This window comes from Pan paniscus, chromosome X, assembly GCF_029289425.2.
Source record: "Pan paniscus chromosome X, NHGRI_mPanPan1-v2.0_pri, whole genome shotgun sequence".
In the NCBI taxonomy this organism is placed as follows: Eukaryota; Metazoa; Chordata; class Mammalia; order Primates; family Hominidae; genus Pan; species Pan paniscus.
The window spans coordinates 102,894,744-102,966,832 of NC_073272.2; the positions used below are offsets into that span (position 1 = coordinate 102,894,744).

General features: G+C 38.2%; 2 protein-coding genes across 5 annotated transcripts; one reads left to right on the forward strand and one right to left on the reverse strand.

Annotated features, from left to right (window-relative positions):
* Positions 1–26,795: 26,795 nt before the first annotated feature.
* On the reverse strand, positions 26,796–28,451 carry BEX2 (brain expressed X-linked 2). Of its 2 annotated transcripts, none has more exons than XM_008973035.6 (3): positions 28,345–28,451; positions 27,807–27,882; positions 26,796–27,431 (listed from the first exon to the last, which is right to left on the reverse strand). In XM_008973035.6, exon 3 carries the CDS (start codon positions 27,424–27,426, stop codon positions 27,040–27,042), a length of 387 nt encoding a protein of 128 aa, XP_008971283.1. In that variant the 5' UTR covers positions 27,427–27,431; positions 27,807–27,882; positions 28,345–28,451; the 3' UTR covers positions 26,796–27,039. The 2 variants fall into 2 exon arrangements, with proteins under 2 accessions (XP_008971283.1, XP_003819670.1); XM_003819622.4 differs by having other exon boundaries at positions 28,309–28,447.
* On the forward strand, positions 28,294–49,779 carry TCEAL7 (transcription elongation factor A like 7). 3 transcript variants are annotated; one of them, XM_034949615.3, is made up of 3 exons: positions 28,294–28,430; positions 48,430–48,493; positions 48,830–49,779. In XM_034949615.3, the coding sequence occupies exon 3, from the start codon at positions 48,857–48,859 to the stop codon at positions 49,157–49,159; it is 303 nt and encodes a 100-aa protein (XP_034805506.1). In that variant the 5' UTR covers positions 28,294–28,430; positions 48,430–48,493; positions 48,830–48,856; the 3' UTR covers positions 49,160–49,779. The 3 variants fall into 3 exon arrangements, with proteins under 3 accessions (XP_034805506.1, XP_008971279.1, XP_008971281.1); XM_008973031.3 differs by lacking the exon at positions 28,294–28,430 and adding an exon at positions 47,606–47,758 and having other exon boundaries at positions 48,376–48,493; XM_008973033.5 differs by lacking the exon at positions 28,294–28,430 and adding an exon at positions 47,626–47,758.
* The last annotated feature ends 22,310 nt before the right edge of the window (positions 49,780–72,089 follow it).

Here is a 72,089-nt window from a genome sequence, read left to right on the forward strand (position 1 = left end):
TCCAGTCTACAGCTCCCAGCATGAGCGACGCAGAAGACAAATGATTTCTGCATTTCCAACTGAGGTACTGGGTGCATCTCACTGGGGATTGTCAGATAGTGGGTGCAGGATAGTGGGTGCAGTGCACCGAGCCTGAGCCAAAGCAGGGCGAGGCATCGCCTCACCAGGGAAGCACAAGGGGTCAGGGAATTCCCTTTCCTAGCCAAGGAAAGGGGTGACAGACAGCACCTGGAAAATCGGGTCACTCCAACCCTAATACTGCGCTTTTCCGATGGCCTTAGCAAATGGCACACCAGGAGATTATATCCCGTGCCTGGCTTGGAGTATCCTATGCCCACGGAGCCTCACTCATTGCTAGCACAGCAGTCTGAGATCGAACTGCAAGGTGGCAGCGAGGCTGGGGGAGGGGCACCCGCCATTGCCAAGGCTTGAGTAGGTAAACAAAGCAGCCAGGAAGCTCGAACTGGGTGGAGCCCACCGCAGCACAAGGAGGCCTGCCTGCCTCTGTAGACTCCACCTCTGGGGGCAGGGCATAGAAAAACAAAAGGCAGCAGAAACCTCTGAAGACTTAAATGTCCGTGTCTGACAGCTTTGAAGAGAGTAGGGGGTTCTCCCAGCACGCAGCTTGAGACCTGAGAACGGACAGACTGCCTCCTCAAGTGGGTCCCTGACCTTTGAGTAGCCTAACTGGGAGGCACCCCCCAGCAGGCGCGGACTGACATCTCACACTGCCGGGTACTCCTCTGAGACAAAACTTCCAGAGGAATGTTCGGGCAGCAACATTTGCTGTTCACCAATATCCACTGTTCTGCAGCCTCCGCGGCTGATACCCAGGCAAACAGGGTCTGGAGTGGACCTCTGGCAAACTCCAACAGACCTGCAGCTGAGGGTCCTGACTTTTAGAAGGAAAACTAACAAACAGAAAGGACATCCACACCAAAACCCCATCTGTACGTCACCATCATCAAAGACCAAAGGTAGATAAAACCACAAAGATGGGGAAAAAACAGAGCAGAAAAACTGAAAAATTTAAAAATCAGAGCGCCTCTCCTCCTCCAAAGGAACGCAGCTCCTCACCAACAACGGAACAAAGCTGGATGGAGCATGACTTTGACGAGTTCAGAGAAGGCTTCAGATGATCAAACTACTCCGAGCTAAAGGAGGAAGTTTGAACCCATGGCAAAGAAGTTAAAAACCTTGAAAAAAGATTAGACGAATGGCTAACTAGAATAACCAATGCAGAGGAGTCCTTAAAGGACCTGATGGAGCTGAAAACCACGGCACAAGAAATACGTGATGAATGCACAAGCCTCAGTAGCCAATTCGATCAACTGGAAGAAAGGGTATCAGTGATGGAAGATCAAATGAATGAAATGAAGCAAGAAGAGAAGTTTAGAGAAAAAAGAATAAAAAGAAATGAACATAGCCTCCAAGAAATATGGGACTATGTGAAAAGACCAAATCTATGTCTGATTGGTGTACCTGAAAGTGACGGGGAGAATGGAACCAAGTTGGAAAACACTCTGCAGGATATTATCCAGGAGAACTTCCCCAATCTAGCAAGGCAGGCCAACATTCAAATTCAGGAAATACAGAGGATGCCACAAAGATACTCCTGGAGAAGAGCAACTCCAAGACACATAATTATCAGATTCACCAAAGTTGAAATGAAGGAAAAAATGTTAAGGGCAACCAGAGAGAAAGGTCGGGTTACCCACAAAGGGAAGCCCATCAGACTAACAGCTGATCTCTCGGCAGAAACTCTACAAGCCAGAAGAGAGTCAGGGCCAACATTCAACATTCTTAAAGAAAAGAATTTTCAAGCCAGAATTTCATATCCAGCCAAACTAAGCTTCATAAGTGAAGGAGAAATAAAATACTTTACAGACAAGCAAATGCTGAGAGATTTTGTCACCACCAGGTCTGCCCTACAAGAGCTCCTGAAGGAAGCACTAAACATGGAAAGGAACAACCGGTACCAGCCACTACAAAAACATGCCAAATTGTAAAGGCCATTGAGGCTAGGAAGAAACTGCATCAACTAACAAGCAAAATAACCACCTAACATCATAATGACAGGATCAAATTCACACATAACAATACTAACCTTAAATGTAAATGGGCTAAATGCTCCCAGTAAAAGACACAGACTGGCAAATTGGATAAAGAGTCAAGACCCATTGGTGTGGTGTGTTCAGGAAACCCATCTCACGTGCAGAGACACACAGAGGCTCAAAATAAAGGGATGGGGGAATATCTAACAAGCAAATGGAAAACAAAAAAAGGCAGGGGTTGCAATCCTAGTCTCTGATAAAACAGACTTTAAACCAACAAAGATCAAAAGAGACAAAGAAGGCCATTACATAATGGTAAAGGGATCAATTCAACAAGAAGAGCTAACTATCCTAAATATACATGCACCCAATACAGGAGCACCCAGATTCATAAAGCAAGTCCTTAGTGACCTACAAAGAGACTTAGACTCTCACACAATAATAATGGGAGACTTTAACACCCCCTGTCAACATTAGACAGATCAACGAGACAGAAAGTTAACAAGGATATCCAGGAATTGAACTCAGCTCTGCACCAAGCGGACCTAATAGACATCTACAGAACTCTCCACCCCAAATCAACAGAATATACATTTTTTCAGCACCACACCACACCTATTCCAAAATTGACCACATAGTTGGAGGTAAAGCACTCCTCAGCAAATGGAAAAGAACAGAAATTACAGCAAACTGTCTCTCAGACCACAGTGCAATCAAACTAGAACTCAGGATTAAGAAACTCACTCAAAACTGGTTAGCTACATGGAAACTGAACAACCTGCTCCTGAATGACTACTGGGTACATAAGGAAATGAAGGCAGAAATAAAGATGTTCTTTGAAACCAACGAGAACAAAGACACAACGTACCAGAATCTCTGGGACACATTCAAAGCAGCGTGTAGAGGGAAATTTATAGCACTGAATGCCCACAAGAGAAAGCAGGAAAGATCTAAAATTGACACCCTAACATCACAATTAAAAGAACTAGAGAAGCAAGAGCAAACACATTCAAAAGCTAGCAGAAGGCAAGAAATAACTGAGATCAGAGCAGAACAGAAGGAAATAGAGACACAAAAAACCCTTCAAAAAATCAATGAATCCAGGAGCTGGTTTTTTGACAAGATCAACAAAATTGATAGACCGCTAGCAAGATTAATGAAGAAAAGAGAGAAGAATCAAATAGATGCAATAAAAAATGATAAAGGGGATATCACCACCGATCCCACAGAAATACAAACTACCATCAGAGAATACTATAAACACCTCTATGCAAATAAACTAGAAAATCTGGAAGAAATGGATAAATTCCTCGACACATACACTCTCCCAAGACTAAACCAGGAAGAAGTTGAATCTCTGACTAGACCAATAACAGGCTCTGAAATTGAGGCAATAATTAATACCTTACCAACCAAAAAAAGTCCAGGACCACATGGATTCACAGCCGAATTCTACCAGAGGTACAAGGAGGAGCTGGTACCATTCCTTCTGAAACTATTCCAATCAATAGAAAAAGAGGGAATCCTCCCTAACTCATTTTATGAGGCCAGCATCATCCTGATACCAAAGCCTGGCAGAGACACAACAAAAAAAGAGAATTTTAGACCAATATCCCTGATGATCATCGACGCAAAAATCCTCAATAAAATACTGGCAAACTGCATCCAGTGGCACATCAAAAAGCTTGTCCACCATGAACAAGTGGGCTTCATCCCTGGGATGCAAGGCTGGTTCAACATACACAAATCAATAAATGTAATCCAGCATATAAACAGAACCAATGACAAAAACCACATGATTATCTCAATAGAGGCAGAAAAAGCCTTTGACAAAATTCAACAGCCCTTCATGCTAAAAACTCTCAATAAATTAGGTATTGATGGGACGTATCTCAAGATAATAAGAGCTATTTATGACAAACCCACAGCCAATATCATACTGAATGGGCAAAAACTGGAAGCATTCCCTTTGAAAACTGGCACAAGACAGGGATGCCCTCTCTCACCACTCATATTCAAAATAGTGTTGGAAGTTCTGGCCAGGGCAATCAGGCAGGAGAAAGAAATAAAAGGTATTCGATTAGGAAAGAGGAAGTCAAATTGTCCCTGTTTGCAGACGACATGATTGTATATCTAGAAAACCCCATTGTCTCAGCCCAAAATCTCCTTAAGCTGATAAGCAACTTCAGCAAAGTCTCAGGATACAAAATCAATGTACAAAAATCACAAGCATTCTTATACACCAATAACAGACAAACAGAGAGCCAAATCATGAGTGAACTCCCATTCACAATTGCTTCAAAGAGAATAAAATACCTAGGAATTCAACTTACAAGGGACCTGAAGGACCTCTTCAAGGAGAACTACAAACCACTGCTCAATGAAATAAAAGAGGATACAAACAAATGGAAGAACATTCCATGCTCATGGGTAGGAAGAATCAATATCATGAAAATGGCCATACTGCCCAAGGTAATTTACAGATTCAATGCCATCCCCATCAAGCTACCAATGACTTTCTTCACAGAATTGGAAAAAACTACTTTAAAGTTCATATGGAACCAAAAAAGAGCCTGCATCGCCAAGTCAATCCTAAGCCAAAAGAACAAAGCTGGAGGCATCACGCTACCTGACTTCAAACTATACCACAAGGCTACAGTAACCAAAACAGCATGGTACTGGTACCAAAACAGAGATATAGACCAATGGAACAGAGCAGAGCCCTCAGAAATAATGTCACATATCTACAACTATCCAATCTTTGACAAACCTGACAAAAACAAGAAATGGGGAAACAATTCCCTATTTAATAAATGGTGCTGGGAAAACTGGCTAGCCATATGTAGAAAGCTGAAACTAGATCCCTTCCTTACACCTTATACTAAAATTAATTCACAATGGATTAAAGACTTACATGTTAGACCTAAAACCATAAAAACCCTAGAAGAAAACCTAAGCAATACCGTTCAGGACATAGGCATGGGCAAGGACTTCATGTCTAAAACACCAAAAGCAATGGCAACAAAAGCCAAAATTGACAAATGGGATCTAATTAAACTAAAGAGCTTCTGCACAGCAAAAGAAACTACCATCAGAGTGAACAGGCAACCTACAGAATGGGAGAAAATTTTTGCAACCCACTCATCTGACAAAGGGCTACTATCCAGAATCTACAATGAACTCAAACAAATTTACAAGAAAAAAACAGACAACCCCATCAAAAAGTGGGAGAAGGACATGAACAGACACTTCTCAAAAGAAGACATTTATGCAGCGAAAAGACACATGAAAAAATGCTCATCATCACTGGCCATCAGAGAAATGCAAATCAAAACCACAATGAGATACCATCTCACACCAGTTAGAATGGCAATCATTAAAAAGTCAGGAAACAACAGCTGCTGGAGAGGATGTGGAGAAATAGGAACACTTTTACACTGTTGGTGGGACTGTAAACTAGTTCAACCATTGTGAAGGTCAGTGTGGTGATTCCTCAGGGATCTAGAACTAGAAATACCATTCGACCCAGCAATCCCATTGCTGGGTATATACCCAAAGGATTATAAATCATGCTGCTATAAAGACACATGCACACTTTTGTTTATTGCGGCACTATTCACAATAGCAAAGACTTGGAACCATCCCAAATGTCCAACAATGATAGACTAGATTAAGAAAACGTGGCACATATACACCATGGAATACTATGCAGCCATAAAAAATGATGAGTTCAAGTCCTTTGTAGGGACATGGATGAAGCTGGAAACCCTCATTCTGAGGAAACTATCGCAAGGACAAAAAACCAAACACTGCATGTTCTCACTCATAGGTGGGAATTGAACAATGATAACACATGGACACAGGAAGGGGAACATCACACACTGGGGCCTGTTGTGGGGTGGGGGGAGGGGAGAGGGATAGCATTAGGAGATACACCTAATGTTAAATGACGAGTTAATGGGTGCAGCACACCAACATGGCACATGTATATATATATGTAACAAACCTGCACGTTGTGCACATGTACCCTAAAACTTAAAGTGTAATTAAAAAAAAAATAAAAATAAATAAAATTTTTGTTTGGATCAAAAAAAAAAAAGTTGGATGGGGGAGGCCCGGTGCTCCTGCCATATTCCCAGCACTTTGGGAGGCCAAGGCAGGAGGATCACTTGAGGCCAGGAGTTCAAGACCAGCCTGAGCAACATAGCAAGACACCATCTCTACAAAAATTTTAAAACTTCACTGAATTCATTTGTCAGTTCCAGGAGCCTTTTGGCAGAGTCTTTTGGGTTTTCTATGTATAGCATCGTATAGATGGCAAAAGAGATAGTTTGACTTCTTCTTTTCCTATTCGGATACCTTTTATTTCTTTCTCCTGCCTGATTGCTCTGGCTAGGACTTCCAGTATTATGTTGAATAGGAGTGGTGAAAGTAGGCATACTTATCTTAGTCCAGTACTCAAAGAGAATAGTTCCAGCTTTTGCTCATTCAGTATGATTTTCTTTGCTCATTTTTAAATTAGATTACCTGCTTTTTGTTGTTATTTAGTTGGAGGAGTTCTTAATATATTCTGGATATTAACCCTTTATCAGATATAAGATTTGTAAATATTTTCTTTTATTTTGTGCATTGCCTTTATGCCATGTTGATAGCGTCTTTTAATGCACAAATGTTTTTAATTTTAGAGAAGTCTGATTTATCTATTTTTTGTTGCTGCCTGCGTTTTGGGTGGCATATCCAAGAAATCATTGCCAAATTTAATGCCATGAAGTTTTCTTCCTGTATTTCCTTTAAAGATTTCTACACTTTTAGCTCTTACATTTAGGTCTTTGATCCATTTTGAGTTATTTTTTGTATATGGTGAAAGGCAATGGTCCAACTTCATGTTTTTGCATGTGGATATTTAGAGGTTTTTTTTTTTTAAACCACCGTTTGTTGAAGAGACTGCCCTTTCCTCATTGAATGGTCTTAGCACCTTTGTCAAAAATCATTTGACCATATATGTGAGGGTTAATTTCTGTCCTCTCAGTTCTACTCCATTGGTCTTTATGTTTGTCTTTCTGCCAGTACCACCCACACTGTTTTGATTACTGCAAGTCTTATGGACTGAATGTTTATGTTCACCCAGAATTCATATATTGAAGCTCTAATCCCCATTGTGGCTGTATTTGGAGTAAGAAGGCAATTAATTGGAAATTAGGTCATAAGGGTGGGGCCTTGATCCTATAGAATTAGTGCCCTTATAAGAAGAAGCATGAAAGCATTCTCACATATCCTCTCTCCTCCCCCCAGCCCCATCCAGCATGCACACAAAGAGGAGGTCCTGTGAGCACACAGCAAGAAGGCAGCCATCTACAGGACAAAGCGAGAACCCTCACCAAACACCAAGTTTGCTTGCACCTTGATGTTGGACTTCCAGTCTTCAGAACTGTAATAAAATAAATTTCTGTTGTTTAGGCCACCCAGTCCATGGTATTTTGCTATGGTAGCCCAAGCAGACAAATACAGTAGCTTTGTAGTAATTTTTGAATTCAGGAAGTGTAAGACTTCCAACTTTGTTCTTTTTCAAGATTATTTTGATTATTCACGCTCTTTTAGATTGATTCTATATTAATTTTAGGAAATATTATTCTATTTCTTAAAAAAGTATTTGATTTCTGGTAAGGATTGCACTGAATCTGTATATCATTTTGAGTAGTATTTACATCCTAACAGTATTAAAATATTCCTATTAGATCCCACCTCCAACAACACTTGAAATCAAATTTCAACATGAGATTCATTGGGGTCAAACAAACCAACTACATCACCTACTATGTTGATTTTTTTAAATCAAGAACGTGTGTTGAATTTTGCCAAATGCTTATCCTGCATGAATTTAGATGATTATGTGTTTTTTCTTCATTCTGTTAATGTGATATATTACATCAATTGGTTTTCATATGTTGAACAATCCTTGAACCACAGAATAAAGCCCACGTTGTCATAGTGTGTAATCCTTTTAATATGCTACTTAATTTGATTTACTAGTATTTTGTTGAGTATTGTTGCATCAATATTCACATGGGATATTGGTATGTATTTTTCTTTTCTCGTTTTGCCTTCACCAGGCTTTGATATCAGGGTAATGCTAGCCTGATAGGGTGAATTAGGAAGTATTCCTTCTTCTTCAATTTTTTGGAAGCATTTGAGAGGGATTGGTGTTAATTATTCTTCAAATGTTTGGTAGAATTTACCAGTGAAGCCTTTGGTCCAAATCTTCCTTGTTGGAAGGTTTTTGATTACTGATTCAGTATCTGTACTAGTTATAGATCTATTCACATTTTCTATTTCTTTATGATTTATTCTTGGTAGGCTTTGCATTTCTAGGAATTTTTTCATTTCATCCAGGTTATCCAATTTTTTGGTGTACAATTATTCATAGTACTCTTATTATTCTTATCATTTCTATAAATTCAACAGTAATGCTCCACCTTCAATTCTGATTTTAGTAATTTGAATCTTCTTTTTCTTAGTCAACCTATCTACACATTGTCAATTTTCTTGATCTTTTCTAAGAAGTAACTCTTGGTTTGGTTTATTTTCTCTATTGTTTTTCTAATCTATTTTATTTATATCTGCTCTAATCTTATTTCCTTCTTTATGCTAACTTTGACTTTAGATTGTTCTTTTTTTTTTCTAGTTCCTTAAGTTGTAAGGTTAGTTTGCTAACTTGAGATCTTGCAGGTATTTTGTAAGTCAGGGGGCTTTGTGGATGCACAAGTAGCAAAAGTGATTCAGTATCCAAAATACTGTTGTAATTGGAGTAAAGTCCTAGAATTTGACTGACACAAATAAAGCCCTAATTGAGGATGGCTAAATCTCAAAGCTCCCAACAGTCCAAGGTTTTGCCCAGATGGTTGATGAGAGAGTTTCTGCTGTAAAAAGACTTTAAATCATATGGCTTGATTTGGGAGCATGTTGTTAATATGGTGTCAGGTTGTTTGCCAATTAAAATATCTTCGGCCAGGGTTGGAATTTCAGCACTAGTCTGTAGTCAGTCCCTACCATTTAACCAATGACTGTGGAATCTTTGCCTCAGTTGTCAGTTCAGTTGGTGAAGGAAAAGTCAGTGAGGTGTTTGGGCTGTAGGGCTTCTATTAGCCAATCTTGATGGCATGTGGGCCTCAGTATTTGCCAGGTTTAGTTGAAACGATGAATTATTTTCAGGTTTTGGCCTCTGGACTGCAAACCATCAAAAGCATCCAGACCAATAGTAATAAGATCAATATCCAATAAAATGGTGTGTAGCTGTATATGACAGACTTTTGTTTCTTGATGTTGATTCTCTCCTCCCCTCACGTGCATTATTATCAAGGAGGGGTTGTCTGGTTTTGCCATTATGAGATTTGGTGTTGATTCCATTACCCTCTCCAAATGTGATTTTCATTTGGTAAGAGGAGTTTTCTACCTCCTTTCTTGGTAGTCCACACTGTCTGTGGGACTCTTGAGCAATGTTTGTTGTTAGCTCTTGAGCACTAATTTTAATTTTCTGGTTGGGAGCAGAGGTAGATCTCAGATTAATTATCCATGCCTTATAACCCAAATGTTAATAATGGTTTTTGGGTGGTAGTAGTTTAGTCACAAATGGTTCTCATATAAGATGGGCAAGGGCCTGACCTACGGGACAATCTATGGTTAACAGATCTTAGGAGAGTATGCACCCTTGACCTGGCCTCCAGCACTTATGGGATGGTGCAGGATTAAAAATCCATAAAGATAGGAGGAGACAATATTAAAGGGCCGCACATATATAATGAGTTTTCATAAGCATGGAGGTGACACATATCCCTCTTTGAATACACGAAAGGGTGATGAAAAGGTTTTCTTTTTTTAATGTTGTGAGGTGTGAGATGGCCAAAGACCTTAAATTAGGAGAGATTAAGGCCTGGAGTAACAGCAAAACCCACTTAGTGGTCCATATACCAGACTGGAGTTTTAAAGTGAGTTGTTTGTGGAAACCATTAGATCTCTTCTGATAAAACTGGCTAGCTGGGACCCATCAGGGAGTCAAAAGTTCTATTGAATGCCTTTTCCAAGAGCCCAGCATTATGTATTTTGAGATACGAAATGTGTACTTTGGTTACTATCAGAAATGTCTGAAACTCCAAAGAAGATAAGGAGTGCCCTGGTGAGACCTTGTATTGTGGCCTTAGTATATGTAGAGACATGTGGGATTTTGATGTGTCTATGAGGCTAGAGATTCCCAAAGTTCTTTACCTTTAAGGGAAAACCTCTTGGGCAATGGCCCAAGAGTTTGTAGAAATGTCCTGATCATTTGCTAACCAGGGCATCCAGTGCTAATATGACTGCCTGTAGTTTCACCAATTGTGCTGATCCTTGGTTCACATTCTTTGTCAGGAAATTCCTGGCTAAGGGATGAAAAGCAGACCCATTCCACTGATCTCCATAACTTATGATAGTGGCAACGCCTCCCCTGTAGTCTATTAACTCCCATTGTTTTTCATTCAGTTAATCCTAAGGGGGTTGCCAGGTAGCTAAGGGGTTTGGAGAGGGGTGACCTCCATGAACATGGCATCTGGCAAGGGACTGAGGACAGGGAATACCATCCCCTCCTGCAGGTGGAATATATCAGAGGACCCAGGTTTGGCTCTGTCCTGTATCAAGGAGGCCTCCATCACTGTGCCAAGCTTGTGATGTGCTGTGTCCATTATCCAGGGCATATTGAGCAACTGGGTACAAAAGATCACAGGCTCAGGGTCTATGAGAGCCTCTGTTTTCAGAGAAGCCTGGTATATGCCCAGCAATTTTTACTCTCATAGTGTCTAGCACAGAGCTGAGAAAGGCAGTTTTTCATATCAGAAGGCTATGGGCAATTTATGGCCATTACAGGTAGTTCAGAGATACCAGGAGGCATGAGAAGAATTTGAAGTTGGTGAAATCTTTCCAGTGAAGGAGTCTCTGAGGGCATTAATGGAAGTGTCTGTTGATTTCAATCTGGACAAATTTTAGAGCCTTCTGTTAGAGAATATCTCATTTAGATTGGGCTGATTTGTAAGTGGCAGCATCAGTGAGATTAAGTAAAATTTGCAAATGAGGAATATGTTGCTTCCAAAACCCCAAAATAACTTAAGGATGTTGGACTTGTATGTCCTTAATGAGTATGTCAAATGAATCTCCTAGGAAGATGTTATCAATGTAATGCCATGGCTGTATTCCTGGAGAAAGCTGGGTGCAGATAAGATCTTGTCCATAAAAATTGTGCACAATGACAAAGCTATTGAGTTACCTCATGAGAAGCTTAATAAAGGTGTATCATATCTCTTTGAAAGGGAAGGCAAACTGCAGCTGAGAGGCTACTGAAACAGTCACTGAATAGAACATACTAGTCAAAGCTATAATGGCAAAATATTTACTGCCTGCTGATTAGATGGAGTTAGTAGTTTTAATAATATCGACTATTGGATTTGGGGGCCTTAATGGATAGGACCACAGCATTAGGGTTATAGTAATCACCATGGGGTACCACTCATTTTTCTTTAGGTTTAAGAACAGGCAAGATTGGGTTACAAATGGAGAAGCAGTGGAGATAATTACCCACTAATTATGTCTTATACAATAAGTTTTAATCCTTGAAGGCCACGTTTTAATTTATATTGGACCATCTTAGCTATTTTGACCGAGGAGTGCATGGGGTCCCATTTTATCAAGTCACTTTGTAAATACAAAAGATTTAATTTAAATTTAATGTATTATTCATTGTTTCAGAATATCTATGTCCACTATGGGATATATTAGGACAATGGATTTTATTACTATGGGAATTTTTTTGAGGGAGAGTCTCACTCTGTCACCCAGGCTGAGCGCAGTGGCACAATCAAGGCTCACTGCAGCCTCAACCTCCTGGGCTCAAGCTCCTACCTCAGCCTCCTGAGTAGCTGGGACTACAGGCATGTGCCACTATGCCCAGCTAATTTCTTATTTTATGTGAAGATGGAGTCTTGCTATGTTGCCCAGGCTGGTCTTGAACTCCTGGCCTCAGGTAATCTTCCCATCTCAGTTTCTCAAATTGCTGGGATTACAGGTGTGAGCAACAGCACCTAATGCTGGCCTAGTATGGAAAATTTTGGCAAGGCCATAGTTAAAATGACGCATACCTATTTTTCACTATCTTATATTTAGTTACTTTCATAAGATTATAAGGAATGCCATGTTTAAATTTAGTGGGATCCCCAGGAATAACCGTCTTTTGAACACCAGTACTAAGTCCATGAAGTTCTGTCAACTGATGCATTTTACCAAATGTTAAAGTTAATTCAGAATCTATGTTGTAAGCACACACACACACAAATACTTGTGATTCCATATTAATTCTAGTACTGGCTTTTCCACTCTAGTTTCTATTTATTTTCTACCTTATATTTATATTTTCTTTCTTTTCTGTTTCTGCAAAAAAAAAAAAAAAGGTGGGCATTGGGATTTTGACAGGAATTACATTGAATTTGTTGATTGATTTGGAAAGCATTGCCATTTTAATATTAGGTCTACTAACTCATAAATATGGGTTGTCTTCCCATTTATTTAGGATCTTTTAAATATCTTTCAAGAATCTTTTATAGTTTACAGTATATAAGTCTTACACCTCCTTGGCTAAATTTATTCCTGAGTATTTTATTGTTTTTGATGTTTTCATAAGTGAAGGTGCTTTTAAATTTCCTTTTTAGGTTGTTCATTGCTGGTTTATAGAAACACAACGTATTTTGTATATTTACATTTTATCCTGTAATTTTGCTGAATTCATAATTACTGATTCAATCTCTCTACATATTGCAGGTCTATTCAGGTCTTCTATTTTTTTCTAATTATTGTTTTATACATTTGTCTTTTAAGTCATATAGAAAAAAAGAGCAATTCCATACCAAAATTACAATAACACTGATTTTTTTTTTAATAACACTGATTTTTATATTTGCCCATGTCCTTTCATTTCAACCTGAAAGAGTCTCTTTAGCATTTTCTTGTAGTGTTGATATAGTGTTAATGAACTCCCTCAGGTTTTGTTTCTTTGGAATGTCCTGATTTCTTTCTCATTTTAAAAAATCCTTGGGAACAAAGTCTGCTTTGTTACCTCTAAATCCAGGTATCCACATTAGAAATGTAGGGCCCTATTTTCAAGACCACTACTGCACTAGCAAGTGGGCTGAGGCAGAGCTAAATTAAAATGTCACAAAGCTCTTCTATCATGGTTAAGTTGCCATATTCTTGATTCAACATTTGCTTGATTGCGATAAACCTTTGACTATTTTCCAGAGTCCTGGTAAAATTTATTCTTATTGTTTTTGTTCCCAGTGTTTCCATGAAGGGACAGGCCCTTGGAGTTTTCTACTCTGTCATTTTCATTTTCTTTTGACATTGAAGGTCACGCACAGTTACTGCGAAATATATCTAAACAGTGCACAAATGTATTCATTCATCATCTTAGAAAAATATGTGCTAGCCGTCTAAAAACTGTCAGTGTATACACAACACAAGGGGAAATCCAGACAAATACACATTTTATTAATAAAACATGTCAGGTTTGGTCTCAGAGTCCCTGTGGTTCCCCCGCCTTGGTGAGCTCAGTGAAACAATTACAAAGGAATAGCATTCAGTGTTGAACATGCTCTCATAAAAACTTAATGCTTTTATTGATTAGTTAACCTATAGCAGTCTTCATGCTAACATAAGAAATGTTTATGGCTCACTAGAACTACAAGTTATGAAACCCTTACTCTGTAATCTTTTCTATAAATAAATATTTTCATGGAATCCTGAACAGTACCATATAATGTATGGTCAATAACTATCTTTTTGTCACAGATTAGAAAAATGGGCACAAATACTTTGAAAGATTTGCCTGGGATCACAGGGTTAGTAAAGGACAGAGAAGGGGTTTGGACCTGGCTACATCTGACAGATTGAACTCTTGCTCTTAGCACATGAGCTATATTGTTTCCCTAAATGTTGGAATTCTCAGCCTCCATCTTCGTTGACTGATCTCACCCACTTCTGTAGTTTTTAACTATCATTCTAGCAATGAGGACTTCCAACCCCTTATCTCCAGCCCATACTTCTTTCTCCAGGACCCCAGACAGTTATCCAGTTCTCTGTTGGACCTCTTGTGGCTGTCACAAGGGTACTTCAACATCAAAAGGTCCAAAATTGGCTTCATCATATCCCTTTTAAAAAATCTCTTCTTTCCCAGCCTCCAGCATGTTCCCTTATCTTACATTTGCTCTACCAGTGAATGGCACAAGCATCCATTCTGCTGTCAAAATCTAGAAAACTGGGCATGATCCCTTACTCTATTTTACTCCCAACATCCAATCAATTGCCAAAGCCTACTATCAACTCCTTCTTAATATCTCTTCAATACACTTTTCTCCATTCTTACTATGTCTCCCCAGGTTTAGGTCACCATCATATACTTATCTTCTGTAGTCCCATAATAGCCTGCTTGTTGGTCATCCTGCCTAAAGCTTTGATTTTTTTTTCACAGAAAATGATCATTTCCACATTATAAAATATGATTATGTAACCACGCTGCATTTTCTCATTTACTTCTCAAAATAGCCCCTATGTATTAGGTACAGCTTAAAGGAAGTTGTTTTTTATTTTTCAGAAACCAAAAACATTTCCAAAATAAAATGATCTTTGTCCTTAACGTGCAGTGTAGGAAGATATAGAAAATCAAATCATCAGGATAATATAGGGAGAAAAGTGAAATGATGGGAAGGACTTGAGTTAGCTCACAGAATGGAGGGGTAATCTGAAGAACTAGACCCAGTAAGGCCAGGAATCCAAGTAGCAGGAACTAACAGAGAACATCTTCCAGCTATCACTCTTGATCTGCATCAGAACCAGTTCTTGTGGTGTTAAGATTTTTAGTTCCCTTAATATTCAGGGAGTAGGATTGTTCTATCCTGGGCTCAGTTTGGGATGATGAAAAACTTCTGGAGATACATAGTGGTGATAATTGTGATGCAGGGCAGGCAATCCCCAAATTGGGGCTTAGACCAGGAGGGTTCTTGGTTTTACCCAGGAAAAAAATTCAAGGGTAAGCAGGTGGTATTAGCAACTTTTATTGAAGTAGCAATGTACAGCAGCAGAAGAGGTACTGCTCCTTGTGGAGCAGCACTACCTGATAGGCAGTGTGCCCAGAGTAGCAGGTCAAAGGCAGTTCTGTAGTCATATTTATACCCACTTTTAAATATGTACAAATTATGGAGTGGATATGCAAAAATTTCTAGAAAAAGTGTGGTAATATCCGAGCCATCAGGTCATTGCCATGAAAAGGGACAGCAACTTCCGGGTGTTGCCATGGCAATGGTAAACTGACATGGCACACTGGTTGGCATGTCTTATGGAAAGCTGCTTCTATTGTCCCTGTTTTAGCTAGTCCTCAATTTGGTCTTGTGTCTGAGCCCCACCTCTGGAGTTGAGTCTTGCCTCCTACCTCATTCTTCCCTCAGAGATTAGATATTCCTTCTTAATCTTAAAGGGGCTGCAGAAGGACGGAGGCCTATCTTCTGTAACTGCTTCCTGCTGAGTTTATGGGCATATACCTTGCCTAGCGCTGGAGGAGTAAAAATTTCTAGATCCCTGATCCAAGGAGCACAGAGGCAGGACACTTTTATTCTCTAGGTCAGTAGATGGAATGAATTGGAAGCCTCGTGCCAGCATTGTTTCTATCTGGAACTGTTGTAATCTAGAAGACACAAACTTTACACAGAGATTGAACAAGCAACAGCCAAAAATTAGTAACAACATGATAGCTATCAAAGGTCTTAGGAGAGGTAAAACCAGGTGAAACTTGGGAAGGCATTTTTGATAGTCTACCAAATATATTTGGGGTCAGTGCCCTGGTTATATCTATGTAACCAAGTGGCTTGCTCGTATATCTTTTGAATGTTAATGTCGACTTGTCCAGAGTTGTTAATACGTGCAGCAGGTTATTAATAACTGTACAGACACCATCTTGTTCAACTAGTAAATAATCTAATGCTAGTCTGTTATTGAGAATTACATTTGCCAAAGAGTCTAGGGACTCTTCAATTCTCTTTAGTGTCCGATCTCTGTTGGTGGCTGAGGATTCTAGGGCTTGAGTCAAGTTCTTTAGAATTGACTTGCGGTAAGCAAATCTGCCCCACAGTGCTGCTAGTCCTACTGCTGCCCCAATTCCCACCAGACTTAATCCAATTGCTCATTTACTTCTGGTGTTCTTGGGTGTTATGGGGTTATAGACTGTGACCCCTGGAGGGGTAAGGGGGGCCAAAGTACATTTACCTCTGTTTTAAGTTGTTTATATATAAGGGAAAGCTATTCCTAAAAGAACAGATGACTCCCTGGAGAGTCAGTACTAGTTATGAAGTGTGACTTTTCCCCATTTATGACCACAAACAATAAGCCCAGTTGGGACACAGAGGCTCTATGGGGTGTGATGTTTATTCTTGCTGCCAAGTTAGGTCTATAGAGGTATTTTTCCCCTGTTCTAATGGGGATGGTTGAACAATCTTTGTTTTCCAAAAGGGGGCAGTACTCCCGCCTTCCCAGATTAGGCGGTTGTGTTTTGTTTTGTTTTGTTTTGGTTTTTTTCCCCCTGTATGTTCTGATCAGGAGAAGGCACCATATATGGTTTCCTTGTTCACAAGTGGAATCCCATTACCTTGCTGCAGCCTTAAGAACATGGCAACTAGAGTTGGATCAGATCATTGTAGAGAGACTTCTGCTTTTTTGTCATTAACACAACAGTGAGTGCAAAAGATAGAATCATTACTGCACTGGAGATATAGATAATCAACTTCCCAGGTCCAGGTAATAGTGGTGGGGGTAATTCAGGTGGAACCCATTAAGTGGGGGGAGAGTTCTATTTAACAAGTAGGGATTTGGGCACTTTGGGATCACTATGGTTAGTTAGGAGGTCTGGGGACATGGCTGTGAGATTTTCTGGATAGGCCAGAAGATGGAACTCTCTATCCTGGGGATATTGATGACAAATCTAGCAACCATGAAGATGATTCTCTGATGCTATACTTTTTGAAATATTTACTATAGAGTTTTGTTCTCACCCACACTGGATCAGGGTAATTGGAAGAGCAAACAAGATTAACAATGACAGCTTGGTGTCCGGTTGGACCTTAGAGTGGCCTCTAAACCAAATAAGGACAAAAGAGATGGTTCCCAGGAGAAGGCGGCTGGCTAAAGCCATAGAAAAGAAATGTTATGGTAAAGGAGAGAAAAATTAATGCTCCTGTTCCCATCCACAGCATCATGTTACCACTTCTGGCTGAGTGTTGATTCTGTTAAATTACTAGTGAAGGTCTTCCAAAGGCCTACAGATGTCCTATATATATCCCATTAGTTCTGTCCCTCTAGAGAACGCTGACTAATACAGACAGCAACTTTTATTGAAGCAGCAGTGTACAGCAGCAGCAGAGGAACTGCTCCTTGTGGAGCAGGGCTACCCCGTAGGCAGTGTGCCCAGAGTAGCAGCCCAAAAGCAGTTCTGTAGTCATATTTATACCCACTTTTACATATATACAAATTAAGGACTGGATTATGCAGAAATTTATAGAGAAAGGGTAGTAACTTCTGGGTCATTGGGTCACTGCCGTAGAAAAGGGTGATAACTTCTGGGTGTTGTGATAAGAATGGTAAACTGACATGGCACACTGGTGAGCATGTCTTATTGAAAGCTGCTTCCACCCTGTCTTTGTTTTAACTGATCTTCAATTTGGTCCAGTGTCTGAGCCATGCCTCCAGAGTTGAGTCCCACCTCCTACTTAGTTGCACAACAATATGAATGTACTTAATGCCACTGAACTATATACTTAAAAATTGCTAAAATGGTAAAAGTTACGTTATGTATATTTTACCAATATAAAAGCAAAACAAAACTAAAAATACCCAACAAAATATGTTGCAAAGGATCTGAATATTCAGCTCTAAAAAAAAAGACATACCAATGATGAATAAGTCCATGAAAAACTGACTTATTGTATGATTCCATGCATATATAATGTCTAGAATTGACAAATCCATAGAGAAAGAAAGTAGATTAGTGGTCAGTTAGGGCTTTAGGGTTGGAAAAGGTAGGGATCATACCTACAGAGCATGGGGTTTATTTTTGATGTGATGAAAATATTTTAAAACTTATCACCGGGCGCGGTGGCTCACCTCTGTAATCCCAGCACTTTGGGAGGCCGAGGCGGGTAGATCATGAGGTCAGGAGATCGCAGACCATCCTGGCCAACATGGTTAAACCCCGTCTCTACTAAAATACAAAAAATTAGCCAGGCATGGTGCCGCATGCCTGTAGTCCCAGCTACTTGAGAGGCTGAGGCAGGGCAATCATTTGAACCCAGGAGGCGGAGTTTGCAGTGAGCCGAAATTGTCCCACTGCACTCCAGCCTGGGCAACAGAGCAAGACTCTGTCTCAAAACTTATTGTGATGTTGGTTGTACATATCTGTGAATATACAAAAAGTATTAAATTATACACCTTATATGGGTAAATATTATAATATATGCATTATATCTTAATAAAGCTATTACTAAACAAAAAGGAATAATATAGAGATAGCCACTGTACCATTTGTCCAGTTTCCCTCAGATGTAACTTTTGCATAGCTATAGTGCAATATCACAACCAGAAAATTGACATAGCTACAATCCATTGACCTTATTCGGATTTCACCACTTTTACATGCATTCATTTGCATGTGTATGTATATATTTAGTTTTATGCAATTTTGTCATGTATTGATTTGTATGACCACCACTACAGGCAAGATACATCACAGACATTCCTGGTCCTACCCTTTTATAACCAAAGTCACCTTCCCTTCCTTCTCTCCTGCTAACTTTTGCCAACCACAAAACTGCTCTCCATCTCTATAATGGTGTCATTTCAAGAATGTTATATAAATGAAATTATACTGTACCATTTGGGATTTTTCTTGACAGCATAAACATATCCAAAAATGTTTTTTGTTAAATAACCTTTTTCTCTGTACTTGGCTAGAGGAAACAGGTTTTTCTTGAAGCTTTTCATGTTCATGACTGTTGGATGCTCCTGATAGGAGGCTTTCCCAGAGTCCTGTTCATTATATGAGACAATAAGGAAATCAAGGGAACTTGCTGCTGTGTTGTTCCTTAAGTTCCAAGGTCCTTAGGCAGTCCGTCTACCTCTTCCTACCTTTCAGTCGTCCTACCTTTCAGAGTCTTCCTATGCATGTTTGTTGTGCTATGACTACGGTTTTTTTAGTTGTAATAGGGAGGGCCTTGGAGGGATGGGGCTGCTCCATCTTGTCCAGAACTAGAAGCATGAAGGTCAGGTTTTTGCTGTACGATAAGTTCTAGTCCAGCTCAGGTCTCACTGTGGACCAGCAGCTTCTCAGCTATGTGGCTTTCAAGCAAGTCTCTTGTACTCTGGTTGTGTGTGTGTCTTTTTTTTTTTTTTTTTTTTTTTGAGAAGGCGTCTTGCTCTGTCGCCCAGGCTAGAGTGCAGTGGCACGATCTCGGCTCACTGCAACCTCTGCCTTCTGAGTTCAAGCAATTCTCCTGCCTCAGCCTCCTGAGTAGCTGGGATTACAGGCACCTGCCACCACACCCAGCTAATTTTTTGTATTTTTTAGTAGAGACGGAGTTTCACCATGTTGGTCAGGCTGGTCTCGAACCCCTGACCTCATAATCCACTCGCCTCAGCCTCCCAAAGTGCTGGGATTACAGGCGTGAGCCACCGCACCAGGCCGTGTGTCTTTATTTATTGTTGTAGGGAGGGGCCTTGGGATTCCTACCAATTTGTCTCTATCCTTCTCAGAGAATCAACAGTATCTTTTGAAAAGAAAAAAAAATTAAGGTTTGATAAAATCTGACACATTGATCTGATCTGTTGTTGTTAGAGCCTGTGTTTTTGAGTTCTAATTTAAAATTTCTATGAACTAAAGATCACTGAGAGTTTCTCCTGTTTTCTTCTAGAAGCTTTATGTTTTACTTCTTAAATTTAGGTCTATTATACAGTTTGACCCAACTTTTCCATATGATGTGAGATAAAGTTCTTGTAAGTATTGCTGTTATTGAAAATGGCTATCCAATTGTTCCAACACCAATTGTTGAAAAGATTGTCTGTTCCTCATGGAATTACCTTGGAATCTTTGTCAAAAATCAATTGGAGGGCCAAGCAAAATGGCACACGATTATAATTCCAGAACTTTGGGAGGCTGACCCAGGAGGATCACTTGAGGCTGGGAGTTTGAGACCAGCCTGGGCAACCCCATCTCTTCAAAAATAAAAAAATCAGTCAGCTGTGATGGCATGTACGTGTAATCCTAGCTACTTTGGAGGATGAGGCTGGAGTATAACTTCAGCCCAGGAGTTCAAGGTTACAGTGAGCTATGATTGCATCACTGCACTCCAGCCTGGGCAACAGAGTGAGACTTTGTTTCTATTTTTTTAAAAAATCAACTGGCATATATGTGTGGGTCTATTTCTTCACTCACTATCCCATTCCACTGATCAAGTTGTTTATATTTATGCTGATAAATACTGTAGGATTGCAATGCTCTATGCAAAGTGTTTTGATTACTGTACTTTTATAATAATCTTACAATAAAATAGTGAAAGTCCTCCAAAATGTTTGTCTTTTCAAAGTTGTTTTGACTGTTCTTAGTCTTTTAGACTTTTTAATATAAACATTAGAATCAAGTTGTCAATTTTTATAAAAAACTGCTAGGATTTAATTTATGTCATCAATGTTTGGTACTTTTCAGTGTGTAGGCCTTGTACATCTTTTGTCAAATTTATCCCAAAGTATTTTATATTTTTAGTGCTATTGTAAATTATATTTTTAAAAATTTTAGTCTGGTTATTCACTGTTTGTAATGTTTTGAATATTTTCCCCCAAAATCCATATCCACCCAGAACCTGAGAATGTGACCTTATTTTGAAATAGGGTATTTGCAGATGTAATTAATTAAGGATTGAAATGAGATTATACTAGATTAATGTGGGTCCTAAATCCAATGGGTAGATCCTTATAAGAGACAGAAAGAATACACAGAGAGACACAGAGAGGAGAAGCAGAGATGAGAGTCTTGCTGCCACAAAGAAATGCCTGGAGCCACTAGAAGCTGGAAGGGGTAAGGAAGAATTCTTTCTGAGAGCCATCAGAGAGAACATGGCCCTGGTGACACCTTGACTTTGGAGTTCTGGCCTGCAAAACTATGAGATGATAAATTTCTAGGTTTTTCTGAAGCCACCAAGTTTGTGGTAATTTGTTGAGGAAGTCTCAGAAAACTTAATACATTGCTAGTATATAGAGGTACAACTAAATTTGTATATTGTGGATTGTATCCTGCAACTTCTCTAAATTCACATTATTAGCTCTAGTAGCTTTTTGTATACTATTTAGGAGTTTCTTCATAGGCAATTATGTTTTCGATGAATAAAGATTGTTTTACTTCATCCTTTGCAATCGGTAATAATTTTATTTCTTTTTCTTGTCTTAACTGCCCTGGCTAGAACTTCTAATACAATGTGGAGTCAATTTTGTGGGAGTGTCCATTTTTCCCTTGTTTCCCATCTTGGGGGGAAAGCATTTAGTCTTTATGTACACATCATTATGTATGCTTTTGTAGATGCATTTTATTGGGTTGAGGTATTTTATCTATACCTGGCTACTGAGTATTTTAATCAGTAATGAATATTGGAATTCTGGCAACTGTTTTTTTCATTATCCATTGACATGATCATAACATTTTTTTTACTACGTTAATGTGGTAAATTATCAATTTTTTCTAATATCAACCCTACCTTGATTCCCTAGCATAAAACCTACTTTTGGTCATGGTGTATTGTGTTTTTTATATATCATTGGATTCAATTTTACTAACATTTTGTTGAGAATTTTTGCATATATGTTCATGAGGGATATTGGCTTATAGTTATATTTCTTTGTAATATAATTATCTGGTTTAGTTGTCTGGTCAATTATAACCTCATGGGGTGACTTGGAAAGTATTTCCTCATCTTCAATTTTCTGGAAGATTTTGCATAGAATTTGTGTTATGTCATCCTTAGATGTTTGATAGAATTGCCAGTAAAGCCACCTCAACCTAGAGGTTTTTTTAGAACGATGATTTTAAATAAAACTTTCATTATTTAATAATTGTAGGGATTTCTTTTATTCTAATATATGAATTTAGTGCTATAAATTTCCCCCTATGTACTTCTTTTGCCACATCCTGCAAATTATCATATGTTGAGTTTTCACTTTCACTCAGTTCAGAGTACCTTCTAATTTCCCTTTTGATCTCTTCTTTGGGCCATGGGTTCCTTAGACATGTGTTATTTTGTGTTAATTTAAATATCTGAGGATTTTTCAGAGATCTTTCTGTTACTGGCTTCTCATTTAATTCCATTGTGCTTAGAACACGTAGGTTTTATTATTTGAATCCTGTTAACATTATTGAGATTAATTTTATGGCTCTGAATGTAGACTACCTTGGTAAATGTTCCACGTGCATGTGAAACAAATGTATAAACTGCTGTTATTGGTGGCAAGTTCTATGCTGTTGTTCAAGTCTTATAGATACTTGCTGATTTTCCATTTTATCAAATTTTGAGAGAAGGTTTTGAAATCCTTGTAACTGTGAATTTGTCTATTTCTCCTTGCAGTTCTATGTTTTTGTTTCATGTATTTTGAAGCACTGTAATATAAGAATGCTTAGAATTGTTGTGTCCTCTTGATATATATGCCACTTAAAATTATATAATGACCTCCTTTATTTCTTGTATTATTCTTGGGTCTGAAATTTATTGTATCTGATATCAATACAGTCATTCAAGCATCATTTTGATTTGTAATAAAATTATTCATCTTTTCCATCCTTTTATTTGTAAACAATTTGTATCTTTAAATTTAAAATAAGGTTCCTATAGGCAGCATATATTTGTGAGTTTCTTTTTTTTCACATACTATTTTTTAAATTATTATTATACTTTAAGTTCTGGGGTACATGTGCAGAATGTGCAGTTTTGTGACATAGGTATACACGAGCTATCGTGGTTTGCTACACCCATCAACCCGTCACCTACATTAGGTATTTCTCCTAATGCTATCCCTCCTCTAGCCCTATAAAGACACATGCACATGTATGTTTATTGTGGCACTATTCACAATAGCAAAGACTTGGAGCCAATCAAAATGTCCATCAGTGATAGACTGGATTAAGAAAATGTGGCACATATACACCATGGAATACTATGCAGCCATAAAAAAGGATGAGTTATTGTCCTTTGCAGGGACATGGATGAAGCTGGAAACCATCATTCTCAGCAAACTATCACAAGGAGAGAAAACCACATGGACACATGGAGGTGAGTTTCTTTTCTATTCAATCTGACCATCTCTGCTTTATGACTGAGGTGTTTAAACCACTTACATTAATGTGACTATTGATATTTGAATTTAAGTCAACCATCTTGTTATTTGTTTTCATTTGTCCTGTCTGTTCTTTGTTCTCTTTTTTTGAATTTCTTTCAACTATTTTGAGGATTCCATTTTACCTCATATGTTGGCTTATTAGCTATAACTTTTTTACTGGTTGATTTAAGGTTTATAGTACACATCTGTAATGTATCAGAATCTACCTTCAAGTGACATTAATATATAGAATAAGAACCTTAAAATTGTGTACTTTCATTTCCCTTCTTCTGGCCTTTGTGCTATTATTTCCCCCTCTTCTGGCTTTTGTGCTAAAACATACATTTTAATTTTAATATCCAGTAAGTCAGAGACAATCATAAGACTCATGTTACTTATTTACCCTCTCTCAGATAACTTTGCCCTCCACTCTCTGATAGATGATAAGTGACTGAAAAGTGTTGTTTTCATATGTTCTGTCCAGGTTTTAGTTGTTTCAGTTAGGGAGGTAAATCCAGTCCCTGTTACTCCATTTTCACTGAAAGCATAAATGTGGATTAGTGTTTTAAATGATGGTTAATCATGAAGGCTTTATTTTACTTCTAACCAAAGTGTACTTCCTATGCTATCTGGAATTCCTGGAAGAGTCCAGTGTCTGTGTCCTTGCCCTACACTGAACTAGAATGTTCAACCTGCCGTGCTTTCTTTGGTCATACAATAGCCTTTAAGTTTACTTTCTACATTTCCTTCAATGGACTTGAATTTTTTAAGAAAAAAAAACCAGTAACTGTTTTGTTAGAAAGTTATGAGATATTATCTACATTATCTCAATTTTGTTAGAAATACGTAAGGATCCAAAAATGTATTAATTGTTACTATTTGCTGAATAGCACTAAATGAATATTTCTCTTGTTTAGTTTTTCATTCATTCATTCAACAAGTATTTACTAGATGTACATGATGTGCTAAACCCAAATGGTCTAATCCATATCTACATCTCAAACATCCATTTTGAACATCGTTTTTCTTTGAGAACCAAGGCACACTCTCTAAGCTCCCTGTCTGCTCTTTGCCAGAATTTGTAGGCTTTTATGGGAAGAATTTACACATTTTGTGAAGAATGGCCACAGTAAAGGAGAAAAGGAGGCTCACCATATAACCTATAGAAATGATATATAGGCAAATGCCTTCAGAATCTTAGCTATAGCTGCTCCCCTTGAGGGAATGTTATGCTCTGCTCTCTATTGCCTTTTGCTCACTGTCTGCTGGTTACTGGTAGTTGCTTGAGCATTTTATATGGAGCCTGACCACTCACATGCTACAGCCTCAGCTGCGCCTTCAGACACAAACACCGTGTTAAGAGCCAAGAGAAACTGGTTAGCAGAAGACTCTCTTCATAGAGTAGAATCTTAAACCCAACTTTCTCTGAGAAACTGACAGGGCAACTTCAATCTGCCTAGACATAGAAGAGATATGCATTTTTCTGGGCATATGTGTGTCTCATCTTCTATCATGGGTATGATATCAGTTCACACATGAACTTAATTTCTCCTTATGAACACTTTTTTTTCCATTGAAGCTGGTGCTAACACTGACAATCAAGAGTAAGAAGTCTGGTAGGACATAAGCCTCTCTGTTCATCAATTTTCCTGACCTTTCAACTCTAGCCTCTCTATAATCTTCTGTCTTGTGTCTTAAGTGCCTGCAGGAGGAGAAAGAGCTTTGAAATTACTTAGGCATCTGATTCATGATGTCTGGGGTTTGTGATGTTATGTGACATTTTCACCTGCCTGTCCACTTTTCCCCTTTGGTTTCACAAATTCTATTGCAATGTTATATTCTAGAACAGGAGTGGCAAACTTTTTCTGTTAGGACCAGAAAAAAAATATGTAGTCATTGTAAGCAAGCTATACTATCTCTTTCACAACTACTCAACTCTGACACTGTAGTACAAAAACAGCCATAGATAACATGTAAATCAATAAGCAGACCATTGTTCCAATAAAAATTTATGGACACCAAAACTTGAATTTCATAGTTTTGGTGTAATATTCTCAAGTTTTTCAACCTTTAAAAAATGTAAAAATCATTCTTATAGGCCAAATAATAGGCAGTGGGCCAGATTTGGCCCATGGGTTGTTTGCCAACCCCTGTTCTGAAATCCTAACTTTAAGTTTATAAGACTGTCTTCATACATAAAATGTGTGTATTTCATCTAATTAGCACAAACTGAGGGGGATTTTATTTCCCTAGTTCTGCTGGGACACTTAACCCCAATTGTCTTCCCGTAGACTTCTCATAAAGATCTCATTTGTGTATCCATTTATTCACTAAGTGATTTCCTGATGTCCAACTCTGTATAGATAACAAAATTCTGTACATTCATGGATTTCAGGTAAATGTGAGCTGGTATGAGGTGGGACTATCTCAGATTGAAAGTGGGCTATGTTTCCTCACACATCTTATAGTCTGCTATACTGAGGAGGAGGTTTCCTGGGAGAGAACTACCTGTAAGGAAAGATCTAGACAGACAATGTTTTTCCATGAAACAAAGCAGGGAGAGGGGATTTGTCCACTCTTTTGTAGAGTAGAGCAAGGATTCAATCCACTGGAAATTCCAGAGAAATTGGTGGGACTTTCTCACTTTCAGGATTTCTGAACATCTGCATTGGTAGGAGCCAGTGTAGGGAGCAAAACCTAGCAGAGTAATACCCAGGGGAGATGATGAGAATAGAGCACAGCAGCAGAGGAATGAAAGTACCTACTCCTTAGTCCACTGGACTTGTGAATATAGGGAAGACCTCACCTTGGAAATTTCCTCTAATAACAGAAGGGAATATCTAAAGTGTTGGGTCATGCATGTCAGTAAGAACAAGAACTTGGGAGAAAGCTCACAACCTCATTACCTTATCTGGTCCATACAACAAGCCTGGGAGGTGATTGTCTTCATCTTACTGATAAATATTATGATCTTCAAAGAGATGTGTCTCTTACATTTCTAAAAAGAGAACCCAGAGGCAAGCTAAAATTGAGATTCTGTCACAAGTGTTTAGTAAGTGCTCACATCGCTTTTATAAGGTGGTCACATTGCTTTTTATCAGTAATACATGTTCCATTTTGAAAAATAAGAAATTATGGGTAAGCAAGAATAAACTCCCTCTTAATTCTACCACAGAGATAAACACTATTTACTATATATATGTGTGTGTATATATATATGTATATATATGACTGTTTAGGTGCATGTTTAAGATTTAAAGTAAAAAAGAATGCAGAGAATGCTTTTTAAAACTGTTTTATTAACTTCACAATATATAATGAGCATCTTTCCATGCAATAGGTAAAACTCCCCTGCTGACAGAAACTTACAAACTGGGTCAAAAACAACATTCATTTAGAAGCTGGTAATAGGAGACCCACAAGAAATAGGTAACATCAAAACGTTTACGACAAAGGTACACCACAAATGTGTAAGTTTAGGAAGCAGGGGTCTCCCTATTAACTTCAGGGAAACCATCAGGATTCAGGGCATAAGGCAAAACTCATCGTGATGGTCATGGTGAGGGGGATCAGTACTGACTGCCCGCAGACTATGACTCAACTGCTTTTCCCTCAGCTTTTCCATCAGCTGTCTCACCTCCTCCCCAATCCTTTCCATATTCTCCTCTCTCATCCTTGCCTGTGGCTCTCCAAGCCTATGCATTATGTCCCATCTATACTGCAGGATGGGCTGCCTAACGCGGAACCGCCTACGGTTTCCTCTAGGCACACAGTATTCACTAACATTCAAAGGTAGGGCCAAGGGCTCCCCTTTATTAGCAACTTGCTCCTTTTCATCTTTTACATCATTTTCCTGGTTGACATTTTCCACGATGAGATTGTTTAACGCTCGTTCCTCTTTGGACTCCATTACTCCTAGGAGACAGAGAGAAAATGGACTCAATTCTTGGTGAACTGATCAGCACCGAGGACAGAGGCCCGACTACCCACCTTTCAAAATTCAGAGCCCTGGATTTCAAAGGCCTTTTTTAAATTTCATTTTTTTTCCACCAGAGAGGCCCCATGTACCCTCGGGGGAGGAGGGGAGCCAGTCTGTGCCCTTCTCTCCCGCAAAGCCCACCATCTTCTCTGCAGATCCATCTCCAGGCCTCTGCAGGCACCAAAATGGAGGACGAAGAAGCGGTGGGGGTGGGGGATTGCGAAGTGTGGGGGTGAAGGCACGGATTGGGGTCTCAGACTGGGCTTTCTTCATGTTCTGACCCCCTCCCCACCACCGTCCCTCGCACCGACCTGGGCCTATCCTTGCAGTCTCCTCCTCCCGATTCTCGACGTGAGGTGCGTCGCCGCAACACTTGGCCCCGCAAACCTGCAGACGGCCGGGGTGGGAAGAGTGGGGGCTGCTGCAGCGGAACGCTAGAGAGGACCCGCCGCCACCCGGCCCCTTCCCCACGCCGGGCCCGGGCCCTCCTAGCCGCTCTCGCCCCCCGCCTCAGCCGCCCAGCCCCCCAAGCTGACCACCATTTTCTGCATCAAGAAGGGCGGAGCAGGGGTGTTGGAAAAGCTTGCGCTGGTGACGGAGGCAGGTGCTTCCGAAAGGTCGTAGCCTCAGGATCGCCGGCTCCCGCGGGGCCGGGCACTCCTCCGCTCACGCAAGGCTCGCGGTCCCGCGGCGGGGCCCCGGGGCTGCATCGTGGACCGGCTGCGTCTCCGCGCGGCTGCCCGGGGATGGGGCATCCGCAGGCCGGGGCTGCTCCCCCACACCAACCCCAGGGACCCCCTCCGGGTCCCTTACCTGCTCCCCCTCCGCTTCCTACTTTCGGGGCCGTACCTGGCCCGCACGTCCTCAGGGCCACCGGGAACAGGTACCACTGCCGAGAAGGGAGCGAGCGACGGCGGCTCTGACGCCACAACGAGGTAAGACTCAGTGTTGGCCGATCACGTGTGGCTGTTGTCATCGCCAGAGGCTCCGCCCCCGTCCCACGCCCCCTCCTGCAGCCCGGAGTCAGGTGGTGCTTTCGGGCCCGCCCCCATCCTCACCGGGAGTCCCTTTTAACATCCCCAGCCTGGGCTCTGCCACTCTTCCTTCTCTGTATATTCTTGAGACTTCCCCTGCTTGCCCAGGAAGGACGGAAGGTATCTTCTCAGGGAGCTGTTGGCCATTCCCACTTCTCTGGGGACTTGCCTCTCTCTGCCCTTGGCTCCCAGGATTCACCTCCTTCTGCCTGTCTACCTCCTTCTGTCCTCCTACCAATATTCTCCGTTTTCTCTCCACTAAAATGAGTGGAAGAGGTGTATCAGGAAAGGAGCACAAGAGAGTAGGCTTTTCTCATTCTTAATACCTTTCTGTATTATTTCTTTTGTATGAAACAAAAAATTAATATACTTCTTTAAAAAGGAAAAAAAGTTATTTTTACTTGAAAGACGGGATTAAAGTTGGGCAAAATATCCCAACCACCTGTCCTGTTAAGTCATTATATAAATATAGACTCTACACGCAGCTGCTTTTTTAGGACTTGGAAAAGGACAGGGCAGCTGATGGCTCCCCTTTTGAGGGGCCCCTGGACACATGAGGCCCTTCTATGAAATGAGCTAGTGAGTTGTAGTGCTACAGAGCCTTGTTGGGTTTTCATAACTAAAAGGAAAAAAAAGGCCTTTTTCACAAATTTCTGGTTCAAATGATAAGTATGTCTTTATTTAAAGATCAAATAATCATGTATTTAGGAAATCCAGAGACATCTACGGTAAACCTACTATAGGAGTAAGAATTGATTTTAAGAAGGTTGCAGCTACAAGATAAATATTACAAACGTACTCATAAATTTATTTGAAAATGCAAAGGACCTAGAATAGACAAATAATTTTTTTAAATATCCTACAAATCTTGAGGGTTACATTATATTATTTCAAGACTTAAGGTGTAATAATAAAGTTAGTGTAGTAGTAAACATAGACCTGTAGATCAATAGAACAGAATAGACTCCAGAAATAGACCCATACGTATGTTGTTAATTAGTTTTTGACAAAGATGTCAAAGTAATTCTATATGGAAAGTATAGTCTTTTAAACAAATGGTGCTGAAATAACAGAATTCTTAAAGGAAAAAAAGGAGCCTTGCCTTTTATTTATACTATACACAAATTAATTCAAAATGGATCCTAGGCCTAAATGTAAAAGCTCAAATTAGAAAACTTCTAGAATAAAACATACAGAAAAACTTTACAATCTTTGAGAAAACAATTCCTTAGGACACAAAAAGAACAGATCACAAAAGAAAAAAATAAGAAATTGGATTTATCCAAATTAAAAACTTCTACCATTTAAAACACATGGTTAAGAAAATGAAGTGAGAAGCTGGGAGTAAATATTCACAGTATTTGTATCTGACAATGGTTTTGAATTCAGAGCATATATAAAGAACTTCGAAAACATAAAATAAGAAGGCAAATAATGCAGTAAAAATGATCAAAAGATCTGAATAAACATTTCACAAAACTACACACACAAATTACCAATGAGCTCATGAAAAGATGCTCAACCTCATTAACTATCAGGGAAATGTAAAATAAAGCCAGGATGAAAAATCACTGCACACCCATTATAATTGCTGAACTTAAAGTCTGACAGTCCCAAGCACTTTTGAAAATACTAAACAGCAGAAACTCTCATTGATTGTTGGTGAGAAGTTCAACCACTCTGAGACTTGGTGGCAGTTTCTTGAAAAGTTAGACTTACCATATTTCCTAGAAATTCCACTTTTCGGAATTTTCCCAACAGAATTTAAAACATATTTTCTCAAAAATATTTGCATAGGAATGTTCATAGAAATTTCCTTTATGATAGCCCCAAAGTTGATAAAAATCTAAATGTCCAACAAGTGAACTGATAAACAAATTGTGATGTATTCATACATTTTAATGCTGCTAAGCAATAAAAAAGTGACAAGCTACTGATACAAACAATAACATGGATGAATCTCAAAAAAATGAAAAAAATTTGTATCTATAAAGATACCAGCCACAATTGAGTGTTTTCTGCATGACTGCATTTATATAAGTTCTAAAACAGGCAAAACTAATCTGTACTGATATAAGTTGAATCAAATCAGTTTTTGCCTGGCTTGAAAGTTGAGGTTTTTGTGATTGCAAAGAGGCATAATGGAACTCTCTCAGCTGAGGAAAACATTCTGTATCTTAATGGGGTAGTGACTCCATTGACAAATACATTTGTTGAAATCATTGAACTATACAGTTAAAAGGTGTGTATCTTATTGTAGGTAAAATACAGCCCAATAAGTTTTGCTAAAAATCAAATATATAGAAATAAATCTAATTAAATACTTTCAAGACCTCTACACTGAAAATTATAAAATAGTTTCAAGAACATTAAAGAATAACTAAGTATAGGGATTACCATGATCATGGATGAAAACACTCAATATTTTAAGGATGTCAATTATACCCAAATTCATCTGTAAATTCAGTGCAATCCATATGAAAATCTCAACAGGTCACTTTTTGTTGATGAGCAGACTCCAAATATGTGTATGAAAATACAAAGAGCCGGGCCTGGTGTGGTGGCTCACGCCTGTAATCCCAGCACTTTGGGAGGCCGAGGTGGGCGGATCACGAGGTCAGGAGATCCAGACCATCCTGGCTAACACGGTGAAACCCTGGCTCTACTAAAAATACAAAAATTAGCTGTGCGCGATGGCAGGCTTCTATAATCCCAGTTATTTGGCGGGCTGAGGCAGGAGAATCGCTTGAACCCGGGCAGCAGAGTTTGCAGTGAGCGGAGATTGCGCCACTGCACTCCAGCCTGGGCGACAGAGTGAGACTCTGTTTAAACTAAAAAGAAAAAGAAAATACAAAGAGTCAAATATAGCTAAGACAGCTTTTTAGGTGAAGAAAGCTCCAAAACGTCCACTACTAGATATCAAAATTTAATACAATTTTATGAGTATGATATTGTCTCGAAGATTAAAATGTGTCTGTGTTTGTGTGTGTGTGTCTATCTTATATGGACCTGTGAAACATACCTACCTATACAGTCACCTAATTTATGATAAAGATGACAGTTCAATGAAGTGGGGGAAAGCATTTTTCTTTTCAAAAGTGGTTTTGAAAAGATTAGTTGGATATCCATATGGGGAAAAGATGTATATTGATTCCACCTTACATAATACATTAAAAACAAAAACGAAAAAAAAAAAAAAAACCTCAGTGGATTGCAGACCCAAATGGGAAAGGTAAAAATGTAATCCTAATGTAAAAAAACTCAGGGGATCACCTTCATGACTTTGGAGTAAGCAGTTTTCTTAAACAGGACACAAAAAGCACTAAGCATGAAGGAAAAAGATTATGGATTGCACTTTATTCATATTAAAACAAACAAACAAAAAACTTCTAGGCCTGGCGCAGTGTCTCATGCCTGTAATCCCAGCACTTTGGGAGGCCGAGGCGGGCAGATCACCTGAGGTCAAGAGTTCAACACCAGCCTGGCCAACATGGTGAAACCCTGTCTCTACAAAAATACAAAAAAATTAGACAGGCATGATGGCGGATGCCTGTAATCCCAGCTACCCGGAAGGCTGAGGCAGGATAATCGCTTGAACCCAGAAAGTGGAGGTTGCAATGAGCCGAGCTTGTGCCACTGAACCCCAGCCTGGGCGACAGAGCGAGACTCTGTCTCAAAAAAGAAAAAAAAAAATTGTTTATCATACAACACCATTAAAACAATGAGAAAGCAACCTGCAAACTGGGAGAAGATATTTGCAACAAATATATCTAACAAATGACTCATGTCCATAATGCATTATATAAAGAACTCTTAAAAATAAGTAAGAAAAGGAAAGATAATACAATGGAAAAATGGGAAAATATCTTTAAAAACAACACTTCACAAAACAGAACATTTAATACAATAAATGTTCAATAATTTTTGAAAAGTTGTTCAACTTCATTACTTTTTAAGAGAAATGCAAATTACAGCCAAAATGTGATGTCACTGAACACCACCCAGACTGTCTAAAATAATAAAGACAGAAAGCACCAAGTATTTTACAAGAATGTGGTACAACTAGAACTGGTACTACTGATTTGGAAAACTGGCAGAATATAGTCAAAATCAACATATGTATACTCTAAGACTGAACAATTTCGCTCTAGATATCCCTATACTAATAATGTGTTCACTGGTCTACCAAACAGCATTTACACATATATCTGTAATAGCATTTTAAAAATTGCCAACAATTATCAAATACCCAAATATTTTTATCAGGAAAATGTATAAATAAATTATGTATTTACACAGTGGAATATTATTCAACAATGAAAATGTACAGATTGCAACTACAAGCAATATAGATAGGCCTCACAAGCATAATGTTAATATAAAGAAGTCAGAGAGAAGAAAAGAGTATTTAATGTATAACTCCATTTATATGAGTTTAAACACAGGCAAAACTAATTTGTGATGTTAGAATTCTCGGTAGTAGCAGTCTTTAGTAAACACTGGAATGAGGATTTTACAGTGTTGGTAATGTTCTATTTTTCTTTGTTGTTTTGTTTTAAATGCTGGTTCAATGGTTTTACTTTGTGAAACTTCACTGAGCTATAAATTTCTAATTTGGGCACATTTACATATGTATTTATACTTTATTGACTAAATGCAAAACAAATAGATATTCTTCTTGTCATAGTAAATTGTTAAATCTAAAACAATTTTCACACTATAGCTGGGAAGGTAATTTGGTACATTCTTTATAGAAGGCAATTTGACAGTAATTATTCGAAATTTTAGAAATATTCGTACTATTTGACATAGTTATTTCACTATTTACATTCTATTTTACAACAAATATCTAAATGTGTGAAAAGGTTTATGCTTAAAGATATTCATGGTAGTAAAACATATAACAGTAAAACAATGGGAAAAACAAAATATGCCAATATTGATTATTTGGCTTAAATAAGTTATTACATATTCATATCGAGTTCCATAAAAAGATAAAAATATGCTATAAAGGGATATTTAATGATAAAGAAAACTTTTCATTATTTATACTTTAAATAATAGCAAATTAGATTAGAAACAGCATGATCAATGGGATTCTAATATTTATACATACATATGTATAAACATGGAATGTAATAGATAAAATATAATCATTCCTTATTTCTGAATATACTTACATAATAGGATATTAAAACAATTTCTACACATAAAACCACCAGAAACAAAAATATAAGTAAATACAAACTAGGAAAAATGTGCAGAACATATATCATAAATTCATTTTAACCTCATTTTTCCATGTCAGAAAAACGTGATGATCAATTTCTATCACTTCTTTCACAAGTGTACTTACGATACAGGATAAGCTACTATAATGTAGAGGCCCCAAACATACGATGGTTCAAACAAGAGAGAATTTCTTCTCTCAAACAAAAGTGTAGTTTTCTCACACAAAATAGTCCAGAGATAGAAAGGGAGTTTGGGGCCGGGCGCGGTGGCTCACGCCTGTAATCCCAGCACTTTGGCAGGCCGAGGCGGGCAGATCAGGAGGTCAGGAGATCGAGACCAGCTAACATGGTGAAATGCCGTCTCTACTAAAAATACAAAAAATTAGCCGGGCGTGGTGGTGGGCGCCTATAGTTCCAGCTACTCGGGAGTCTGAGGCAGGAGAATGGCGTGAACCCGGGAGGCAGAGCTTGTAGTGAGCCGAGATCGCACCACTGCACTCCAGCCTGGGCGACAGAGCGAGACTCCAAAAAAAAAAAAAAAAAGAAAGGGAGTTTGGGGCAAGTGGATTTGTCTACTATATGACTATATGAGGTTAGGTGCCTTCTGTTTTGTTGCTCTACCATCTCCTAGAGTGTTGATTTTGTATTTCTTCTGAGTTTTAGAATGCAGGACGGAGGAAAGAGGAAGTAGAAAGCAAACAATTCTCTTTTGTAGAAATGACACAGAAGTTGTACACTCCACATCCACTCACATTCCATTGCAAAGAAATTGGACAAGTAGACATACTTGGTTTCAAAGGATGCTGGGAAATGTTAGTTTCTAGTTGAGTGATCAAGAGTTTTTCTAGGCGAGATGGCTCAAGCCTGTAATCCCAGTACTTTGGGAGGCTGAGGCCAGGAGTTTGAGACTAGCCTAGGTAACATAGCGGGACGTTGTCTCTACAAAAAATTAGCCAGGTGTAGTGGCGCGCGCCTGTTGACCCAGCTACTAGGGCGACTGGGGTGGGAGAATCGCCTGAGCCTAGGTGGTCGAGGCTGCAGTGAGCCATGAGCATGCCACTGCACTCCAGCCTGGGCGACAGAGGGATATCCTCTCTCAAACAGAAACAAACAAAGCCAAGAGCTCTTCTAAAACTTTAGGGAGCAAAGTCCTATTACCTAAAGGAAGGTGGAATACATTGTCTCTGGGGACAACTAGTGCTCTTGGCTAAAATGAGCGATGCAATAAGGTTACAATCAGCAACCAAACTTTGGCAAAGTTGATAATCTGGAATACATCCACACAAAACTCAATATAGTGTAAAACATAAGGTTTTTCTCTATTTTTATCTAAGAATCAGTATAGTATAAAGCCACCCTGATCAACCATATTCACTATAACTTTGTTGTAGTTAAATTTTATCAGTATCATTGATTATGGATATCTAGGAATGGATTTGTGGGCTCAAGGTAGATGTATATTTTTAATGCATTTGTCTAAGTTCTATACAGAAAGATTGAAAAATTCAGATTTCATGACTTGAAAATAAGCAAGAAAGGCCTTACGAGAGTGCAGAACACAGATTTTCTGACTTCATGTCATAAACTGCTTGCAGTGAACCACTTTCAGACAATAGACATCATCCATAGACACTTCTAAAGAAGGAGAAAGTGGACTTCAATCCACAAGCAGCATGAAACAGGCCAAGGCAACTTGCGCCTGGGTCCCTCCAGTCAGGTCTCCTTCCTTCTTCCCATCCTAATTCTACACCCTGCCCATCCTCTGAGACTCAGGTCAAGTACTTTTCCTCCTTGAGGCTTTTTCTATTTGGGGCCAATCTGGCATTGCCTTCCCCTAGAACCTATTGGCCTGACAGTCAACCCCTCCCTTTAGTCCTTTCTCCATATGGCCCCATATGAAGGGGTATTCAGCCCACCCAGAGAGAGTAGATTTCTCACCAGTGTAGACCCTTGCTCTGAGACCCAGCCCTTTACATCCAAAGTACACAGGGCAGTTCTGGGCATCTGGGGAGCCTCCAAAATAACTATTGACTCATCAGTGAACAAAGGGAAGGAGGTTGAATGAAGAAGATGGGAGAAAACATAGGGACGTATTGAGACAGTCCTCATTCTAAAACTGGATTAATTCCCAGGCTTGGCACTAACCAGCTATGTAACCTTGGATATTTTACTTAAACCTCTCTGAAGGAGAGGCTTGGATATCTTACCTAAAACTCTCTGAAGGAGAGGGGGTGACAATGGAGGGAGAAACACCAGAGAATGGGCTGCCCTAATAGTTCATATGTAAGATGATAAGGGCCTAAACCAGGAGAGTGACAGATTCAGCCATCAGAGTGAAGAAAGACGGACTTGTTGCTTAGGGAAGGGGTAAAAATCAAACAAGGCTCTGAGATTTCAAGACAGAGTGACCAGAAAAATTAATATGACTGGTAGGATTAATTTATATTAAGAGCATTTTGGGTTTTACATTATTTTGGGTTTAATATCCTTTTATTCTCTCGCTCAAAGATGACTGTGAATTAGCAACAAGGGACTGAAAAGTAAAGTTAGCACCCATACACTTGTAGTTACCAAATTGTATCATCCAGACAAAGGCAAACTCTTTGTTGTAGTCAATATTTAAAGCTCTGTACCTTGATATCTCTATGAGTGTGTGTGTCTTAATTAAAAATCTATATATGTACCTATGTATTCATGTATGTATGTATACATATGTATATGTGTGTACATATATAGTTTTAAAATTAAGTCTTTGGTGTTTATAGAAACTGCATTGCAAGAAGTGTGAGGGGGGAACTCATTAGCTGGTTGCTGGAGGCCACCACACTACATTTTCTTAAGCACATTACAACTACAGGCTTTCCTTCAATAGCATTAAACATCAATGGCTGATAAATACTAAAAAGAGCATTTATTTCTTCATGAAAGAAAACAATACAGCTTATTAATCCAAAGAGATCATATCCAAGTCTAATAAAACCCCTGAATATGATTGCCAATTTTTAGGAAAGAGGATCAGGTTGGACTATACCATTAGTAGACAGCAAAATCCAGTATTGTGGGAAACTGTACAAGTCAAATAGCTCAGGTTATTCCACAAATAATTTGTAAGGAAAAGCAAGAGAAGGACAGAAAATCTGTAGATTAATACTTTAAATAACCATAAAAAATTTAAAATGAGCAAGACTAAACTCTAAACTGTAGTGTCCAGCTATGCAATGCACACTTGGGAGATAAAACCACAAAGAAACCAAAGAAAGTGATTACTATAAACGTCAAAATAGTAGTTGCTTTTTTGGAAAAGGGAAGAGGTACATGGAAGGGCTTCTAAGGTGGCTGGGAAATTTTCATCTTTTTATCTGAGTGATGATAACAAGAGTGTTCACCTTATACTATTTCACTAACCTACACACTTTTTAACACAATTACTTCCTTATTTTTTATTTTTTAATTTTGCGGGTACATAGTGGGTGTATATATTTATGAGTTATATGAGATATTTCGATGAAGGCATGCAAAATGAAATAATCACATCAGGGAAAATAGGGTATCCATCACCTCAATCATTTATCCTTTGTGTTTCAAACAACCCAATTATATTCTTTTAGTTATTTTAAAATGAACAATCAAATCATTTTTTACTATAGTTTTATTCTTTCTATTTGTCTGTACCCTTTAACTATCCTCCTTTCCCACCCCCCACCCCCAAATACCCTTCCCAGCCTCTGGTAATCATCCTTCTACTCTCTATCTCTATGAGTTCAATTGTTTTAATTTTTAGCTCCCACAAAAGAGAGAGAACATGCAATATTTGACTTTCTGTGCTTGGCTTATTTCACTTAACATAATGACCTCCAGTTCCATCCATGTTGTTGCAAATGAGAGGATTTTATTCTTTTTATGGCTGAATGGTACTCCATTGTGTATACGTACACTTTCTTTATCCACTCATCTGTTGATTGACACTTAGGTTATTTCCAAATCTTGACTATTGGTGAACAGTGCTGCAACAAACATGGGAGTACAGACATCTCTTTGATATACTGATTTCCTTTCTTTTGGGTACATACCCAGCAGAGGAATTGTTGCATTGTATGGTAGCTCAATTTTTAGTTTTTTTGAGGAAACTCCAAAGTGTTCTCCATAGTGGTTGTACTAATTTACATTCCTATCAATGGTGAATGAGGGTTCCCTTTTCTCCACATCCTTGCTACCATTTGGTATTGCCTGTCTTTTGGATGAAAGCCATTTTAGCTGGGGTCAGATTGTATCTCATTGTACTTTCGATTTGCATTTCTCTGATGATCAATGATGTTGAGCACCTTTCAATACACCTGTTTGCTATTTGTATGTCTTCTTTTGAGAAATGTCTATTTAAATCTTTTGCCCATTTTTAAATCAGATTATTAGATTTTTTTCCTTTAGAGTTCTTTGAGCTCCTTATGTAGTCTGGTTATTAATCCCTTGTCAGATGGGTAATTTGCAAATATTTTCTCCCATTCAGTGGGTTGTCTCTTCACTTTGTTGATTGTTTCCTTTGCTGTGCAGAAGCTTTTTAATTTGATATGATCCCATTTGTCCATTTTTCCTTTGGCTGTCTGTGCTTGTGGGGTGTTACTCAAGAAATCTTTGCCCAGACCAATGTCCTGGAGAGTTTTCCAGAGGTTTTCACAACGAAGTTTCATAATTTGAGGTCTTAGATTTAAGTTTTTAATCCATTTTTATTTGATTTTTATATATGGTGAGAGATAGGAGTCTAGTTTAATTCTTCTACAGATGGATATCCAGTTTTCCTAGAACCATTTATTGAACAGATCATCTTTGCCCCAGTGTAAGCTCTTGGGACCTTTGTCAAAAATGAGTTCACTGTAGGTCTGTGGATTTGTTTTTGGGTTCTCTCTTCTATTTCATTCATCTATGTGTCAGTTTTTATGCCAGTACCACGCTGTTTTGGCTAGTATAGCTCTGTAGTAAAGTTTGAAGTCAGGTAATGTGATTCCTCGTGTTTTGTTCTTTTTGCTCAGGATATGGTTGGCTATTCGGGGTCTTTTGTGGTTCCATATAAATTTTAGGATTGTTATTTCTATTTATGTGAAGAATGTCACTGGTATTTTGGTAAGGATTGCATTGAATCTGTAGATTGCTTTGGGTAATACGGACATTTTAACAATATTGAATTTTTGGTGTCCTCTTCAATTTCTTTCATCAGTGTTTTATAGTTTTCATTATAGAGATGTTTTACTCCTTTGGTTAAGTTTATTCCTAGGCATTTTATTTTATGTGTGGGTCTTGTAAATGGGTTTTTTTTTTTGTATTTTTTTCAGATTGTTTCCTGTTGGCATACAGAAATGCTACAGATTTTTGTGTGTTGATTTTTTATCCTGCAACTTTACTGAGTTTGTTTATCAGCTCTAATAGTTTTCTTGTGGAGTCTTCAGGTTTTTCCAAATATAAGATCATATCATCTGCAAACAAGGATAACCTGACTTCTTCCTTTGCAATTTGGATGCCCTTTATTTGTTTCTCTTGTCCGATCGCTGTAGCTAGAACTTCCAGTACTATGTTGAATAACAGTGGTGAAAGTGGACATGGCATCCTTGTCTTGTTCCAGTTCTTACAGGAAAGGCTTTCAGTTTTTCCCCATTCAGTGTAGGTCTGTTGTATATGGCTTTTATTATGTTGAGGTGTGCTCCTTCTATACCCAGTTTTTTGTAGGGCTTTTAACATGAAGGGATGTTTAATTTTATTAAATGCTTTTTCAACATCAATTGAAATGATCACATGGTTTTTGTGTTTCATTCTGTTAATATGATGTTTCATAATGATTGATTTGTGTATGTCGAACCATTTTTGCACCCCTGGGATAAATCCCACTTGGACATGATGAATGGATCTTTTTAATGTATCGTTGAATATGGTTTGCTAGTATTTTGTTAAAGTTTATTTGTATCAATATTCATCAAAGATATTGGCTTGTAGTTTTCTTTTTTTTTTTTTTCTGATGTGTCTTTTGTCTGGTTTTGATACCAAGGTAACACTGACTTTGTAGAATGAGTTTGGAAGTAGTCCCCCCTCTACTTTTGGAATAGTTTCCGTAGGATTTGTATGATGAGGTTTCACCATTATTGGCCAGGCTGGTCTTGAACTCCTGACCTCAAGTGATCTGCCTGCCTCAGCCTCCCAAAGTGCTGGGATTACAGGCGTGAGCAACCACGCCCGGCCCTCCTGCTTGGATTTTGATTGTGATTGCATTTAATCTGAAGATCACTTGGGAAAGGAGAACTGACATCTTAACAATATGGTATTAAGTCTCCTCAAAAAATCCATAAATAATGACATATTTCTATATTCATTTGTTTTATTCTATTTACTTTGGGTTTAATATCCTTTTATTCTCTAGCTTTTGTACATAAAAATTTAGATAATCGATGTTAGACCTCTCTTTTTTCTAATATAAGCATTTAAAATTACAAATTTCTCCCTAAACACCATTTTAACAGCATCTCCAAAATTTGATATGCTGTCGTTGAGTTTGAAATATTTCTATTTTGCCTGTAATTTATTTATTTAACCTATGGGTTATTTACAATATTTGTGGCTTTTTCTAGATATTTAATGTTTCTGTTTTTTAATTAAGTACATTTTTGGTATTCAGAGAACATACTCTGTAAGTCCTATTCAAGTGAGTCCAGATAGCATGAAAGCGCACTCTGGTTACAGAGGAAAAAAGCTTTCATGATTAACTTGAATTTAAAACGTTAAGCTAACAAAATAAGTTATCTTTTCCTATTTGTTCCTTTGAAGTGGTAAGCCCTACTATTGGCTGAAACATTATTCTGGATGTTTCTGTGAGGGTGTTTTCTGGATGAGATTAACATTTAAATTTGTGGACTTTGAGTAAAGCAGATTGCTCTGTATAATGTGCGCAGGCCTCATCCAATCAGCTGAAGGCCTTAATAGAACTAAAGACTGACCTCTCCTGAGCAAGAGGGGATTCTGCTGGCAAACAGCCTTCAGACTGGCACTGCAACATCAACACTCCTTGGGTCTGCAGCCTGCCTGCCTACCCTGCAGATTTTGGGCTTGTCAGTCTCCATAATTGCATGAATCTATTCCATGAGCCTATGCACACACACACACCCTATTGGTTTTATTTCTCTGCAGAACCTTGACTAATTCAGACATCTAGTTGTGAAAACCATAGACAAGAGAGCCCCTCTGCCCCCTTCCCCTAATACTCCAAATGGCTTCAGTGGCCACCTTTTAAAAATATTTGTTTTAAATATTCATATTTTAAAAATTGTAAACATTGCATTTCAAATTGTGTCAGTATCCTGCACACTTTGAGTTACCCATGGGTACTAACTCACTCAGCATCTATTTTCTTACATAGTTGATAATCACCAGGAGCTGCTAAGAAGCCCAGGTATAAATCCCACAGGAACTGGTTAATAACTGAGCCAAATGGGCATGGAGGAGACAACACAGGCAGATGATCTGTTGTGTAACCATAGACAAGCATCAGATTTCTCATGTGTTAAATGTAGAAAAGAATCTTTACCTTATAGGCTGATGAGGGGTTACATGGGATAGTGCACTGGCTTACGCACCTAGCCTATGCTTGGCACATAGCAGAAAACCACCAAAGCTGAGGTTTTTCAGAGGTCTCTAGAGGGCAAATACCATGTCCTCATGGGTATCCTTCCCACCTACCCATCCACTCAAAACTGACACAGATCAGTGGACATACAATCAATTATTGTGATCGCCTTTCATTGAGTTCCATAGGTGTAAGGACCTATCATTTGTCAAATTTCATTACCCAGGGATAAACATGTTTGACAGGGTAGTACATATTTTTATGTATCTGGTATTATTTTCATATTCTTTTATATTCTTTTTACCATGAACAATGTATCTTGGCAATATTTTACATTAGACATGTTAGATATACCTGATCTTTTTAAATGGCTACATAATATTCTATTATATGGTTAACTACCTTTTATTGGCTATAGATGAACATTTTGGTTGTTTTTAGTTTTTCTTTTTCCTTTTTTAAAGTAACTTGCTTTTCACCAACAAAGCTCATGCAAAGATCAGGTACTCAATATATTTTTGCCACCTTATACCACTGTATTTTAGGATCTTCCCTATTAGTTCCTTAGGTAAATCCTTAGATGTGCTAGATTTGCTTTCAGAATTATAACATCATTTTCTACCCCCAATAACAGTATAGAGAACTTCCTATTCATCCACACCCACATAAAACTTGTATTTTCATATTCATACATTTTAATTTTTCAATACATTTTCTTGCCTTATCAGTAAGTTAATCTTTCTTTTATTATTTATTCTTAGCTTATTATTGTTTCAAATTTTTAACATCTAAATGTTTAATTCATTCAGATGTCTTTTTAGGATCGGGAAAATTTATATTATCCTAAAGTATTAACCAATTATCTCGACAGCATGTCTTTACTGCTAAATTGTGAGCTGTAACACATCTATTAAAAAATGCAGTAATCATAAATAAATAATTATAAAACAAACATCCAGGTAACATATAACCAAACTCAGGTCAAGAAATAGAACTTTGCAAGCACCTGTAACCCATCAGGTGATTTTTTTTACTAATTACAAAATACTACCTTCTTCCCAGAGGTAACCATTATCCTAACTTTTACAGTCATTATTTCCTTGTTGTTCTTTAGAGTTTTACCACCTATAAATGCCCTTCCAACCATTTATTTTTGCCTGCAGTTTAACTTTAAGTAAATTTAATCATACTGCTTTTATTTATTTAGTCTTTATACTACTCAAATTATGTGAGTTATGCCCATCCATGTTTTTATGTATAGATCTAGTTCATTCTCATTGCCATTTACTGTATCATTTCATGAATATAACATATTTATTCATTCTCATCTTTATGGATATTATTTTCAAATTTTTGGTTATTTACAAATAATGTTTCCATTAACATTCATATACATCTCTAATGGGTATTTATTAGAAGTTGGATTGCTGGGTTATAGGTATCCATATCTTCACTTTTAATAGATAATGCCAAAATGCTTTCCAAAGTGATTGCATCATTTATACTCCCAACAGAACATTTTTTTCTGGATACTAGTTTTTTGTCAGTTATATCTGAAATATATTCAAAAGTAGTTTAGAAAAATAAAACAAAACCTGACTGTATCCACCTTTATGCTGTAACAATTTTCAATTTATGGTCAACCTGTTTTTATTCCCACCCACTTCTTTCCTACCATATTATTTCAAAGCAAATTCCAGATAGCATATATTTTCATCTGTTGATGTATCAGTATGTATATCTAAAAGATAAGCCCTTTTTAAATTTAGCCACAATATCATTATTACACCTAAAAATAACTCCTTAATATCAAATATCTATTCAGTGTTCAAATTTTCACTTGTTCCATAAATTATCATGGTTTCTTTTGTTACATTTGTTTCAGTTAGGATCTAACACACATTACCCTTGCTTGATATGTCTCTTAATTCTCTTTTAATCCAAAGGTTTCCCATTCATTTTTATAAAATATGCTTTTATTGTGGTAAAATATACACAACTTAAAATTTACCATTTTAACCATGTTTAAGTGTATGGTTCAATGGCATTAAGTACACTCAAATTGTTGTGCAACCATCACTACTGTTCATCTCCAGAACTTTTTCATCTTCCCAAACTGAAACTTTGTGCCCGTTAAATAGTAACTCCCCATTTTTTTGCTTCCCCTAGCCTCTGGCAACTGCTGTTCTACTTTCTGTCTCTATGAATTTGACTACTCTAGGTACCTCATATAAGTGGAAACGTAAAATATCAATCCTTTTCTGCCTGGCTTATTTCACGTAACATAATGTCTTCAAGGTTTGTCGATGTTGTAGCATGTATCAGAATTTACTTTCTTTTTAAGGCTGTATAATATCCCATTGTATGTATATACCATGCTTTATTTATTCATTCATCTGTCCATGGACATTTCTTGCTCTGAAATCTACTGTGCTGATATTAATCTAACCATTCCATCTTTCTTATGATTTGTGTTTCCATACTATTTCTTTTTTCATTCTTTTACTATTAACCAATGTGTGTCTGTAAATGTGTTTCTGCATAAAACCAAATACCACACATTCTTGCTTATAAGTAGGAGCTAAACATTGAATACATATGAACACAAAGAAAGGAACAACAGACACCAGGGCCTACTTGAGGGTGGAGGGTGGCAGGAGAGTGAGGATAGAAAAAACTACCTATTGGGTACTATGCTTATTAACCTGGGCGACAAAACAATCTATACACCAAACCCCCATGACATGCAATTTACCTATATAAAAAGCCTGTATGTGGCTGGGTGCGGTGGCTCACGCCTGTAATCCCAGCACTTTGGGAGGCCGAGGCGGGCGGATCATGAGGTCAAGAGATAGAGACCATCCTGGCTAACACGGTGAAGCCCCGTCTCTACTAAAAATACAAAAAATTAGCTGGGCGTGGTGGCGGGAGCCTGTAGTCCCAGCTACTCGAGGGGCTGAGGCAGGAGAATGGCGTGAACCCGGGAGGCGGAGCTTGCAGTGAGCTGAGATCGTGCCACTGCACTCCAGCCTGGGCAACAGAGCGAGACTCCGTCTCAAAACAAAAAACAAAAAACAAACAAACAAAAAAACCTGTATGTGTACTCATGAACCTAAACTAAAAGTTAAAAAAAGAAAAGAAAAGCCTGTTTCTTATAAAAAGCAAACAAGTGGTTTGGCATTTTTACCCAATCTGTCAATCTCTCTGTTTTAGTCAGTGTTCCTCAGAAAGACAGAACTGGTAGAATACATAAAGAAATATATGAAAAGGGATTTATTAGGGGAATTGGCTCACTTAATTATGGAGGCTGAGAAGTCCTACAATAGTCTGTCTGCAAACCAGAGAGTGAGGAAGGCTGATAGTGTGGCTCAATCCAATTCCAAAGACCTCAGAACCATGGAATCCAATGGTGTAATTATCAGTCTGAGGCCAAAGGTCTGAGAGCCCCAGGTTGGGTGTATGGTGAGGGTTGTGGGGGGTGGCTGCTGGTGTAGTTCCTGGAGTTCAAAGGCCAGAGAACCTGGAGTTATGATGTCCACGGGCAGCAGAAGAAGATTTTCCTAACTCCAGTAGAGAAATGGTGAAAATTCACCTTTCCTCCACCTTTTTGTTCCATTGGTCCTTCAGCCGGTTAGATGGTGCCCACTCACATTGAGGCTGCCCTCTTCCCCCACTCAATCCACCAATTCACATGTAAATCTCCTCTGGAAATACCCTCACAGACACACCTGAGGAAGCCCAATCATTTTAATCAAAAGCAAAATCACCTAGGTTTCCCTTTGAGCAGAAGAGAGACTGGCTCAGTGCCCACTGAAGCACTGAGAATAAATAATGCTTTAACAGCTATCTGAGTAACCCTTAATCTAGTCAAGCTGACACCCAAAGTCAACCACTACACTCTTCTTTTTCAGCGGGCATGCTTAGGCAATTAATGTTTGATGTAATGATTAATACAATTGGATTTAAAACTAGTATTTTGCTATTTGCTTGCAGATGTCCCATCTTATTATTGTTCCTTTTTACCCTTTTTTCATGCCTTATTAAAAATTAATTGAGCTGTGAGGAGCTAGATGTCAGCAAAATGGCAGAACAGGACTTTCCTGCACTCATCCTCCCACAGAAACATAATCTGAACAACTATCTGGGCACAAAAATAATTTCGCAAGAGCTAAGGAAACCAGTTGGCAGATTACAGCACCTGGGTATAGAACAGAAATAAGAAAAAAACACATTGAAAAGGATAGGAAGGAAAGTTTTACATTACCCACATCACCCCTTCCTGAACCCCAGGCTGCACAGCTTGGAGGTACCATCCACTTGGGGGAAGGAGAAGGAAGTGAACACCAGACTTTTTCTTGGATCCCAACACTAGGCCCATCCCAGTAATACCCAGCACTGGACACGCCCCCATGGTCCCAGACTCTAGGCCAGTACCTGCAGACTGAGCCTCCAGGCCTGCTTTAGCACTAGTCTGGATCCCACAGCCCCAGGCTCCAGGCCTGCTCTAAAAACTCAGTGTCTAGGCCTGCCCCACTGCCAAACTGACCCCCTGGGCTGCAGGCTTCAGCCTCACCCGCCTCCCCCATCCCTGGTGCCAGACCTGCCCCCACATATTTAGGCTTCAGGCCTGCCCTTGGTACTTGTCAGTCATGTATTAAATGTTTTACACATATTAAATATGTAATTTAGTCCTGAAAACTCTGTGAGATACTTCAAACTATTAGCCTCATTTTATAGACGAAGCACAGAGAAGTTGCAGTATCCAAGTTTTACATTCAAGTTTATACAAAAGCTAAGTAAGTACAATTAATTCAAACTAGGATTTGTCCAATGCCATTCTTCTTACTAATATGCAAAGTCTTCAACACCCGAATCCTTCAGCCATTTTATAACTCTGAGTCTAACCATCTGCATGAAAAGCTGTTCACAGAGGATTCAGGAATTTTTCTCCCCACAAACAAATTTTTTGCCTCTATCACAACTAATCATTCCTTAATAACTGTGACAATGATGCTCTACTGTTTTTAAGACTTTTTTCTGACCACTGAACTTTTTTCTGGAGTCATTTATATCAAACTGATTAGTGGTAACTTTATATTCATAATGAGCTGCAATCTTCCTAAAAACAACTTATGAGAAGTTTACACATCTCCCTTTCTATTGCATATATTTCAAGCTAACAAATCAAGAGCAAATCTACTTAGACAAGTACCCAAATCCTTAGCAACAAAAAGTTTAGTGTGTTGGGTGGCTAAATGTGACTAATTTTTGTTAGTAATACAAGTAGCTTTCAATACATCAGTATGGCTAAATAAGGTCATGGAAAACATAAATAGGATGGAGATGTCTAGGGAAAATGAAAAACTATTCTTTTCTGAATGAGAGTGTTGAAAAAAGTTGGGATATTAGGGGTACAGTATTGAAGAAAAAAGGGTTATGTGTATGGTATAAACTGGAAGAAAGAGGGCATGATACTGAGCTCAAACTAGTTAAAATTTGTGACTTACAGTTGTGATCTGGAAATCTAAGGGCAAGGTGCTGTAGGATTATGGTCTCAGTGACTCACCTAATGGAAGGACCTCACATGCCCAGGAGCCCCTCAAAAGAGTAGGTTCCAACTGACCTGTACATCTTAAACTTCAAAAAATATGTCTGCCTAAAGGGTCTATATTTATATTATGACTTCAGCAGCAGAAACAGGTGGCTGGCCTTTTTATCCTCCTATCTGGAATCTTTTTCCAAATGTACATATCTTTATCATATTTCTGATTATTAAAAGTATATAATAAGTTTATGGAAAAATTGGAAAAGAATAAGAAATTATCAAAACAAAAGTAAGAAGCACAATCCAAATCATTACCTCCTTTCCTAATTCACCCCATTCCCTCCAATCTGGTTTCAAGGATTGGACTCCAAGGGAAATGATGGCTATTAGTGGCTGAGAGGAGATTGGATGGAGGAGACTGCCACTTTTCTTTTCTTGTAGCTTAGAAAAGGATAAGTAATCCTCCCTCTCAGCACAACCACAAAAAAAGTAACAATGGTTAATATAACTTTGGGAAAATGCAGCCCCTCCCTGGTAATCAGAGAAAGGCAAATTCTGACCACAGGGAGAAGGCGCCACTTTTGACCTCTGGAATTAGCAAAGACGAAAATGAGTGACAGGGCCTGGTGTGGTGTGGGGTGGGAGGTTGGTAAGCCGGTCCACTTCTGCAGCGCTGCTGGTGGGAGGGGAAAGTGGGGACCAGAGATGGGGGATGACATAATCCTCACGTGATCAGGAGCTGACGTGAACCGAAGTCCTTATATTCCCGGGCTTCTTTCTCCTCTGGGTACCAGCTCCTTACTGCCCTGCAGACAAGCGTGCCGTGCGTGCTTGTGGCCAAGGGAAGGAAGAGGTAAATTCCTTAAATCCCAGCAGGTTGGAGTGAAGGAACCACTGGACCCCCGGGTCAGTAGTGGGTGAATCTAATGACTGGAATAGGTCCAGACTTGCTTTCCCAAAACCGCTGCAAAATCGTCGGAGATAATTGTATCTTTTGCAGGGGGAAGCAAGGGGGTAGGTCGAAATCTTTTGAGAGACACCTAGAGATTTAGTGATAGCTTTGAAATAATCGGCTTCTCTCACCCTGGCATGCTTTCTTTTTATCCTTCTCCTCATCTTTCTCCAATTTTGTTAAGAGAAAATTTTAGGCCTGGGGTATGTCTTGGTGTGTGGAGAAAGGCTGAAATCCCGGGATGGAGACAACAGAAATTTAGAGATCATTTGAAAATAGTTCACCTCACTCAGTGCCGGCCTGTGGTGGTGGGGTGGGGCGCGGGACGGGGCGAAGGAGGGAGACGCGGGCCTTGCAAGGCCCAGGCCTGAGGGTGAGGAGTGGGGAGTGGAAACGGAAATCCTGAAGGAAAGGATATAGACAGGAAGGAGGGGCCAGGAGGTAGAAATCCGGGGGGCGATGACGGTGATAATGAGAATCCCAGGTTCAAAATAATAACGTCTGTCTTGTCTCTGGAGCTGGTTGATCCACAGATAGCTCCTTCCTCCCCGCCCCTTCCTTTTTGTTTGCAGGTCCCAGAATCTGTGTTCACAGACATCTGGGGGAAGAAAAGGAGCAGGAAACTACCCCGCACAGGTCAGTATGAGAGAGGCACTCAGACTGAGATCTCTGAGGATAGGAGTCGGGAAGGGGCAAAAGCTAGGCGAAATTTGCGGCTTCGCAGTCCATCTCCTTTTCTGCTCCGCCTCTCCTGCCTATTGGAGAGGCCATTAGCTTTGTCTGCTGGGGAAACGGTGGGTTCCTGAGGTGGGAGGGGAGAAAAGGGGGAGATGAGAGGGTGGAGGGAACTGCCGCAGACTTATGAAGTCTGGACCTGTGGGGCAGAGATGGGAAAGTATCTTGCCTCAGAGAGAAACTGACAATCGTGATTCAAAAGTAATGAAGCAATTTGTCTTTACATTTTCTCCCTAGAGTTAAGCAGGAAACAACAACAACATCATGCAAAAACCCTGCAAAGAAAACGAAGGAAAGCCAAAGTGCAGCGTGCCAAAGAGGGAGGAAAAACGCCCGTATGGAGAATTTGAACGCCAGCAAACAGAAGGGAATTTTAGACAGAGGCTGCTTCAGTCTCTCGAAGAATTTAAAGAGGACATAGACTATAGGCATTTTAAAGATGAAGAAATGACAAGGGAGGGAGATGAGATGGAAAGGTGTTTGGAAGAGATAAGGGGTCTGAGAAAGAAATTTAGGGCTCTGCATTCTAACCATAGGCATTCTCGGGACCGTCCTTATCCCATTTAATTAATTTCTCTGACAATTCAATTATTTTCTGTTATTAATGTTGCCACTGCTTTCTGTTTGTCTGCACTTTCTTGATAAATATTTGCTATCGTTTTACTCCAGTCATTCGATGTTGCTGAGATTTACATATGACTCTTGTCAACATCTCATCTTTTGACCCAATCTTATTCATTTAATAAGAGGTCTCATTCATTTGCATGGAAAAATGCTCATTGTATATTGCAAAGTGAAAATAACGAGTTGCAAAACAGTGTATACATATATGTGTGTATATATGTACACTTTATTTGTACATTTCTATGTGACATAATGCAAAGGAAAGTGTCTGACTTTATTATACACCAAAGGTTAACAGTGAATCTCTGTGTGATCTCTTTTTTTTTCTTTTTGCCTATCTGCATCTTCTCACTTGCCAAAAAATGAATATATGTTTATGTGTGTATATTACTTGTGTCACAAAAAACCCTAAAGTAGACAGTAAAAGAACTTGTCAATCGCCTTTGGAAGGCAATGAAACACTTAATAAACTCTCAATAACAGAAGCGTAAAAATGAAATGTAAACCTCCAATTACCTCTGGATCTCTTAGCCAGAGTAATAAACTGGTAATTATTACAGATACACACGTTTAAGACTCAGTCTTTTCATAGGGAAAATATTTGCCTCACAGGGCTGCTGTGGGAAGGAAATGAGGCAGTAACCAGCTGTGCTCAGTGGGATCTTGTTCCCCACTGTGCATACAGAATCCCAACCCACTATAGAATACACCAATAACTTCAGAGAGGGCCTGGCATGATTCAACTTGTACTCCGGAACAAGTCCAGTAGGCAGAGGTGGGGGCTTCCCTATCAGTCCTCTGTTATTGAGCCCTGTCTCCTCCCCTGGGTCCTGCCACACCTGCCCAACACTGCTGCCTCTTCTGCTGGGCCCTGTGCTCTCTGCTGGCCCCACTGCTGCTGATGCACTGCAGTCATTCAGGGCCAAAACCCAACCGAATTCCCTGGAGTCGTCAGTGGGTTGAACTCTGACTCTTGTCGTCTAAAGCTTCCTGCGCTTTATAGTGACATTTAACACAGGTGGGACTTCTCTAGGGTTGCTTGGGCCACAATGTCTTTCAGAGCCCTTAGTAAAACAGCCCCATCTGTTTTCAATCACAAGACCCTTCCTCTCCATAGGAGTCAGATGTGATGAGTCCACTTGGGATTTGGACTAGGGTATAAATTTAAGTCAAAGGCATCATGCTGTATTCAGAGTTGCTGCTCTAAGTCTAAGGAATGAGGCTTTGTCCTCTTGTGAGATAATCTCTTCCTGAAGGCTCCTGGCAGGCCTGACTTAGTGTATTCAGAATAGTCTTGGGAGATGTGTAAATTGCACAATGTGATATAGGAAACAAATCTAAAACCAAATCCCTGCTTTTCATTTTTTCTCCCTGGAAACATGCAAAAATGCTTCATAAGACTAAGATGTGTGTGTGTGTGTGTGTGTGTGTGTGTGTGTATACATGCACGTAAATGTGTATGTGCATATACATATATAAATATATATGTGCATATACATATATAAATATATATGCTTTGTAAGACATGTATACTAATACATATATATAAAGCTTAATATATACGCTTTGTAAGACTAATATATAAGCATATATATAGTCTTAATATATATTAGTATATATAATATATAAATGTCTATATTACATATTATATGTAAGTATATATAATACATAAATGTCTACATTACATATATAAGTATATATATTAATATGTAGTCTTAATATACATTAGTATATATATATTAGTCTTACAAAGCATATATATGTAAATGTATAGAAATGTAAGCATTATTTCTAAACAGGATTTTTTACATTTTGCATCTCAAAGTAAAGATGACATCATATTTTTTATTATACTTCTATTAATCTATTAATCTTATTAACATACAGTGGGCATTTAATAAATTAACATACAGTGGGTATTTAATAAATGTGTACTTAGAATTATAGTGCCCAGTTTTACTTCTGATTACATTAAGTTGGTAATAACTCCTCTAGAAACTATATTTTTAAAAGGAGCCCAGTAAGAAAGGGATTATTCCCCAAATTCAGTCTATAAAATTATTCAAATGTTAAATAGCTGGCCCCTCTCAAAAAGTCATCTCCTTACATTATAATCATCTGGAGTGCTTCTAAAATGCAAAATTCTAGCCAGGCATGCTGGTGCACACCTGTAGTCCCAGCTACTGGGGAGGCTGAGGCAGAAGGATCACTTGAGCCCAGGAATTTGAGGCTGTAGTGTGCGATGATCATGCCTGTGAATAGCCACTGCATGTCAGCCTGGGCAACATAGCAACACCTCATCTTTTAAAAAAAAATGTAAAATTCTAACACATATCTCTCCATATACACACATACACGTGCAAACACACTGAGATAAAATCTCTGTGCATTTGGCCCTGGAATCTTCATTTTGGGATTCCCATGAAATCATGGTCTCCACTACTTCCTGATAAACATCATAGACTTTGTTTCATCTGGGCTGTACAGAGGGAGTCTTCTTATAATCAAAGACCGTACTGGTTAATAGTTGATAATTAGGGGCTCCTAAAAAGTAAAATGGGGGTATCATACCATAAAAATTATGCAGAGGACATAAGTAGGGTACCCATATAAATAGGATACCCAAATAAATCTATTTGGAGAATAAACATTATTTAGCTTTACTAGGAGGCAATAAGACAATTCTAAAAAGAAACAATAAAAATGACAAGATATTACTACCAAATAGGCAAACAAATGTTTACTTATGATAATTTTATTGCAGATGTAGGCATTTTCATACTGAATGAGAGAGTAAATAATGGCATCCATTTTTGTGCTTCTATTCACAATAAGTTGAAATGCTGTCTATTTTTCATATTCTAGGACCTAACTTCTATTGCTTTGAATTTGTCCTAAGAAAGTAATCATAGTTATGAGCAAATGTATAGCTATATGCATATTTGCTTAAGGCTTTTGTGTATTTGCAAAATATTAACCTAAGAATTGAGCGTTATGGACTATTCAATCAAAAGAAAAATGAACATAGATTCCTACTCCCCGCATACACAAAAATGTATCCAAAGTGGATTAAATAAAAAAGTCTGAGAAACAAAAATGAAATAGCACAATAAAAATCAAGAAAACAATTTTTATAATCTCGTGATAGTGATTATCTTCTTAAGCAAAAAGAAACCCGAAGGTTATAAAGGAAAAAATATAAAAGGTACAAGGAGAAGAAATAGGCTGAGAAGAAATATTTGTAATACAACGACAGATAATGGGAAAATATCCCTAATATCCCAATAGCTTTTAGAAATGGAAAATAAAAAGATAAACCAGTAAAATATGTGCAAACTATACAACCTAGCACTTCCATTACATTGAATTACTGTAGAGATATATTTACAGATATGCACGGGAAAGCAAAAATGATGTTTACTGTGGCATTGTTTGTAAGAGCCAAAATATTGAAAACAGACTAAGGTATCAATCGGAAAATAGTCAAACTGTGGTTCATCTATACCAAGAAAAACTACACAATAGTTAAAAAGAATGACATTCGTATATTGAAGCATCTCCAGGAATATTGCTGAATAAAGGCAATAAGACAGTTGATTCTCTATGATAGCCTTTAGTGAAAATGCAAAACAGAGATATATAAATTTCTGAATGGATATCCATCAAACTGGTTAAGTATTTAATTGTAAAGAAGAGATCCAAACTGGAGGTGTGTTTAAATCAGTATATTAGGATGGACTAGACTATGCTTAGTTAATTTTTTAAAAATGCAAAATCTGTATTTTAAAAACAGTTGATTATTCTTTCATGTCATAATTTCAGTGAGGGTTATTGTCTCTCATGCATGGCTCTGCTCTATTGCTTTTTTGGGTATCTAACCTGCATTTGTCCTGTAGTCTGGTATTCCAGACGGCATACATGGTTTCCAAAGTTACCAGAAGGATAGCAGAAGGATCACCTGGGGTTGTTTATAAGCCTTAGAAGTGTCTTATGTTACATTCTATAGCTGCAACATATGTGCAAGGGAGGCTAGGAAATGTAAAAGAACACATACTTTTTGACCAAGCAACCTTACTTTCAGGCATCTCATCTATAAAAAGAAAAGTATGTGTACAAGCATGTTCATTGCAGGCAGCATTGCTTTTAGTGGCAAAACATACAAATAATTTCATGTTAATTAATGGGGAATTGATTGAATAATTTAAGGTACATTTATATCATAGAAGGTAGATTCATTTGCATATGTATTTACTGACCTCTGCCAAGTCTTACAAGACTTCCAAGCTGAAATAAAGGGATACAAGATATGTAAGCCAAAGTCATATGAGAAAATAAAGAACAACGGTAAGGTAGCTACACAGGAAAATATAAAAGCAAGTAGTATGGCATATATGGCTTATAACTCCTCTTTTTTTCCTATATGATTTAAAAGACAAATGCATAAAACAATAATTATAAAACTATGTTAATATGCACACTTGGTAAAAATATATTATTTGTAACAATAACAACATAAAGGGGGGATGGAGCTATAAAAAATAGAGTTCTTGTGTTGAAAATAAATTGGTATTGTTATATAAAAGAAAAATGTGCTACAAAGATGTTAATTGTGTTCCCCAGGGGAACCAATAAAGAAAAAAACTTAAAAATATGCAAAAAAGAAATAACAGAATCAAACAAGTACACAAGAAAAAAATTCAATTAACCACAGAAAAGTGCAGTAATGGGGAATTGAACCAAAAAGGTGCAGATACATAGAAAACAAATAGCAAAAAGGCAGAAGTAAATCCTTCCCTGTCAATAATTACTTTAAGTGTAAATGAATTAATGTTTTAAAAGTACCCAGGATTTGTTTTAATCAAATATGGTAAGATATACTGACACAAAAATGACTGTCATGAAGAAAGACTTTTTATAATCACAGATACCTAGAAACAGAAAGTATACCATAACACACAGGGCCACATGAGGAAGCACCAGAGTCAGTCATGGGCAGAGCAAGTGAAGAAAAAAAAAATGAGGGCAAGAGGCTTTATTGTTTTTTTGTTTTGTTTTGCTTTTGTGTGTGTGTGTGTGTGTGTGTGTGTGAAGAAACAAGTGTGGCAGCATAGGTAGGTTTGGAATTGGCTAATTCGAACCATTTCAATGGCTCAGGGATAAAAGGCTGTTTCTAGCTGTCTGTTACCTGGCCCTATTGTGATTAGTGCTGATAATTAGTGTGATATTAGTGAGAGCCTGATAAAGGAGATATTTGGTGGTACAGGTTCTGGATTGGTTGGTTTGCAAATGAAAGGGGTGTTCACAGCTGAGTTGTTTGCTATAGCTAGGAATTAGCTAACCCTGGGAGGAGCAGTCCCTTTAGGGTCAACAAGTCCCAGATATCACAGTTATCAAATACAGAAACTAGAAAACGTGGTTATTAGAACTAAACTCTCCAATTAGAAGGCAGATGGGCAGAATAGAATTGAAAAAGCATGATCCAACTCTACACTGTCTAAAGCCGACTCTTTTTAGATTCAAAGACCAAATTGTTTGACAGTGAAAGAATGAGAAAAGATATTCCATGTAAATAAAAACCAAAAGAGAGCTGAAGTGGCTATGCTAATACCAGGCAAAATGGACTTTAAATAAAAATTGTTATAGAGATAAAGAAGAACATTATACATTGATAAAGTGTCAATCCATCAAGAGGATATTATAATTTTAAGCATATATGCGCCTAATAACAGAGCCCCAAATTACACGAAACAAAAACTGACAAATTGAAAGGAGAAATGGATGGTTATACAATAATAGTCAGAAATTTCAATATCTTATTCTCTTTTTTATGCTTTTTTTCTTGCTTCAAGTGGGGTTAGATTAATATCCTATTCTCAACAACAGAACAACTAGATAGACATTCAATAAGGAAATAGAGGACTTGAACAACACTATAAACCAACTAGTCCTAACAGGCATATGTAAAACGTCCCACCTAAAGACAGAAAAATACACATTCTTCTTAAGGGCAGATGGAACATTATCTAGGATATAGACCATATTGAAGCCACAAAACAAAATTCAATAAATTTAAACACAATAAAATCACACAAGGCATTTTCTCCAACCAAAATGGAATGAAACATGAAGTCAATAACAGACAGAAAACTGGAATTCCACATATGTGAATGGCTCAAAGAAGAAATTGTAAGAGTAGAAAATACTCTGAGATGACGTAAAATTGAAACACAACTTATCAAAACTTATAGGATGTAGCAAAGGCAATGCTCAGAGGGAAATTTATAGCTTTAAACACTTACATTTAAAAAGCATAAAGATTCCAAGTCAGCAACCTAACTTTACATCTAAACGAACTAGAAAAAAGGGGGAAGCTACATATACAGCTGTCAGAAGGAAAGAAATAGTAGAAATTAGAACAAAGATAAATAAAATAGAGGGAGTGACATCAGCAAGATGGCATTATAGAAAGCTCTCCTAACTTGCCAACAAATACACTGTTTCAGCAACAATTCACAAATTTCCTTTGTGATAAATCAGAAGCTAATTGAAATGCTCCTGCACTCTGAGAGAATGCAAAACCAGACTCACATAAGTTGATAGGGAGATTTGGGACACCCTCTTTTAGATACCCTGCCCCCAGCTCAGTGTCATACAGTCAGAAGGAAACCCCCTAACTTCCAGCTTCATCCAGGGGATAAAAAGGGTTGGTTCACATGTCTAGTACCCCTACTTTACCAAGGGGTTCTCCAGAGGACTGGCTCCTGTCTTGCCAGTCTTGGAGCTCTGATTGCTTCAGCATAGTCTAGACACCCAGGAAAGAACAGAGGTGGTGGTTTGGGCTGGTGATTCCATTGATTCTCACCCCTGCTAAGCACAAAACTAGCAGATGAAAACTTCCAGTTTTCAGCTTTCCCCTAGGGAGGGAAACAGGCGACCAGCACATCCAGCACCCCCAATTTCTCTGAAGCTGACCAAAGAAATAGCATTGTATTGCTAGGCCTGGAGCTCTGACAGGTCCAGCACAGTCCAGATGCCCAAAGGAGAATGAAACAGCAGCTTGGACTGAGAGACACCATTGATCCTCCCCCAATCCCACGGCTCAGCACAGAGTGAGAGAACAAAAACTACCGTTGTCTGTTTCCTCATGGGGAGGGAAAGAGTTAGAAGTCTCCAAAATCTCTGGCTAGGCAGATTGGTGAAGGTCTTCTCCTTCATGAGATCAGTCTGTGAAGGCTGGGAGAGGTGCCTGCTTTGTCTAATGCTCAGACACCAATATAGTGAGTCAAAACAATTAGATTTTCCAGTGAAAACATATTGATAAATCTTCATAACCTTGTATTTTTTAACGAATTCTTAGAAATGATACCAAAACCATGATAAAGTGAAAAATAGATAAGTTGAACTTTATCAGAATTTAAAACTTTAGTGCATCACAGGAAACCATCAAGAAAGTGAATAGCCAACCTACAGGTTGGAAGAAAACATTTACAAATCATGTATCTGATAAGATAGGTATATTTATATATTTATTTAATTTATAAATTTATATATTCTAGTATCCGGTATACATAAACAACTTCTACAACTCAACAGCAGAATACAATTTAAATATAAATAATGCAATTTAAAAATTGGCAAAGGATTTTTTTTTCTATTTTTATTTTTTTTAGAGATGGGGTTTCGCCATGTTGCCCAGGCTAGTCTTGAACTCCTTAGCTCAAGTGATCCACCCACCTCGGCCTCCGAAAGTGCTAGAATTACAGGCGTGAGTCATCGCACCTGGCCCCAAAATTGGCAAAGGATTTTAATAGACATGTGCACACACACACACACACACACACACTCACAGGTAACTTTGATGCAATTTCAAGTGGTCCACAAACATCTCCAGTTGAGAACACCTGATCTAGGTTAATCAATGTGGTCAGCAGGTGAGAGCTTCTTAAACACTGACCTAAGCCTGGCTGAGGGGCCCCCAGGGAGATGGACTGGCAGGCAGGAACACTGCAGCAAGGATAGGCACCTCCTAGGGCTCTGGAGATGTGGAATTCAGGGGTGAAAGGCTCAGCAGACTGTGCTCCGCAAGTCAGGTGGGATAAAGTAGACAGGGTCCAAGACAGCTTCCACTTGAGCACTGTAAATAAGGGCAGAGAACAAGTGTGCCTAGGGTTTGTGTGTTGGCTGTGGGGAGGTGGGGCAGAGAGTGCAGAAGACCTTCCCTGGTAATTAAAGAAAAGGCAAACACCAGTCATAGAGTGGTGATACCACTTGTGGCCCCTTGGATTTAAAGATGGTTAAAAAGCCCAGTGAACTAGGGTAGGTTATATGTGAGGGGATAGTATGATACATGTTCCAGGCCAGGTGCATTCATTTTATTTTAAAAACCTGAAAACTTTTATTATGTATGTAGCCAAACACATTTTGTACTTAGTACAAACTTGGACAATTAAGGTAATGTCATATCTCTACTGAAACAAATGATTTTCTTTAGAAAACATGTATTTTTTTCTTACCTTGAATGCTTGCTTTCACTAAATAAAAAAAAGCTTTATTAATTCTTTTATTATCAGAATAAGAGAAGCTGGCAAGAAAATACTAAAACAAAAAACCTTACTTCAATTACACTCATCCCATCTCTACATCCTGCTCTGTATTAATTTCATGCATGTTCAAAGCACAGATGAAATGAGTATCAGTGACTATTGAAAAAAGAAGTGGACTTAGGAGGTAGATGTTTGGTGAGCATAAGCAACAAAAAGAAAATTTGTCAGAGAAGATGTGTGAATGGCTGCTAACCCAAAGAAAAACTGTAGCCTCTCTTTGGTAACCAAAGAAAGGGAAATGAATGTCCCGGGGTGAAGGTGCCACTTCTGACCTCTCAGACTGCCAAAGGTAAAAATGTGTAATATGATGGGGAAGAATGAAATGAGAAGGTAGAGATGGTGTGAGTGGAAATTGGTGTCTAGAGACCACATAGCCTGATATGGTTTGGCTGTGTCCTCACCCAAATCTCATCTTGAATTCCCACGTGTTAGTTTCTCCTACTCTGAGTTTATCGAACTTCTAGAAATACTCACATCTTTCAGTTGTAGTACATTTTTTATTTATTGTACGTTTCTTCTGAAGAATTTTTGTGTGGTTTGTTTTTATAATTTCTCTTTCTAATTTTGTTCACAGATTGTTTTCCTGATTTTCTTTATTCTTTGACCATATTTAGCTTTTGAGCATATTTAGAACACTTGCTTTAAAGTATTTTGTGGTAAGGCTCATATCTGGGACATTTCTATCAGTTTATTTTCTTTCTTTGAGTGAGCTACACTTTTCTTTTTTATATGCATGGTAATTTTTTGTTGAAAAGTGAACCTTTGAATAATATAATGTTTTAATTCTGGAAATTAGATTATCTTTCTTCCTCCAAGGTTGTGTGCATGTGTGTGTGTGTTTGATTGTTGAAGGCTGTAGTTGTTTATTTAGTGACTTTTCTAAACTATTTTTGCAAATACTGTATTCCTTATTGTTTGCAGAAGTCTCTGTTCCTTTAGCTTGTCTTCAGCCAGTATTTTGACATATATTTCCTTGAATGCCAGGAGCTGAAAAAACAAAACCAAAAATGAACTAACTAACAAAAAATTAGAACACCTCTCCTAGTCTTTGGGCATTAGCTCTGTACTCTCCAAAACTTATTTACAGATAAACTTAGATCAGTGGTATTTTTTCAGCCTTTCTTCTTTTCCAATATATGCATTTGAGGGCATAGAATTTTTTACTAAGCACAGATATAGCTATATTCCCACAAATTTTCATGTGTTGCATTCTCATTTTCATTCATTTAAAGAGAATGGCACATTTGATTGTCATTTCTTCTTTTATTTACAAATCATTAAGAAGTGTATTGTTTAATTTCCAAACACTTTGAGATTTGTTTGTTATCTATTTGTTATTAATTCTTAGCTTTATTTTTCTGTCATCAGAGAACATATTCTGAATTGTTTCAATACTTTGAAATGTGTTGAGACTAGTATAAGGTCAATTTTAGTAAACACTACATTTGCTCCTGAAAAATATTTATATTCAGCACTTGTAGGTTATGTTCTATGTAACATAATGTCACATTTGTTACTCTTATTGCTTAAATCTTCAATACTTCAACTGATAATTTTTATGATTCTATCAGTTACTTAAGGAGGTATGTTTACATGTCCCACAAAGACTTTACATTTCTCTATTTCTCCGTTTATTTCTAATAGCTTTTGTCTTGTATTTTTGAAGTAATGTTAGTAGAAACATACTGGTTCAGAATTTTCATATCTTTCTGTTAGATTAAACATTTTATTACTATCAAATATATCTCTTTTTCTCTAGAAATATTTCTTGTCTTTAAGTCTACGTTGTTGATTTTTTTCATAGCTACACCAGCTTTCCTTTGATTACTGCATGCATGTATTTATTTTGACTTTCAGCCATTCTCTGTTCTTACATCTAAGTGTGCCTCTTATAAACAGCATATAATTCATAATTTTATCCAATCTTATTTGGAGTGTTCAATTCATTTACATTAATTCTAATTATTGGTATATTTGTGTTTATGTCTCTCATCTTACTATTTGTTTTCTATTTGACTCTCCTGTTTTACATTTCTATTGATTAAATTAGGCCATAAAATCTTAACAGAGTAAAACTACGGACTTCCTAAACTTGCGTTCAAAATTGTGTGCCCATCAGATGTGGTGGATCGTACGTGTAATCCCAGCACTTTGGGAAGCTGAGGCAGGAGGATTGCTTGAGCCCAGGAGTTCAAGACCAGCCTGAGCAACATGGCGAGACCCGGTCTCTCCAAAAACAGAAAAAAAAAATTAGCGGGGCATGATGCTGCAGGCCTGTAGTCCCAGCTACTCAGAAGGCTGAGGTGGGAGGATCTCTTGAGCCTGGGAGGTAGAGACTGCAGTGAGCCATGATTGTGCCACCGCACTCCAGCCTGGGTGACAGAGTGAGACCCTGTCAAAAAAAAAATGTGCGCCCGTATATGTATGTGGGTGAGTATACCCATTTGTTCAAGGACGGTTATATGCATTTGTTCAAGGTGTATGCATGTGCTGAGGAGAGAGCACATGGCTCTCATTAGTTTCTAAAAGGAGTTTATAACGTTTTTTAACTGCTAGAAAAGAACAGAGTTTGGATTTGGTTTTAATGCCTGGACTCTTAGCAACTGAGCCATATTCCTGCCCTAAATGTTGAAAGTCCCATTTCTTATCAGTCTCTATGTTCTCCTTGGCTGATCTCATCCATTTCTGTAGTTGTTGCTACAGTCCTAGGGATAATGACATTGAATTTTACACCTCTAGCCCATACCCCTTTCTGGCCCTACAGACTTTTATCCATTTCTCCAGTGGAACTCTCTTCCTGGATGTTCTAAGAGTATGTCAGTCTCAACAGGTCCAAAATTAGTTGCACTGTTAGTCAAGATGAACACTATTTCTCTGCCTCAGACTTCCTGATCGGTGATGCACAAACTGCAGTGCTGTTTCTGGTCACAAGGTGGCCCTTTACTTTACTTTTTTTTTTTTTTTTTTTTCTCTTACTTTTTTTTTTTCTTTTTTAATATACTTTAAGTTTTAGGGTACATGTGCACATTGTGCAGGTTAGTTACATATGTATACATGTGCCATGCTGGTGCGCTGCACCCACTAACTCGTCATCTAGCATTAGGTATATCTCCCAATGCTATCCCTCCCCCCTCCCCCCTCCCCACCACAGTCCCCAGAGTATGATATTCCCCTTCCTGTGTCCATGTGATCTCATTGTTCAATTCCCACCTATAAGTGAGAATATGCGGTGTTTGGTTTTTTGTTCTTGCGATAGTTTACTGAGAATGATGGTTTCCAATTTCATCCATGTCCCTACAAAGGATATGAACTCATCATTTTTTATGGCTGCATAGTATTCCATGGTGTATATGTGCCACATTTTCTTAATCCAGTCTATCATTGTTGGACATTTGGGTTGGTTCCAAGTCTTTGCTATTGTGAATAATGCTGTAATAAACATAAGTGTGCATGTGTCTTTATAGCAGCATGATTTATAGTCATTTGGGTATATACCCAGTAATGGGATGGCTGGGTCAAATGGTATTTCTAGTTCTAGGTCCCTGAGGAATCGCCACACTGACTTCCACAATGGTTGAACTAGTTTACAGTCCCACCAACAGTGTAAAAGTGTTCCTATTTCTCCACATCCTCTCCTTTTTAAGTTTATCCCAGTTGTGTTAAAAGAGAAAAATAAATCCACTATTATATCGTAAACAAGTTAGGAGATATTCTTTACTGTACAATACCTATTTATTTTTGAAAATGTTTATGGGTCAAAAATTTTGAAGGAATCTATTGGCACATTTCTCCCTCATGAATTCTGCATTCATGCAGTAAGTATCTATCTTCTGTTTCCACTGCTGAGAAGTGTCTTAATTTTATACTGGATAGCTTTTCTCTGTGTCCTAGCTTCATAGTTTCGACCATTTCTAGCTTCATAGTTTCAAACCATATCTTCATAGTTTCAACTCCTCCTTAATTTCATATTTCTCATAACCTGGATTTATTGTGACCTCTCAAGTCCTTATACTAGAGAATTTGCCTTTGCTTTTCTTTTTCAGTTCCCAGCATCAATCACCTGATTATCTCCATTATGCCCAGTTTTATCCAATGTGAGGGAAAACATCATTCCCCTTAGAAAAAACAATGGGATTGGGATTGGGATTTGACACTGCTAAAATTTTAAAAATATATATAATTTAAAAATTATGTTTAGGAAAATAAGTGGCTGTCTCCATCTGTTCTAGTCATGGTTTTAATGTATTTATTATTTACTTTATTGAGAGACTGAGAGCACTAATTCTGGAGCCAAACAGTTTTGCTTATATCCTGGTTTTAAAACCTATTAGCTGAACAACTTCAGGTAAACTCTGCATCCCTTAGTTTCCTCCTACGTAAAGTGGAGTCATTGATAGTATAGCCCTCACTGGTTTCTTTTGAGGAATTAATTGATTAATACCTGTAAATCACTTAGAACACTGGCTCACACTAAAAGTATGTTATGAGTATTGTTATTATTACCATTATTACCATTATATTCTGCATATTTCAAATTAACATGAATACAGAGGTATTCAGAATTTTTAATGGCAATGTGATTGAAACTGTACAAAAACTTTAAAAATAAAAAAACTGACTTTGAAAAAAAAAAGAACGGAAAAATCACCCTTAATCAAATATTCATTCTGATATGGTGACTTATGTTACACTTTTTCTATTGAATATGCACACATGCATGTATACACCTTACTTTCTTAATTATTAAATTACAGCATCTATAACATACATCATGGATTCAGGAACACTTTTTTGAGAAAAAGTAAACCATCACATAATATCTTCACATCTATTGTATGATGTATCCCAATGTGAGAAATATTGAAAGATTTTTAAAATAGAACCCATATTAGTCTGTTCTCACATTGCTATAAATAAATACCTGACACTGGGTAATTTATAAATAAAGAGGTTTAATTGGCTCACAGTTCTTCAGGCTGTACAGGAAGCATAGCACCTTTCTGCTTCTGGAGAGGCCTCAGGAAACTGTATTACAATCATGGCGAAGGCAAAGGGGGAGTGAGACATCTCATATGGCCAGAGCAGAAGGAAGGGGGGGAGGTGCCACACACTTTTAAACAATCAGATCTCATGAGAACTCACTATCAGGATGACAACACCAAGGGATATGGTACTAAACTATTCATGAGAAACTGACCCCATGATCCAATTGCTTCCCACCAGGCCCCTCCTCCAACAGTGGGGATTACAGTTCGACATGAGATTTGGTGGGGACACAGATCCAAACCATATCGGATCCTAACATAAAATAGGATAATTTAGATCTTGTGATATATGTATTGCTAGGCTCTTAGGCATTTTGACGTATTTCCTTGCAATCTTTTTCTATGCATATTTGTACTCAATATTATTGTGCTTCCTCTGTACTACCAGTGGTTCTCCAGTGTTAGTGTGCATTAGAATCTTTCAGGGGAGCATGATAATTGTTTTGGCACCCAGTTAGAAGTTGAGTCATGGAACTTTCGGGGGATGTCAAAGTCTGTCCTGTTAGCAAGAAAGATGACAGGGATTCTGAAACAGGCAGTCTGTGTGACATTCTTTTAAAATCATGCTAAATTGTATTCATCTTTTAATCTGGCATGTCATCCTTCCCCTAATAGGCTCCTTAGAAATACAAGTCTTGCCAGGCAGGGTGGCTCACGCCTGTAATCCCAGCACTTTGGAAGACCGAGGCAGGCAGATCATGAGGTCAGGAGTTCGAGACCAGCCTGACCAACATGGTGAAACCCCGTCTCTACTAAAAATACAAAAATCAGCTGGGTGTGGTGGCACGCACCTGTAATCCCAGCTACTCAGGAGGCTGAGGCAGGAAAATCGCTTGAATCCAGGAGGTAAAGGTTGCATTGAGCCAAGATCGCACCACTGCACTCCAGCCTGGGCGACAGAGCGAGACTCCATCTCAAAAAATATATATAATACATAAATAAAAATTAAAAATAAATAAATGAAAGAAATACAAGTCTTTGCCTCTAGGGAAATGAAGAGACTTATTTCCTGTTCTTTAGTCAAGAGTAGATCTTGGCAAAGGACTTGAGAGTCCCCACAGAGTAATATTGCCCATATTTAACATGTATTAAACATCCACAATATGTTAGACACTATAATAGATACTACGAGTGTACAGGTGATAAAGACTATACTTGCTATGAGAAAGACACAGTTTTGTAGAAGAGTAATTTCTAATATTTTTAATGAATTTTTTATCTTACCGATTATTTTGAATGCTTTTATGTAGGGAGGAGATCAGTCTTGGAGTGTTACTCAGTTTTGATCTAAGGTGAATATTTCTGTAATTTATATGCTTTGGGGTACGTCTGTTGCCCTACTGGGTAGATATGCCTAGAATTTTTTGTATGAAAAGCTATGAATATCCTGAGAGAGAAGTCACCTCTTGCAAGAGCATGGTAGACATAAAAAGCCAATGTTGTCTCACTACTTTTGGAAATTGCCACTATTAACATAGGTGGCAACTTCCAAAAGTAGTGAATATATAAACAACATCTTTTTATTATAATTAAGGTAATAGGTAGCTAGCTTCAGCTGTTCAAGTCTTCATTTTATTTTATCCATCATTTACTTTTTTAATGAAGTCTCATATGCTTGTATTGATTCAGTATCCTCCAACCAAATGGAATCATGTCTGAGTCCTCTGGAGAGCAGAGGACCTAAAAGTAAAATAAGAAAGACCCATTTTATGAAGAACGTTGTTAAGATACCAATTACTGAGCCACATTTGTGTGGTACTCATCTTCATAAGGGTAACTATAATCCCAGGGAAATCACTGGGGCTTTGAAATCTTGAGGACTTCAACACACCAACAGCTGTCAGCAGAATGAAAAAGACAAAGGAGAAATAGCAGTAATGTCCAGAAGACATGAAAGTATCCAGAAAAGGGTGACACTTATGTCTTGACTGCCTGAACTTGTTCCTGGGCATGGGTTAGACATGGGTTAGCTTTCCTTGAGCGTTTTCAGGGGTCTGGGATTCTGAAAGAGTAGGATATAGGGTAGGATCTGAACCAACACAACCCACACATTCAGTTCCTCACCTAATCCACTCAGCAGCCCATGGGGGGCAAATAGTATTCCTTTTTCACAGATAGTAAGGGTGACCCATTAAAGTAATATCATGATAATATATACTTGGGTTATGTTGCTGAATAAGAAATTCTAAAAATTAACTTGAAATTAATTTTTTGTTTTTCTAACAAGTTTTTATTGAAAGGTAACAGTTTTTAAAGCTGATTGGCACATTGGTTACTTAGGGATACAAGTAATACATACTAATTTTGGAAAAATACAGTTACTAAGAAGAAAAAGTAAAACCATTTGTAATTCTGCAATATAACATCTTCATTTTAGTATATATATACTTTCAGACTCTTAATATGTGTAATACATAACTATACTTGACTTAAAATGAAGCAACAATAATTTTGCACACTGCATTATAACTTGTTTTTTCACTTTAAAATACATAATGAGAATATTTCTATTCAAATATATTAAACACTTCTGCTGACAAAGGAATTGTTGATTTGATCAGAATGCAATATTCAAGTAGAAGCTGGCAATACTAAAAGTTTTGAAGCAACTGAATCAACAAAAGTACACCAAAAAAGGCAAAAAAAAAAAAACAAACCCAGAAAGCAGAGTTGAGAAGTATTAACCTCAGAGAAAACTTCTATTTTCAAGGTATAAGGCATCATAATGGTGATAATGAATGAGGTGGTCCCCATTAAGGCCATGGACTATACCTTAACTTCAGTCCCCTGAGTTTTTGCCTTAACTCTCTCATCTCCTCCATGAACTATTCCATATCATCTTTATCCGCATTTATCATGTGAATGTTATTGATAAGACTACACCTCCCCTAAAATCCTGGACGCTGTCTATTATTTCCTTCAGACTCCTGACCTTCACTCCCTCACAAAGGGCGAATTTCCTCTCCATTTTGCACAGGGGCCTGCTCCCCTCCTTCTGTTTCCTTTTTCATTTTTCCTGGAGGACGTTTTCCGTGTTGAGATTTCTCTCCAGCTTATTCTACTTGGCACTCCGTCACTCCTAGGAGATAAAAAACGAGCGAAAAGGGCAGTGCTTGGTGGACATATCAGCACCGAGGACAGTGGCCCTACTACGCACCTTTCAAAATTCAGAGCCCTGGATATCGACGGTTTTTAAATTTTTATTTTTCCCACCAGAGAGGACTTATGCGCTCTCCAGGAGGCCTCCTGCTGGAGCACCTCCCTCCCGCTATCTCTTCTCTCCTCCCTCCTTCAAAGCCTAGCATTTTTCTTGTAGATCCTTCCCTAGGCCTATGCAGACACCAAAAGGGAGGATCTGGAGTGGGGCCACTAACTGGGCTCTGTCTCCGCCCGTACACACACTCCGCCCCTACCACTGTCCCTAGCATCGACCTGAACCTATCCTTGCAAGTTTTCTCCTCCCGATTCTCGCCTTGAGGTGCACCGCAGCGACACTTAGCCCGCAGACCTGCAGACGGCCAGGGTGGGGCGAGTGGAGGCTGCTGCCGAAGAGCGCTGGCGCAGACCCGCCACCACCCGGCCCCTTCCCCTTCCAGCGTCTTCCAGCTCCATATTTCCCAACTTTGTCCCTTTTTATCCATCCTTTCTCCGAAGCCATACTCAGCCCCTGGCCCTACTTGCTATTTAAACATCCACGATGGTGGAAGGCGATAATGGGGACTGTTTAAAATAGAACTTTCACCTTCCGTGTGTCTGTTTCCCTCTCCTGTGATTCATTTCCACACCTCTATTAACAAAATCTTTTGCACCAAAATGGGTGTAGGACACAGGGAGTGGGGTTCGTATCCCCACCCCCTGTGGGGAAGGCTATATGGGTATAGCATATACCCATATACCCGTATGCATATTCCGCTTGCCCCAAGAACCACCCAAAATGGACCTTGGGTAAGGAAGGAGTATCAAAAACGCAGATCGGGACCCACTTGAGGATTCTGCCCTCAACAGTCATCCATCACAGCCCCGGGGTTCCCCCAGAGTTCACGCCAGAACACAAACCTACAGCGTCTGGGACAGTTGTTTTCCTTATACTTTGACCAGAATTTTCTTCTTCTCCATAATAGGAATAATTAACCAGAAGATACAAAAGGCAGGACAAAAAGGACTTGAGTAGACTCCCGTTATGTGACAGCAACGTCACAGGTGAGTTGAGACTACCAATTTTCCCTCCCACTCACAAGCAGAACAGCAGGAACCAGCATCCCTCCACTCTTCCTTCACCCTGGGCCTGGGATGTCTGTTTTTCCACCTTGGCATTTCAGTTGGCCAGGAATAGTATTTGGTTTCTCTAATCATCAGGAAGAGGCAGCGTTTTTCTTGGGGTTATTGTCAATTTACAATTATTATGGACTTATCTCTTTCCCCTGTTCTAACCTTCCCCAAAATGGCCCTTTCACCCCACCTTCTCTCCCAGTAGTCATTATTTTTCCTTTGAGCCTCTTACCTGCACATAAATGGCCAAGAAGCTGGGTATAAAGAAAGGAGGCTCGGAGTGGAAGTGGAACATTTTCTTCTGTGTATCCTTCTGTTCCAGTGTTTAATTTAAAATGCTTTCTTTTTACATTGAAGAATACAATACTTAACACATTTTGAAGATGGGGGAAATGGGCATTTATCCCAAGAGCTCTCTTTTCATTGGGGTGCCTTGTTATTTGGCTAAATTGTCATATATCAGATTAAAGTGTTTTTAATCAGCTACAAAAGGAATCACAAATTTTTAAAACATGCCAATTGTTCACAACCTTTAAAATATACTCTTTAGGGAGAAAAGTAATTTACAATAATAAATAAGATTTTCTACTAAATAAAAAATTCTTCATAATTTGGTTGTGTTTATTTTTATCAGTTAGAAAATGTGTCTGATACTTCCCAAATAGCTTAAAAAAAAACAAGATAGAGAGTTTGAAATTTAAAACCTACATTTTTCTAAAATTAATCAACATTTTATGTGTTTGATAAATTAATCCCTGGAGAGCCTGTCAACCTTAAATAATGAAATTCAGAAAACATGATTAAGTATAGAGTTTATTCAAGCGCAAAGCTTGAGGATAGCCGCCCAGAAACACCAGCTCCAAACAAATGGAATCAGTGTTCCAAAGTGGAAAAATTAAGGTTTTACTTATATAGGCAGAGACAGAGAAATTTTAGCAGGGTTGCATTTTCCATACAAGACCTATGCAAATGCCACAGCTATTTATTATTCCGTGAGGAGGGGTAATGATCTGAGGGAGTCTTATCTCTGGTGGCATTTTGTCTTAATTATTTACAGGGGGAAAAAAAGGCAGAAGTTGCAGCTTCATGCCCTGTGATTCAAGCTGCATAGCCACATTCCTCTCAAGGCTCAGAATGATTTGAAGTTCCAGCAGCTTTAAGTTTAAATTATTTAATTTCACAAGCCTAACAAGTGTCTTGTTTTTATCCGATTATAGAAAAATGATCTCCTATCTTTTCCACTTATGGAAGTGTTTAATTTTCACAACTTACTAGTATTGTTTTCTTCTGCTAAAGGAATGCAGCCTGCTAGGCCTCTCACCTCTGGCCTCCTTCCCTCCAGGAAACTCAGGAGGAGGCTGGCCTTGCGGTAGGGTCACTGCCTGCCAATCTATCCCCACCCAAGTAGCCCCTCAGCCAGGTTTAAGACAATGTCCCAGGAACTCTCACTTTCTGACCATATTACTTAGCCTAGACCAGGAGTTCTCAACTAGGAAAGTCTGTGGACCATTTGAAATTCTATGCAGGTTTGTGCATGTTTAGGGTTGGTGGGGTACATGCACTTTTGTGGAAAGAGGGTTTGTACCTTAGGAAGCTGGGAAAGCCTGATACATGAGCAAGGTGAAATTATGAGGAAGCTGAAGCCATGAGGTCTCCTCGGTGACATAGGAGGAGAAGGATGAATGAGGATAAGAGGAGAGACTGAGAACAACTGAGCCAAGGTAGTGACAGAGCACTACAGTGCTCAGGTCCTGCTCTTAGACATCCATTAGGAATTTACTGTCTATTCTCAGATTCCCTTGAGATCATAATCTTCTCTACTGCCTCATAAATTTTCACCATAAATCCTGCCTCAACTAAACTAGTCTAAATCTGTGTTCCTTACAACTAGTGAGACTATCTAAAAGATTGGTTACCTGTAATAAAATGTTCCTAAAAGTGAACAAACTACTAGTACACATAGTTACAAACAGCATGAAAACTTGTGAAAGGGCTTCAATAGAGACAAAGAAGACACATACATGGGGAATAAGTATAAATTATTCAGCCTCACTAGGAGTCGAAATGGACAAATTGAAACTTCAAGGCACTCGTTCACCTATGAATTTGGTGAATATTTTTTAAAAAATCATGCCATCCATTTTACATGAGTTCATTCACATGGACTGTCAAGTACACGTGTAAATTGGTTAAATTATCTTCCAGGCCTTCTTGGTAATACACATAAAAATAAATAAGATGTTTCAGATTTAGACCCAGCAATTTCACTTTTAGAAATTTTTCCTTAGGAAATAATTTTGGTTGTGTGCAAAGATTTTGGTTAAGGCTTGAGTTAAATAGCAAAAACATAGGGGCAGCCTAAATATTAAACAAGCGGTAGATAAATTACCATTAATTTTAACATGATGAAGTACAGTATTTATTGGCATAGAAATATTTACATTGCATTGTTAGCTAGAAAATATGTATAAAATAGTGTCCTGGTGTAAATAAATTTTATATCTATGTATCTATTTATCTCTATATATTATATCTAAATAATAATGTGTAATATAATATTACTAATAGCTATATAGTATACTATATATAATATGTAATTTATTTATCTCTACACACACACACACACACACACACACACACACATAATCTCCATCCCATTCACAAGCAAAGCAGTGAAAACTGGCCTCCCCTCCTCTCTCCCTTCTTCCTTATTCTGGAATATATACATTTCAATTTTAAAATTGTATATATATATGTGTGTGTGTTTTATATGTATTATTTACATAAAAATTGAATGCCCATATATACAGTGAAGAGTGAATAAAGTCTAGGTTATCTCAAAACTATGTATTTCATTGTTCTATGTATGTAATTCAAGTAAACTGTGGAAAATTTGGAAAATACACAAGAATTATAGACATGAAAGTTTTTAGAAATCTATATTCCCATAAAATTAAATGGGAGTTTAATTTTAAGTTTAAATATTTTCATTTTTTCCCCACTAACATTATAACTTATAGTAATATGCTATGAAGTAGGTAAGTTTGATTAGGTAGGATTTTACCTTATATGCTGACTTTAGAATCCATCCTTGGCTTAAGATGCAACTCCACTGCACTAACACATTCAGTGATAATTGAGAGGAAATCTACAGAAAGGATATAAGGGTTTAGACTGACAACATCTAGTGATCGCCTAATTAATATTTGTGAAACCAATAAGTGGATGAAGTGTGTATTTGAGAGCCACCAAATAAATGAAATTGAGTGTATATTATTGAGGGTTTCCTTCCTTCTATATGTATTTTTAAGTATAATTGGGATAGTTTTATATACATTATTTATAACCTGCTTTTAAATAATAGTTATTTTCTTTATTTGCAAAAAATAAAACATTTTTACTGGAAAAAAGTAAGGTAACTATAGATACATGCCACATGTCAAGCAGAGCCAGAGCCTTTCTGTTTCTATTCATACATATATTTTAAAGAATTGAATTGGCAACTAAGAATACTATTTTATAATCTGCTTAAACTATTATATTATTGCCATAAGTATTACTTTCTCTAGCAAAAATATTTCCCTAGAAAATATTTTCATCAGGTCAAATTTAAGAAAGAGATGCCTCCTTCCCCATGTTAAAAATGTAGTACTACACTTTGACCATCTCAAACTTGATTGAAGGGAGGGATAGTCAGAGGAAGGGGAAGAGACCCTCATTTCTAATGCATACTAGTTACAAACATGTAGTCCTTTGAGGAGGTCAGCGGAGCAAGGGAAGGAAATGTGAGGGATTCAACCATCGTAAGGATCTGAAGTCTCAAACAGGTAGTGGAGGCCCTTAATTCAGAGCCTGTTCAGCTACAGAGAAGTATGTATATGAAATATGTGCCATAAAATAAAATCATACTATTTGCAGACATTTCCTTACTGTAGAAGTTACATATGCCCCCTGAGAAAATGTAGAAGAGTCTACAATGAAGTAAAAAAATACATATAAATCATCCATAAGCCCACCAACCACCCAATCATACCTAATTCTAATACTGTTACTGTTAATAACCTGCTTTTTCCTTACATAGCAATATACTATAAAAATTTTCATTTCAATAGATACATGGCTAATATTTGTCAGATATTTTATTTCTTCTTCATTTTTCACTTTTGTCTCAATCATTTTTCTGAATATTAGTAATTAATATATTACTAACTTATTATTTATTTATTTATTATTATATTTTAAGTTATAGGGTACATGTGCACAATATGCAGGTTTGTTACATAGGTATACATGTGCCATGTTGGTTTGCTGCACCCATCAACTTGTCATTTACATTAGGTATTTCTTCTAATGCTATCCCTCCCCCAGGCCCCCAGCCCCCGACAGGCCCCCGTGTGTGATGTTCCCCACCCTGTGTCCAACTGTTCTCATTGTTCAATTCCCACCTATGAGTGAGAACATGCGGTGTTTGGTTTTCTGTCCTTGTGATAGTTTGCTGAGAATGATGGTTTCCAGCTTCATCCATGTCCCTGCAAAGGACATGAACTCATCCTTTTTTTATGGCTGCATAGTATTCCGTGGTGTATATGTGCCACATTTTCTAAATCCAGTCTATCATTGATGGACATTTTGGTTGGTTCCAAGTCTTTGCTATTGTGAATAGTGCTGCAATAAACATACGTGTGCATATGTCTTTATAGCAGCATGATTTCTAATCCTTTGGTTATATACCCAGTAATGGAATCACTGAGTCAAATGGTATTTCTAGTTCTAGATACTTGAGGAATCGCCACACTGTCTTCCACAATAGTTGAACTAATTTACACTCCCACCAACAGTATAAAAGCATTCCTGTTTCTCCATATCCTCTCCAGCATGTTGTTTCCTGACTTTTTATTGATCACCATTCTAACTGGCATGAGATGGTATCTCATTGTGGTTTTGATTTGCATTTCT

Bases quoted from the DNA above. Each gene is read 5' to 3' on its own strand.
- BEX2 (XM_008973035.6), bottom strand. From the start codon at position 27,426: ATGGAGTCCAAAGAGGAACGAGCGTTAAACAATCTCATCGTGGAAAAT.
- TCEAL7 (XM_034949615.3), top strand. From the start codon at position 48,857: ATGCAAAAACCCTGCAAAGAAAACGAAGGAAAGCCAAAGTGCAGCGTG.